The 72,089-nt window shown below is 45.2% G+C and overlaps 1 protein-coding gene and 1 long non-coding RNA gene across 2 annotated transcripts; one reads left to right on the top strand and one right to left on the bottom strand.

The window, feature by feature from the left end:
* Window positions 1–51,834: 51,834 nt before the first annotated feature.
* LOC144716193 (putative mitochondrial protein AtMg00860) lies at window positions 51,835–52,470 on the bottom strand. Its single transcript, XM_078591273.1, has one exon. It carries the CDS (start codon window positions 52,468–52,470, stop codon window positions 51,835–51,837), a length of 636 nt encoding a protein of 211 aa, XP_078447399.1.
* Window positions 52,471–65,928: 13,458 nt separating this feature from the next.
* LOC144716818 (uncharacterized) lies at window positions 65,929–71,229 on the top strand. Its single transcript, XR_013585003.1, has 3 exons — window positions 65,929–67,050; window positions 70,601–70,780; window positions 70,944–71,229. It is a non-coding gene; the product is annotated as an uncharacterized LOC144716818 (long non-coding RNA).
* Window positions 71,230–72,089: the final 860 nt, after the last annotated feature.

Raw genomic sequence — 72,089 nt, 5'->3', positions numbered from 1 at the left:
TGAATGAACTTCAAAATAACACAGAAGTTTAACTGGCTTAAGGGCTATATAATATCGATCACTCAAGCCACATGCTTTTTGTGGAATCCTTGGCACTTGGTTGGCCCTCCTACACTTATATGCTTATTATGTTTTCATCAAATGAGGGAGATTATATACTAAGTTAAGGTTTTATGTTGGGATTCTATAAGTTACTCAAACAAAATTGAGTGTGGAATACTGGAACCTCGAAAAAGGCATAAACCTTTGGTGTCACTCCCTTTCTGTCTAATGACGCATTCTTATTCAATTTCCTCCAAACCTGATGTTTTGATTCCCTTCTTCAGTCAACCAGATGCCTAGACATAGTAGAACCAAGAAACACTTTTGCACTTGAGGCTGCTACAACGGAGTTTGTGACAGAAATTGATGGATATTATTTAAAGCTACTTAAAATATGTTTGAAATCATTACTCTGATCTCAATAAATCCAGTGTCCATGACTAGGGTTAAACTAATGGAATATGTATCTCATTATGTTATTCAGAAAATTATAAAACTATTTCAAGGTGTAAAATGGACAGTGATAATGATGGCTTTTGAGGATTCAATTGACCAGATCTGAACTTGGTTGCGCAGCGGAATATGGCATTAAAAATGGATCTGGAAACCAAAAACATAGAAAAAAGCCATCACCTTTGCATGTACCAATTCTTCAATTTCTTTATTTTGAAAGTAAGAATTTTCAGGATGTTCAGATGTCCAGCCTCTAGAACTACTATGTTTCTGGAAATCAGATTTCATCTCCATCTAGTCCCCACTAGAAGCACCACTTAGGGAAGAGGAAGGGAAGAAAGGCGGGCACTCAAACTGACTTGCATGGGTATGAAATGAGGGTGTCCCCCTCCATTTATATTTTTTGGGTAAAATTACACATCTCTACCATCTGAAACAATTACTTAAATATTAAAACTTTAATTATAACCACCAATGTCTAAAAACCTTGTGGGCGTGACCCTCTAGGCTTCAGCCTAGTTAAAAACTTTAATTTTGGCTGACCTTATTATTAACTAAACCAAATATACATTAACTATTCAATGATTGATTTAACCCCAAGGTGTGACAAGCTGCACCTCATCGCGAATCATAAAAGAATGCCTTCTCCGATATTTCCCTTACCCTAGCAGGAATTTAACTACATCATATTCCTTGCTTTAATCTCCAATAAATTTGTGTGTGGGCGATATCATCTTGACTACAGAATCGCCTTTGTGGACTTGTTGCTGCATCCGGGCAATTACGGTTTGGAATCCCTTAAGTAGAAACTCACAGGGCATAGTCAAAAGACAACTGTCCATCCTCAAGATATCTTTGGTGCCTTGGGTCTAAGAACCATTTACACAAATATGCCATGAATCAATTTGTTGTCAATAGGTATAATACCATTCAGGGATTCATACAGAACAACTCAATAAATTCTTTCCCCAATGATGGGGACCATCTAGCACCAAGGGACGGTCCCAACCAGCCCAAGGAACAAGGGTGAAGGTGAAAGACCCAGCCTTTAAGTATTTGACCTAGTAAACGGGCCCCAGAGGTTGACGTTATCCTCGTTCATAATTTTAGCACATCTTTGCATTTTGTGGACCTACGTTTCAGGCGCATGCCTTGTGTTTAGACTTTGGTAGGTGGACCCCATGTTTGCGCCATCTAAGATGCCCATACGTACCCTTATGTAAAAGGGGGGGAAGGGACCCCCCCAGTCACTTGCTAGATAGCAAAAGAAAGAAAAACAAAAGTTGTTTCTGTTTTATTTTATTTGCCATTACTATCTTTAGGGATTTTACAATTTTGTCACTTTGTATGGTCTATCCTTTGTGATACCCTAACCCGCCACCGCCACTTGGCGCCCTGACCCCCGTAGCCGCCAGCCCGCTGCCGCGGCTGCGATTATAGCCTCGGTCACCGCCCACGCCCACTACACTCGCCTTGTTGTTGCTTTCATCTTACGTGTCCGCCCGCCGCCTGTGTGTCGTTGCTGCCTCACTCGCACTACACTTGTCATCTCCAATAGGTGTCACGTTCTGCATGTCATTACCACCCACACCCGCGCACCTTCACGCCGTGACCTCCGCAACCACCAGCTCACACTTCATCTACTAATGCTGTTGCTGCCACCACCAGCGTCATTAATGCCACCGCATTCTCCGTTGCCACCCACATCGGCAGCGCCTAACTCACTATCGAGCGCCCACCCATCCATGCCGAGCTTTGCACCCGCACTCCGCCCATGCACAACGGGATAAACTCTAAAGGAACCATGAAATCATGCATCTTCTAATACCAGTTTGAGATCATTTCACCTATGTTATCCTCATCTTTATATGAAATTTGAATCTTATGCACTAGATGAAGGAATTTTAAAAAATAAAACTTTCTCATATAACATGTAGCATAGTTCACTAACCCAATAAGTCTTATTGAAAATGGGCTTATAATAATATTTTTTATCCTCCGTTCTATACTATAACCCAAAGTTTTCAGGGAAATATATTGAACATAAAAAACAAAGTTTGGTTTATGAGCAGAAAAAGCGAGTGCAGCCGGCCACAAGAATGTGAGTAAAGAGTCACTCAAGGCCACCTACAGCTGGCCAGCATCAATGCGCCAAAGGCCTCACATGGAGGCCCATGTAAGGCCCCATATAAAGCACACACGGAGGCACGTGCATGCAAATGAACAGGAAGTCTTAATCATTTTGATAGATTATATCAAATGTCATTTATATAGCAGTACATTGACCAATGTGGTATGTCTCTTTTTTGAGTACCTATTTCATCTTTGCATTGGGCAGTGCCGAGAAGAAACCAATAAATCACAGCCCAATGAGCCATGATGTGAATGAAACTCAGGAAGAAGACATAACCAGGCTTTGACCCAACCTAGCGCTAAGCCCGTGCCATATCGGGCCATTTTAAGTAGATGGACATGATCCCAGCCATCTGATCTTCTTTAAGTTTATCAAACGGTTAGATCTACTTCTTATTATTTTATATCAAAAGCAAATCAGGATGGCAGAAGGGTAGACGAGGTGGTGGCGTGGACGACATCGCATCGACACCGGACGCGCCACCGCCATCAACCGAAGTCAACGTCTCCGCCACCGACACACCACCACAGTTAATCGACATCAACACCTACGCCACGAACACGCCACAACCGTCTCCGCTACGCACGTCTCCATGCACGCACGGTCCTTCACGCATCATGACCCGCCGCCAATGGCAGATCAACAACTGCCCCTTGGCGTGACATGAAGCATGTCTTGCGTCTTTAATTTCTCATCTTTAATTTCTCGTCTTTAATTTCTCGTCTTTAAGTTGTATTTTCTATTTCCTCTAAGGCCTATATGTATAGGCCATTGTTTCTAGAAATAGTTAGGCAGTCATTATTCAGGAATTGAGTTTGTTTAACTCTTCTTGGAGGACTGCCCTGCCTCCCCTATCTCATCTCCGCTCCGACCACTGCCGCCGCCGCCGTCGCCTTCGTCGTCATCACCGGCCACCCTCCCGTTCATCTCTCCCCTCCCTTCATTCTCCTCTCTCTCTCTCTCTCTCTCTCTCTCTCTCTCTCTCTCTCTCTCTCTCTCTCTCTCTCTCTCTCTCTCCCTCCCTCCTTGGGTTACCCCAGGCTACCGCCCAAGGCAGCCCAAGACCGCCGCCCCAAGCCACCCCAGGCTACTGCCCAAGGCAGCCCAAGGCCGCCGCCCCAGGCCGTCCCAGGCTGCCGCCCAAGGCTGCCCGAGGCCGCTGCCCCAGGCCGCCCCAGCCTGCCGCCCAAGGCAGCCCACGGCCGCCACCCTAGGCCGTCCTAGGCTGCCGCCCAAGACAGTCCAAGGCCGCCGCCCCACGCCGCCCCACGCCGCCCCAGGCTGCCGCCCAAGGCAGCCCTAGGCCGCCACCGAGACCGCCCCAGGCTGCCAGCCAGCGCCGCGCACGCTTGTGCCACTGACGTCGGTCGTCATTGACGTCATCCGAAGATTCAAGCCACGCGCGCTCCGCGCGCTCCAAGTGCGCAGACCGCATGGAGTGTACAGAGCAGCACGCGTGTGCGCTGAGCGCGTGGAGTGCCGACGGCATGCAGCGCACCCAGAGCACGCGGAGCACGCGCGGGTATTTGCCTACGCCTGACTCTGCGATAACGACATCAAATCACTACCAGGGCCATTCAACGCCCGGAATGCCCAGACTCTTCCCAGTCTAGTGGGCCACTCAACGCCCGGATTCGCCCAGTTTTGCCACGCTCAAAATTCCCCGCAGCCTCTTCACGCACTACGCTGCCGAGGTACACCTGAAATCTTTGGTATCGTCGTGTTCTTCGTCTAGTATTTCGAGAGAAGTATCCACCGCCGCTAGATTTGATTTGATTTGGATTTTCCTACAATTCTATTTCGAGAGTTTCTTTCGTGACGTGAATTCGGATATTGAATTTGGTGCTTCAGCATCGTCGCTGTGGGTGAAGACAATACTCCTGCCCTCGACGAGGATCGGAGCTGCACCACAAGTATTTCATCGGTTTTAAACTTCGAATTCGACCGCGTGGATTTCTGTGATATGTTTATCCCTCCCAACCCAATCCATCCATTGCCTTCCATTCGCCTTGTCATTTATCCATTTCCCTAGCCGTCCATTTCCTAGTCGTCCTACATCATGAGGATACTTATGTAGATGCGGGTACACCGCGTTTAAAGAGGATCCACGGCTGTGAATTGTTTGCAGCCGTTTACTCCTTTTCACAGGGCATCCATCAGTGAGGGACACTTTGAACTATTGCCACCCTGGCCAGCATGCTCTGGTCGGGCAGCAGTTTCTTCCGAGGGGGACTGCCTTAGGCAATTAGATGGCCTGGGAGGACCCCCACGACCGTTCAAGTGCATTGATGGCACTAGGAGTTCTTTCCCAAACCATTAAAGGGGCTGGTAAGCCCCCTAAATTCAGCATCCTTTGACCGATATTCAGGCGATGACGGATGACCTTTCCTATGGCTGTGCGAGAAAGAGGATGGGAGTGACACCACTCTGACCACTCTTAGAGCTCAGGACGGTGCTAGAGGAGGCTGAAAAAGGCAAAGAACAGCGCCACCACAGGAGAGCAGAAAAGGAGAAATCGCAAACAAATGTTAGAAGGCGGTGATCGGCATTCCCACCCCTGAGTATTCGATTCAGGGCAGACTCAATACTCTTCCTCATTCAATCTGGATGATAAATAGTTAGTAACTTCATTAATCCCTTCATGGAGAGCATGTGTTAGATAAAGTACCTAAAAGAAGCTGTGGTAACCAATCTGAAGAAAAATTCGATCAACCTCTAAGCTAAGGCAAAAACATATATCTATAATGATTTAACCTTATAAACATATAAAAATCTATATATCTAAATATAAAAATATATATACATTAGATTCCGTCTCTTTTAGGCATTCTGTCAAATATGTCTATGGTGTCCACAAAACCATCCCTAGTTATCTCCAAGTTCAGCAATAAAAAATATATCATAAACATTACATCGATATACGTCGTAATAGACTTATTAATACTATCGATTCACTCTTAATTGACCTTAGTCATTGTATTCTCATCTCTCTCTCTCTACTTAGTTACTTTATTATAATGTAAACTAGACAATTCCTGCTCCCTAACTATCTCTACCAATCTTAATCTTAACCTCATAAAAGATGTATATATTTCTCCAGCTCACTAATATAATCCTACTTAACTAATCTCTCCTTGTCAAGCAAATTCCACCTCCCATTTTTTTTCTTCTTCTTCCTCCTTTCTTTTATTAAAGCAACTCATTATAAATTACTCGGGATAAAACTTACACTTCACTATCTAAGTGAGTATTGATATCAATTCTTATTATACATATCTCCTATCTAATATATAACTGACTATTAATTAAATAAATAAGCTCCTATCCTTCGTCGATAGTAACTCACTAATATATCTCCTTAAGTTTCTCTACTTCTTCGACTATCTACACTAACATCTCATATATATAATACCCTTGCTTCTTTAAAATTAAATTACTTCTCAATGTTTTTTATATATATGTCTACTAAAAATAATATCTGATATTCTCTCTCTCATATCTAATTCTTTCATCTACATAATATATTTTGCTTACAAACCACTTATCACTTCCTATACTTACTATACTTACTATCCATTTTATTAGTATAAACCCTTAACTACTCAACTATTAAATTCACACCTAAAGGCCACTCCCCGTGCATATGACATTGCTCTAACTGTACATCTTAGTGAGTTTATATTTTTCTATCAAATTTATTTGATTTAGGCAACTTGAGATTACAACAACATTACAATTACACACGTAATTTACCTTCATCACCCCCCGCACCAGCCGTACTGCCGTCGTTGCCATGCATGTCTACCTGCACAACTCACGTGCCATCGACACTTGCTTCACCTACGTGACCGCTGTCGCCGCACACTGCCTCAATGTCATTGTGCATTAGCCCGCAGCCCGCCCGCCTGATTCTGCCTGCGTCACCGCTGGTGCCAACTCCTGCACCATCGAATCTGTCATCGCCGCCGATCCGCCCATGCCATTCTGCCATCTTCGAGTTGGCGCTCTAACCGCCCCCCTATTTGCATCCCCACTGCCATTGGCACCATCACCTTTACCATTGTCCAGCTGCAACACGAGTCGCTGGCCAAACCATCGCCGACATCGTTGCCCATGTGAGTGCTCGCATTGTCACTAGTGCCATCTTTCGTGTCATCGCCGCCAGCCCTACTCATGCCGCCTGTGATGCCGCTGCAGGCTGTCCACACCTATGATGCACACCATCCCCGCCATCCATGTCACCGGCATGATGCACTCCTACCCCCATTGTCACTTTTAGGAATGACCGGATTGCATCTAATCTAGTAGGCTCACACCTCCACATATTTACTTGTTCACTACTTCCTTTAATGCCTCTTGAATATGCCTCCACCATTAGGGTAAGGATAGAGAGAGATGAGGTACTACTCCATAGCTATTATTTCTGATGGTACGTCCCTTGTAGGACCCATCAAGGGTGTGCGGCTAACGGTAGTAGCCGTGTGATAAGCCAAAAATAGGGCCAAAATTTATGCAATTTTAAACCCTTGTCGTTGTCAATTTTAGCTTATACAAAAAAATTTATAAAACCTCACTTAAGATGCACAATAATTAGTGGAGGTATCGTCCAAGGGAGGCTAGTAAGGAGTTCAATTCGATGATTTTTTAATAATTAGGATTAACTTGATCTTCAATGAAGATCAAATTAACCCAATTAGAAAGGGAATTTAGAGAGGGAGGTAGGAGAGATGAGAAAAGTAGAAGAAATTAGGGAACTCTAAGTTGAACTAATTGATTCAAATGAGACGATCAAGGACTTACAGGGATTAAGAAGAAAGTTTTGATTTGGTTGGCTTGTTTTTTTGTAGATTTGATAATTCAGAACTGACTGCAATATTAGATAATAAATAGAGAAAACAAATTTTTAATACCCTAGAATTTAAAGTTTTTTAGAATTTTATTTGGGAGTGCAGTTGAATATCTAGTCAAACCTCTTAATTTTTCCTCAGTCCTAATCAGGGCTTGTACCGCTCAAGCCAAGGGATTTAGAATTTCAGATCACAATCAAGAAGAACAAACAAGAAATTGAACTAATTTCATTCAAAATGCACAAAAAATTCAAATACAACGAAGGGAAATGCACCAAACAGGTTGATCCACGCTAGGGCTCCTCTATGTCTTGTAGCTGTGATAAAGAACAATCAAGAATGAGCTCCCCCTCTCGAAATTTAGCTTTTATACCTAGGTTACATGTAAAAACCCTATTTTACCTTCATTTAGTAATTAATTTTTATCTATCAATGTAGAGTGCATCTGAATGATCCAGCAATGCCGATAGAAAGAGGGGATCAAGACGAATAGATCCATAAAAAAATCGCCTCAACCAAACTTCAGGATCAAAAGTTATTAATAAATCAATTTTAAACCAATTTAATCTGTTGGGTTTAAATTGATTTATTTATTCATTTCGTTTTTAAACACGCCATGACGTGTCGCTCTCTCATTGGCTGGCGCATTGTGAATCATCCTTTTTGCAGAAAAGTCCTTAAAAAGCCTGGAATTTCTGGTGGACGGCGCCCAAAAGTAATTGTGTATATGCCCCTTGCGCACTCTCTCTCCTCTAGTTTCTCCTAAAAACATTAAAAATATATATTAAACCATTGCAATAAAACCCCATAACATTTTAAATCACATCTTTATACCTGCAACCATGACCGAGAGCTATTTTGCAACCAAACTTTACAAAAAGGCCCTTCAAAGTTCGAAAATAATGTTAATACTTTTTCTTTTCTTATAGATATATCTTTTTTCTTAAAAAAAGTATTTCTTCTTCAGATAAATCTCAGAATAATCGTAAAAAAATCGTTAAAAATCCTATAAAATTCTAGAAAAATTCCTGATTCATCCCTGTACTGATAAATAACGACCAAATATTATACCTGCCGTTTTCATTCAAAAATGATCATTTCAAGCTCAAATAAATCTCTTAAAATTCATAGAATTAACAGAAAATTAAGGAAAAATCAGAAATCACTTGAAAACAGTATTTTTATGTAAATCAATGATAACAACCCTATTTTAAGCTCTTTAAATGCATAAAATTGTGCTTATACCATGAAATAAAGACCAAATTTAGGGTGTTATCACCGTGCTCACACCATTGGTCTTCAACTGCACCTCCGGATCATTGGGAACCTAATGACATACCCGAGACCTTCTTACTATGATTTATCGGTCCTCAATGTCATCGATCTCCTGTTTTTGCTTCTGGTTGTTTTTGCACGTGCATCCGCATCAGCACCTACTTGCATTACACCCACCTAGTTGATGCTGGAAAGGTCGTTTCATCCATAAGGTCTCCTCATTAGGTGACATAAGATATATCTAACTAATGATATGAGTGAGACTAGACAAGGCTAATCTATATAGATATTTTGGTTTCCTTCTTGAATATCCTTCTAATAAGAATGTTTAAAACACATGTTTAAACACTAGTGATCTTTGTATTCCGATCTCATAATAATTCACTAAGTTAGAGCATATATTTATGGATTTTAAGTATAAGCATCTCATGTGCATTATAATGAATATATTGTATCAATGAATATTGACCCAGACGTGGAATGTGTGATTGGGTTATAGGTCACATATATTTTCAATAGATAGCATATATATTTAAGCAAAATATGATATATGGTACCAGTATTGTTAAGATGAATAATTAGAATGATGATGATATCAGGAGTCCCGTAACCAATATCCGTGAGGCTTTATTTGTTTCCCTCACTCGCTTTCTCTCTCTGTCTATCTATCCTTCGTCCCTGACTATATATCTATTTCTCCATAGCTCTCAATATGTCTCTCTATGTATGTCTTTGTTTGTATGTCTCTCTCTGTCTCTGTCTATTTTTTTCTCTCTCTCTCCCTCTCTCTCTCTCTTGTATCAATTTTCCTTTGGACATTATCTCGTACCGTGCTTCTTCAAGAATTATGTGAAAGAGAGCTGTTTTTATCTACGAGTACTATTGTAAAATAAATAGCATTTTTTTCATTTGGAAATCTCATGTGCAGCAGCAAGTAAGTCAAACGGCTACCATTTACTTCTCCTCAATGAATCTGAAGAAGAAGTAAAACATGGGTCAATGCCCTCAACGTGTAAGAGTTCCCTAGTATGCCTCTAACCACTTTATCGTTGACCTTAAACTAACTAAGGTTGCCAATGGTATGCTTGATCATTTTAATAACTTTAACCTATATTCTGAACCAAATTAATGGTTGGCGAGTTAGGAATGGAAACTAACCATCTTTCCCTTAAAAAACTAATGGATGGAAGATGGATCTCAACTTACCATGAAGTAATCTCCACAACACTTCATGATCCACCTTACTGATATCTACTGTCTGCGTGGCTCCATATTCAATAACCGCATCATTCTTAAACTAAATTGACGTAGTCCTTAATGTGTGTTCATTCAGACACTGTGATGTAACACGATACAGCCGAGATCGAGCGGGACATGTTACAATGCTAGATATTGAAGATTCGAACAATGATGTGTGATTTCAATGTAAATGCAATTGCAAAAATCCAATGAAAACAGTATGCAACAGCCCTGATTCATTCGAACGATCGTTTAAATTGACGGAGTTTGATTGGTCGTGATCAGACTCCTCAACATCCTTTTGGACCAAATGGACGATCACGTAATGAAGGGTAATGTTAATTACCTGAAGACGTCCAATCCCCTATCAATAAGGACTAGTATCACAAGAAAATGATCCTATCTCTGAAAATGGGTGGCTAATTTCTATGTCAAGTATGATGACTAGGACGGCTTTAAGAGCACAAATCAATGATACTGGAGAAAGTAACTATAACTGCGAGCGTAGGAGAAATGATAGAACCTGTTGGGAATAAACCCGATGTCCACTGCAATGCAATTAGAAACCTGGTAATGGCGCACTAGATGGTAAGCATTGATGCTTGCAAGGCCTAGATACCAACCAAACTGGCATCCGCGTGGGTGCCTACAATACAAAAGGCATCAACAGTAAGGCCGGTCGTGTGAGCACTGGCAAGGCCAGCAGGTTGCGTGCACGCGAGCAGTCGGCGGTTGTGGCGTAAGGACAATGTCCATGGGCGTGTCACACGTGGGTGTTGATCGCGGGTGCGCTACGTGATACAACACAAAGTGAGCAAGCACGGTGTTCAAGTGCGTGCAGCGTGGCGTGCACAGTCGTGCGGCGTGGTTGGCTGGGCGGGGATGCCAAGGTTCGAGTGGTGGGCTGGCTATGCGCGGTGCATGGCGAGGCTGGTTGTGCACGGTGTGCAGTGTGGCTGACTGTGCGTGGTGCGCTGGCAGCGGTTGGCTGTAGTGCACGGGATAGGGCATGGCTGGCTATATGCAGCACGCTGGCGGCAGTTGACTACAGCACACGGTGCGGTAGGCAGCTCACAATCAGGCAAGAAGGATCAGGCAGGGCAATGTTGAGGCAAGAATGCTCGCTGGAGATCAGGGAGGCGACAAAGATGGCAGGGCTGGGCGACGGTTGTAGGGCAGTGGCGATGATAGTGATGTCAAAGGTAGAAGCGATGGCGGCCACATCAATGGCAATGGCAGCGATGTTCGCGGTTTTGTTGACAAGAGATGTCTCCAAGAATTGGATGCTTGGCCTTTATTGAATGATAACAAACCAAGAATCCAGCTTCTTGGTCCAAGACTAGACGAATAGCTAAGGGATGCTGATTACGGTTTCTCCACGTACACCTCGACGTGGTAGGAATGCATGGCTAGCATCCTCCCGCGATCTAAACTACAAGACGATAAAAGAAACCCTCCGAAGAAGAAAGGCAGGAGCCAAATGAATAAATATTTCAAATTCAATCAACTCCAAATGCCTTCTTGAGCATGCCTTCCTTTATATATGGTAGGGGCATGCCCAACTAGGCCAAAACAAGAAGGAACAGTCTCGTGATGAACGACCTTCCCTCAGCAACAAGTTTAATGAAAAAGACAACACAATGGACAAGGCCCAAACACAAGAGGCCTGTCCATAATTTGAAAAGATAATTACAATCAAGAAAATGTGAAAAAAGAAATAAACAATCCGATGACCCGTCATTAGGTCGTACACTTGAATGATGGGTCATGGACGTCAACTCGAGCTGCTTGAGGTGGCTGATGGCAAGCTTTGGCGTCAGCGACAGGATGGTGCCCCATCACGTCTGACTTAGTCGACATCATAGATGTCTGACCTATAGGATTTTACCATTGCCATCCAAGTGCCACCGTGCCCCACTTGCTGCTGACGATGTTCTCGGCCTGTTGTCAGCCTGATCTGCCTTCCATCATTCCAGCAGATTTGCCCACCATGATAATCACGCCAGCCACAACCCGATTGCTATAATGGTGGTCCTCTATCGCCCACAACCCGATCCTGTTCTGTCCCATATCATTATTGCCAGGGTGGTCTGCCGGTGAATGAGCTATCGCCTTGACCACCTTCCACGACAGCCGTGGCCCTAATTCCTGCAACCCAAGGCGTCAGTCCATACTCTGCATGGCCATCCCATCCTGGACTTCTCTCTCCTAGCGTGGATGACTAGGGTCTGCCCCCATGTCTTCCTCCTCCTGATGCCCGTAGCCTACTCACTCAAGCACCAAAATATCAACGGGGGACCCTCAAACTTCCTTCTTGGTCAATGCTCGGGCCATTAGTTGACCAGGCCAAACCGTGGGTGATTGCTTCCCCACTATTGCGGTGCCCCTTGGACTTCCACCTATGCGCTTGTGCTTGATTGAGTACTGCCTGCGCCAGCTGGGCGCCGACCCGAGTGACTAGTAGGTTGCGGTCATAATGGTCATGACCGACCTTCTTGCATGTGACTCTGGTCGCCTTTGGTCGGTTCCTGCCATCCGTGTGCGATATCTCCCATTCGGTCGGCTACCCTTGGTCACCAGGTTGCTTGTAAAAGCTGCATGACAGTGTGTTACAAAATTGTCTATCTCGCCTCTTGCTCCTCTCCAGCATCATCGACACGCCACCTTGAGAATTCCACGTGCTTCACCATACGTCCATGCCCATTGCCTACAGGTCACATCCTATCACCTCCCCCCCTTTTATATACAGTATTATTACCTGCTTTAATGTCTTACTTGTTGCTTCCCCACCTCGAACTTAGTGATCGAGGACCATCAAGAAGATCAATCTCAGACTCGTGAACAACTACGTCGCAAAGCCTGAGCTGATGTGATGAACCCGAATCTCCGATATCAGGTTTGACAACAGCTTTCTATCGCTGTTCATCTCATGCATTGTCATCTATTTTGTGAGTGTATCTTTGTCCTTTGACTACATTGAGCCCCTCCTGCATGTGTGCGGGCCTTCCCTTGCACGTTGTCATGTTAGTTTGTTGTTTTTGTTTTGTGTTCTGGTCCTTGGGGGAGAGTCCTTGTTGGACCCCTCCCATAAGGTGGTCCATTACGGCAACCCACACGCCCCCCCCCCACTATATAAGGGGCAGGATGACCATACGATGTTTTGTAGAGATTGTTTTGAAGAAGAGGATTACAATCGTCGCACCTTGGTGCCGGCCTATTGGGGTGGTTTTTCTATGTTTTTTTGTAGGGTACAGTGCTATTGCGAAGATCATTGGTCACCCCATCGGTCGTTCTCCATCGATCAGAACCATCGGGTTGTGATCATTCCACTGTTGTAGTCACGAAGTATCATTGCCTCTAGCAAATCCTCACCGCTCACCATCATCTGATCGAAGTGTCCCAGTAATCTATGGTTTCGAGCAATGTGATCGTCAACACCCAGCGGCCAAAGCTTGCTTGCACCATTGAAGCCCCACTACGCATTGTCCAAGTGCAACTCTAATGATGATGAACCCGTATCTGGCCTACGCCATGTTGTCCCTATGCGGCAAATCCTCCCGCCGCTTCCACTGTCCTGTCTTTCTCCTCTACTAGGAAATCAGCTTACCCTAACCCTCTTCTTCTCCAATCTTGTGATCACTGCTATGGCTCTACCACCCGTCGGTTTGTGCATGGCCACGTCCCCCCCCCCCCTATGATCGAGGGGAAACGCACCACTCTGGTCGCAACCACAACACTCGTAGTTTTCTTCAGCTATTTGCTTGTTTCGTTGCCTTGGCTGTTCCCGCGTGACCTCAAACTGCACGATTGATGGCACCTTCCCCAAGCCCATTTAGGTGTGCGGCATGCACACAACCTGTCTATAGAGATCTACATGTGTGAACCCCGGTCGCATTCGTGACCAGCTCCATTCACGCGGAGCCTGCTTGATCACTCACGTTTGTTGATTGCTCGTGTGCGCTACCTACTATCCAAGCCCCTTCATCTGACGTCGCCTGCCTCTATGACGGAACCATCCTGCAAGTATCCTACCATCGTGCTCACTAATATTTGTTTTTTCAGGACCAAGTGGTTCCTGCCCACCATGATCTTTTTGGCTCTAGACGTCCTTCGTCACGTCTACGTCAGTCGCGACCTGTCACGAGCACCTAGGCCTAAGCCCACAAGTCACACATTCTCTCCCCTCTATTCAGTATTATTATCTTTGTTACTGCCGGTTTTTGACTGATGCGTTGCCATAAGAGATTTTATATATGACATAGGAATAGCCATTGTGCTCCTGTTAGGGACTAACTTTTTTCTATGTCTCATTGGCATAGTTCTTGAGGAAAGACGTGGACGCTCACGGACGGTGATTGCCCCCCATCCTGTTAGCCTTCAAACCGATCACCCGAGTCATTGGGAGCCTGTCCGTGGCCTAGACCCCTCATGTCACTAACAGGTTAACCGCCCAATCAGTTGTTTTTCCCACAGTACTTCTCTTTGAATTTTCAAAGGAACGCACTCATTAACCTCATTGCAACACACATAATTGCCATTTCCCCTTGTGGTGTAACACACATCGATCAATCTTGGCATATTGCATTACATCACTTAACATTGCAGGTGTAGCAACCATCGAGGGGTTAGGGAATTTCGTTCTTAGGTGTACGATTGAGAATGGTACCGACGACGGTTGTAGGCACGTATGGGTAGTGATTGCCTTCCCACTTTGCCAGTATTCAAGCGGATCTGCCAGGTCATAGGGAGCCTATCCAGCCCTTAGACCCCTGGTGTAATCTTTTCAATCCTATCATCCTAGTTGATTTCAGCTGAATGTGCTCTTTCATTGTTTTAAACAACTACATTGTACAATTGTGCCTCTCATCTGGCCCTCGTCCATGTGTTGTAATATGAGTTGTCGATCCCTACTGTTCATGTTACATCATGTTGGTATCAGTATCAGGTTGAGCTAACCTGTGCGCTTTGCATCGCTAGTCAAATCTTTTTTTTCATTTTCCTGTGTGCATTGCACGCATTACATAATATTAAATTCATAGCACACACATTTAGACTTATTGTCGTCATCTCATCACCACAGATAGAAACCTTAGAAAATTAGATATCTGGCCATGAGATGGTCCGAACACTCGTCCAATTACGGTCCACTGTAGATGTTGATTGTTATGACAAGAATCACGCGTATAATCATGAGGGTCGCGATCCTCCACCAAAAGATCCCCCGAGCCTGCATTTTTAGGACATCTTGCCTGAATTTGCCCCGGTCGAGGCGTCTACTTGGGTCGGTACAAACTATCCCCCGAGAGTCCCTACATCTCCTAGTGGACTACCTGAGACTATGCCACCCTTCTGATCTGACGATCGATAGCAGATCAGCCTAGCCACATCTCCTAGACCCTCGTCGAATACCCATTGTGCCTTGGCCTCGATGGACGATGTTCCTCGTTGGCCTTGTAAGGCTCCGGAAAGGATGGATCTAAGCCACCCCACCCCATTATGTGAAATAGCCCCAATATCACCATGGACATCACGAACAGTAGGCGCGTCCTCACGAGCAACGTCATCACTAGCAACATCATCACCAGCAGCGTGACCCGCTCATGGGACAGTCAGGATGCAGATCTCCACCATCAGCCTGATATCATTCCCAGTGATACTACGAGGACCGCCACTAATCCCAGGACAGGTTCTCATGCTATCCTGAGGTCAAATACCTGCCTCGGGATGAGCTGTAAGCACCTCAGAGTTACAACCGGGGTGACAACCATTACGACTATCAAGGGTGACCTTATATTTCTATCTCTCCCTTGTATCCAACACGAGCCGTCCACGCGACGCTTCATGCACTACTGTTCGATCAGCCGTCCACACCGGCCCCATATTATTATGGTGCAAATTATGTAACCCGGGCATCCCTTACGCCGTAAGCGCGTGCATTGACCCTGGCGCCGGATGACCGGTATGCGGCCGTTGATACCTCACAACACGATCACCCACCATGACCACCAACTGGGCACTATGCTGCCATGATGCCTCCCGTATGCCCATCCAGTCTGCTATGGGTCGTACGACCCCCTGACACCATATGCGCCACAGACCACGGACGTGAGAACCGGACAGCAAGCTCGCCAAGATTACTATACGGTGCGGCCAGTTTCGTCGATCGCCCGACCGCTAGAACGCTGGGATCACTATGGGCCACAGGTTGTCACGCAACCACAACCTGCTCGTCGACACTATGATGAGGACGATAGAGATCATAGAAGAGAGTCACATCATGCTATGATTTAGAAGAGCATCCGAACTGAGGTCCTCGTCAACGAGGGTATATGGAACCCAAAGGACTATACAGACTGGGAGTCTGACCTAGACAGTTACCTCTAGTGGTATGTCATGGATGACGACTTATGCGTTGCATATGTCGAGGCCTGACTTGGTGGCCAGGCCAAGATATTCTAGGAAAATGAAAAAGGATGCTGCGCTACAATGAGGAGATCCACCGATCACTTGGGACATCATGTCGAGGATAAGTATATCCCTAAACTCTACATGAAACGACGCCTTTTGAAGTGGATGTACCTCAAAGCAAAGCAATCGTAAGGTGGGGGATTATATCGAGGAGTTTGAGGAGTTTCGTATGCACTCTTGCTTTGTCGAAACTCTACAGATCCAGATTGCACTTTTCGTGCATAGCCTTCGAGCAGAGTTGGGCGCTAAGGTTCTGGAGCAGAACCCATCAACTATGGATAAGGCATACAACTAGGGAACGGCACGTCCGGGACGTGACGCCCCAGACGTGATGCCCCAGACGTGACAAGACGGATGACGACCCGAGACAAATGGTGATGTGACGAAATGTTCGTCACGTCACGTGTCTGAGGATTTTCAAAAAAATCATCATGGACCCGTAATGCGCCTACGTATCGTTGTTTCGTCACGTCACCGTCACTGGTGACTGAAATTATTAGTATTATTTTTTTAATTTAGTATTATTTTACTTACTATCTATCGTATATTCTCCTGTTCTTCTCTATGTCTATTTCACTTTCTTCTTCTCTGCCGTCGAAGTTCAAAGGGTCGAAGGGTCAACACCCCCTGGACCTTAGTTTGAAGCCTGGAGCAGCTACTGGAGATGGAGAAGGCGAAGGAGAGGAAATAGCTGTCTTCTTCAAAAATAGAGACGAAGATCCAATGGCGGACTACAACAATAGGTAGAGTGCAAGGAGGAAAAGATGGCGGAGTCCTTCTCTGGGCCGTTGTCCACTGCAAAACTTCTCAAGAGGAACTGTCAATCCTTAGATTGAACGTCCACTGCATATCAGAGGAGCTGACAGTCTTCTACGCTGGCAAGATAAGTGTCTACCAGGGCGTGACACCTGAGGAGGTTGGCCGAGCATTCTCATCTCAATTCGAGTATGAAAATAATTACATTGCTTTTCATATTCTTTTTGTCATCGGGTTATTTTAAATCGGCTTGATCTTCATCTTAGATCCCCATTTGAGTTATGTTGATTTTTGGGGGAAAGGGAATAGATGTAAATTTCATTCTCCAATTGTTCTATTATTTCAATTGGATATTCTTACTTCTCTGGGAGGAATTAAATGGGTGTTATCTTTCCTTAGATCCCTCTTTTTCTGAAGATGAACGACGACGAATAAAGTTCTGGCTATTTTAGAGCAAAAAAAGCCAACTTGACCTTGTAATATTTTTGAGCTTGATAAGGCACTGGCCAAGTGGCCATCGGGTTCAAATCCTAATAAGCTACACTCTTCAGCTCTCCTGTTTGCTTTTGATCTTGTTCTTCTTTATTTTATGAATGGCTTGCTAAATTTTTTGAAAAACTGTCTCGTCTTTTGAGGTCCGCTCAGTAGGATTTGAACCCGGATGAAGTTCTGCACTTTTTTTCAGAGCAAGTTCTTGGTATTCTCTCTTCACTCCCACCCTCTCTTCTCTGACACCCTCTCGATCTCCTCTCTTACTGTCTCTCATACTCTCTTCTCTCTCCCCTCTCGCCCTCCTCTCTTAAGCTCTCTCATTCTCTCTTCACTCTCACACCCTCTTCATCCTCTCCACTCTTACTTTCTCTCATTCCCTCTTCACTCTCACACTCTATTCACTCTCCCCGCTCTTAGTGTCTCTCATTCTCTCTTCACTCTCACACTCTCTTCTCTCTCACCCTCTCTCTTACCTCTCTTACTTTCTCTCATTTTCTCTTCATTCTAGCACTCTCTTCGCTCTCTTCCGCTCTCTTCTTCTCTCTCTCATTCTCCCTTCACTCTCACACTCTCTTCCCTCTTACCCTCTCTCTTACCTATGTGACTCTCTCTCATTTTCTCTTCACTCTCATTCTCTCTTCACTCTCATACACTCTTCTTTCTCACCCTCTCTCTTACCTCTCTTCCTCTCTCTCATTTTCTCTTCATTCTCACACTCTCTTCACTCTCATCCTCTCTCTTCTTCTCTCTCTCATTCTCCCTTCACTCTCACACTCTCTTCTCTCTTACCCTCTCTCTTACCTCTCTGACTCTCTCTCATTTTCTCTTCACTTTCACTCTCTCCTCACTCCCATTCTCTCTTCACTCTCACACTCTCTTATCTCTCACCCTCTCTATTACCTCTCTTACTCTCTGTCATTTTCTCTTCATTCTCGCACTCTTTTCACTCTCACCCTCTCTCTTCACTCTCACACTCTCTTATCTCTCACCCTCTCTCTTACATCTCTTACCCTCTCTCGTTTTCTCTTCATTCTCGCACTCTTTTCACTCTCACCCTTTCTCTTCTTCTCTCTCTCATTCTCCCTTCACTCTTACACTTTCTTCTCTCTCACCCTCTCTCTTACCTCTCTTACGCTCTCCCAGTTTCTCTTCATTCTCACACTCTCTTCACTCTGACCCTCTATCTTCTTCTCTATCTCATTCTCCCTTCACTCTCACACTCTCTTCTCTCTCACCGTCACTCTCACACTCTCTTCTATCTCACCCTCTCTCTTACCTCTCTTACTCTCTCTCATTCTCTCTTCACTCCCACCCTCTCTTCACTTTTTCCTCCTATCTCTCTCATTCATTTGTCACTTCCACACTCTCGTCACTCTCTCCTCTCTTACTCTCTCTCATTCACTCTCACTCTCTCTTCTCTCTCAACCACCCTCTTACCCTTCTCTCTTCACTCTCACACTCTCTTCACTCTCATTCTCTCTTCACTCTAACTCTCTCTTCTCTCTCAACCACCCTCTTACCATTCTCTCTTCACTCTCACACTCTCTTCACTCTCATACTCTCTTCACTCTCACACTCTCTTTTCTCTCACCTCTCTCTTCACTCTTTCACTCTCACACTCTCTTCACTCAAATGGCGTGTTAGAGATAAATCTTGTCAATTAAGGTCTTGATATGTGCTCATGTAGTAAGTTTCATTTTTTTGTGGAAAATGCTTGCAAATGACTTACAAGTACTTGATATGTGCTCATGTAGTAAGTTTTCACCACTTCAATTGCAATTTTTAAATCATAGATGAAACATCCAAACCTTTGAATTATACCACTATTAGAGATGAGGATGAAAAGTTAATGACTGTAAAACACATGGAGATTTGCTGTTGAGTCTTCTTTGAAAAGGTATGTTTTTTCAGATAAGCTAATAGAGGGCATGGCATCCTTAGTTCTTCGAGATAGATGGCCCCTTGATGTGAAGCATTTAGTCCTTCGTTTGAAGATAACTTTGTGAGTGAATACATGAGTTCTTTCACCTGTTTCCCTAGGACATAATTGGCAATGGGCACTCCAAGTGGCGACGAGTGCGTTGACCTAGCCATAGAGTCCTCGAACGAGGACATACAGGAAACGACCCTACCGGTGGTAGGGCAGTCACATCCCAAACGTAAAGGGAAGGCTGAAATACTACAGTACTTCATGGAAGTAGGGTCAGGTGTGTGGGCGTGCCTACTATGCCGCGACCAAAAAGTTGATCCATTGCGCAATAGGTTGAAGCGGCAAAAAGACAGGTGTACGAACATCTTCTGGAAGCATCTGGAGTGCAGCCATAGCAGAATATACCACGAGATGAAGGGGACTAATCTCGATCAACGTACAATAACTGAGGCGTACGGGCAAGGTGGTGCCGTCAAGAAGACGCTAGAGAAGACTAAGGAGATTATAGCGCAGTTTTTCTGTCTCACGGACTCCCATGAGCTACAATAGACAACGTGGAGTTGAAGATTTTGTGGAAGTACGTCGCAGAGACGACAGTTGACCCGCCAGGTTCGAAGGCAATAAAGGATGCGACGCGTAAGCTATATGGGACCATGAAGGGAAAGCTCGTACATTTATTAGCAGACGTCCCCAGGGTCTCCGTGACAGTTGATGCATGGACCGCCCAGAATTCCTGTGGTCTTCTTGGCATTACGGTTCACTATGGGAACTATGCAAACGTGTACTTCCTATACCCGAGCTAGTCTGCAAACACAACGGCGAGAATGTGAGCGCGATAGTGATCCAAGCGTTGGAAGACTTCGAATTGAAGATGAAGGTCAGCAGCTCCTAGTCTGGCTTCTATTTAGGCTCGTATTGCCGTATTAAAAGACTAACGCTTTATCATGCAGGTTGGTTCGATCACTACTGACAATGCATCAAGCAATAGGTGGATGATAGCGCTACTCGCAAAGGAACTCAAGCCAATCAACGACCATTTCACTAAGGACCGACATGTCCCTTGTGCCACTCACATGTTGAACATCATCATCCAGGCTGCACTACAGTCATTACGTATATTAGTGACCACACATCCTCCTAAGACTACTGACAGCAGCGCATAAGACTCAGCATACGAACCAGATAATGACGCTGATACAGACGACTTGGACGCCACGCGAGAGGCTGCGACAAGTCTTGTAGAAATGGTCAGCCATGATAGTGGCCTCGCCCTGGGAGATGCGATTGGCCGTGTTCAGCAATTAGTCACGAGCATCCGAGCATCGACACAACGACGAAAACAGTGTCTACAGACGTGCAATGACATGGGAAAGAATCACAACTAAATTCCATTAGATTGTCCGATGCGGTGGAACAGTACGCATGACATGTTGCTAGCTGCATTGGAGAAGAGAAAAGTCGTGGATTTTATGGCGTTATAGATCATGTCAGTGACCGATAAGGACATCAGAATCTCACGTGAGGAGTGGGAGATGTTGGCAGACTTCCGCGACATTTTAGGGCCCTTTTATCAGACGACAAAATATGTTAGTGACTCGAAGACACTAAGAGTTGTGGAAGTGGTCTGCATCTTGAAGGTGCTGATGTGACATATCGACACGATCTTGATAAAGTTTGATATTGCTACTATTATTGCATAGGGAAGAAGGATGACTGCGACACAAATAGACATGCGCCAAATCTTGCGAGCGGATCTCGCTCGTGCGGTTGGGCGCATGTGCGAAGCTCTTGTGCGAATTTTCGCACAGGAATTTCGCACACCGCACCGCCCACTACACAGGGGTCGGTGCGGTGTGAAAATTCCATGTTGTGCAAATTTCGCATCCCCTGCCCCCCCCCTCCCCCCCGTCTATCCACCGGCCCGCCGCCCGCCCCCCTCTAGCCTGCGCCCCCTCCAGTCGCCCCGCTGCCTCCCCCTCCGGCCGTCCCCGCCCCCCTCCACCCCCCTGCCCTGCCGCGCCCCCCCCTCTAGCTCAAGTGGGGGAGAGACACGATCAATGGGTGGGGACTCGGTAGAAATCATGACCGTATGTGCATCTAGCACATTACGAGCACTTCTCCTAGTCCTCCTAGTGGTCCTAGCATGACGAGGTCTACGTAGAGGCTCTATAACATCATCGTAATACTCGTCGTCCGGTAGTCGTGGATAAGAATCATAATGTGGGCCATAGTAATCGTCATAGTATTGCGGGGTCTCATCATACCGAGGGTCATACTCTGAAGCAATGTGAGAAGGCTGGTAGGTAGCCGGTGACGTATAAGTCGCATGAGGCACATGTAGTGATGGTGGAACATATTGTTCAAAGGGTATACACGGCACGAAGGACGCATTTGGCGCCGGCAAAACAGGTGGTACAGAGGGCACCGAAGTCTGGTAATGCCCCGAAGGTGGCACTAAGTATGTAGCCAACGCATAAGATGCGGGCAGCAGTGGTGAATCATTCCCTCCATAATGAACTGGCGGCGCATGTGATGCATACGAAGTATGCGCGGCCGGTGGGTAGACATGCGGCGCTGGCATGTCAGGCGCAACACAAGGTGCGGGGTGGACATAGGGCACGACAAGTACGAAAGAAGTATGCTGGGCGTGGGGCGCGAGTGGGGCCCCATAGGTGTGCAAGGCAGGAGATGCCTGCGGAGCGTAAGACTGATAAACTCAATTTTTGGGGTGTTTTTTACTGGTTGTTTAGTAGTTAATACGTGTGAGGATTGAGCTTATACAACGAAATTTATAACCTCACGGCTTAGGGTGAGTGAGGGTCGATCCACAGGGAGACGGCAAAAAACAGCAGAAGAATTCTTTCTATCAAATCAGTTCTTTTGGATCTCAATACTCAAGTATAAACTCTGGTAAACGATCTTCGGTACAAACGACAAACTTTCTTTAAAAGTCTCGGTGCAGCAAATCTTCAGTAAGGCTTTCCTTACTGAGGATTTGCCTTTGCCCTTTGGGGCAATTTCACAAACACCCAGCGGGTGTTTGTGCACGCGCGAGCGCCTGCGCAGGCGAGCCTGCTCGCGGCGCTGCCGCGCGCGGGCGACCCTGCTCGCGGCACTACCGCGCGCGGGCGAGCTTGCTGCACGCAGCGCTGCTGCGTGCGGCATTGTTCCCTGCGGCTTGGATTGCTGGCAACCTAGGCTGTTGCCTGGGTTGCTAGCAGTTTGGAAGTTCTGCAGGGATGGATTTCACGATCTGATGCGAGAACAATGGAATTTTTGCTAGAACAGAATGGGAAACGATTCAATCAACTATGAAATTCGAAATCAAGCGTAACCAAAGGAACAACAGAAATTGGAAATGCTGAAGACACAGCTTGTGATCTTCAACCCAATTCTGATTGTCTTAGAAGGGAGAAGAAGATTGTACTGAAACTGAAACGCTCACGCCTCCTCGTGTCACTCCTTCCGGGCAAGGCGACGATCGTCGTGCTCCAGCTACTCCTCAGCTTGCTTCTCTCCCAGCTCCAATGCTCATCAGCCTTGGAGGGTCTGCAGAAATCCTTTCTCTCCAAGCCCTAGCTTCCTTGAGAGAAATTCTGGACAACCTAAAATCAACTCTCAAGAGGGTATTTATAGGTTTCTCTTAAGTCATGCCCAGGGGCATTTTCGTAACTTTTGCGTCTTTGAATTTTCGCCCGCTCCTCTTGATCCTCGTCTCTTTCCTTGATCTTCTTAACCTGTCTCTGAATGTTTACTAACCATAAAATGTTAAATATATTCCACTTGATTCAAAGGATCAAGTGGGTTTAGTAATTTCATAAAATGATGCATATGCATGATATTAGCATGAATTAACATTATAATTTTGATGAATGAAAGCTAAAAAGTTTAATTATTTGATGACATATTTGAGAGTCATCAAAGACATCGGTGGCGCATGAGGGTATCCTTGCCCATGCGGAGTCGGGGCAACATAAGTAGGTAGTGATGGATATGGTCCACTTGAAGATAGGTACTGGACAGGGGTCTGCTCGTGATGTAGGCTGTGGTGGTCGTAGGTTGATCCTCTTGTCCAATGTATGTCCTCCTTCTGGTGGCGGCCATCTTGTGGCTGGGAAGAGTCATCCGAATATCCATAGTAATCATCATGCATGTGGTTGGGATCATCCGTGTGGCCATCGTCAAGGTAGTGATCGTCTTGATGTGGGTAGAGGACATCATACTGTCTAGGATGATCATCCTGTGGACGATAGTTATCGTCTCGCTCTCGATAATGATCATCGTGGGGATGATAGTCCTGGTAACAATCGTCATGCTAATGGTGACAATCGTCATGCTGATGGTAACGATCGTCTCGCGATCGATAGTGATCGTACGACTGTCGTTGCATGCGTCTAGGCTGAGCAAAAGGTGGCAAAAAGATCGAATCACCGATCGGGCTCGCTTCATAAGCACTAGCAGTAAGTGTCTCGTGTGACTGGTAGCGCCGGTATGATCTTCAGCGGGGCTGTCTCTAGCGCCGAGGCGTGCTCCAATCACATGAATATGATTCCCTATCCTCCGGATGGGTGTCTAGGCCATAATCGTCAAGGTAAGCGCCCGGACGATGAGTGGAAACCTGATCTTCAAAAGGAAGGTCGTAAATACAAGCGTCATTCTCACAATCCTTAACCAACGGGTAGCCCTCCTGAGCACCACTATGTGTACGAACCATCGTCATGGCCACATACTACAAAAAGGGTAGGGGACTCCTACTAAATGATGAGATGACGAGTATACAAATGAATGCACATGTTATGAATTTCGAAAATGTGAATGCGTGTAAGGCATGTAAATATGAAAAAGATAAATAAATATATATATATATATATATTGTTTTTTTCGGACCGACAGTGCTAAGCACGGAGGATAGCACGATCGGCTCTGATACCAATTTGATGTAACACGATTAGGTTCTCGGATCGAACAACTCGTGTTACACCAAAGGAGGGGCTAATGCAGTCATATCATAGAGCAAAGACGAGTAACGAGGATATCATGATAGTGATAATACGACAATAAACTCGATGAGAAATATGAATTCGGCGTCGACAAGCGCCAACACCCACTAGGCCACGGCAAGCAGGACCTGGGAATGCCACTAGGCTCCTGATGATCCGGATAACGGGTTGAAGGCCGCCGGTGCGAGCTCGGCTACTGCCGCTTTTGCACACACCCTCGACGGCGCCAACCAAGGACGTCTCGAAGGAAATCCTAATGCTCAGAGCGTGAATCCTATCTATCACTAGCCTAACCCCGGCGGTGGAGAAAACATTCGGAGACACTGAAAGAAATAATATAACGACGATGGGGAAGTCAAAGAGCGTACTAGGAATGACAGGCTCGGGGGTGTCTTCTTCGGCAGCCGTGGAAGGCAAGCAGTAAGGTGCGGCGGTACCACGATCAACCGAGATTGGATGCTGGGGCTGACCGAGGCGCGACCGTGGGGGCGGGCACGAGGCGTCCAAAGGGAGACTGTGGGGCGCCCGTAGGATTGGACGGCGCCTGCGAGAGAACGGCGGCCGGATGGCAGAGGGGCAGTTGCTAGCCCTGCGATCTAGGGACGGCGTCAACGGTCGGCCTTGGCGGCGCGTTCAGCTTGGCGGCCGCGGAGGTTCGGGCGGCCCTAGTGGCTTGGGCGCGACGCTGGGCGGCCGCGCGACTCGGGCTGGCGATGCGCGCTGGCGGCGCGAGGCCTAGGTGGCCGCGCGGCTGGGCGGCGCGGTGGCTCGGGCGGCCGTGAGGCGTGGGGCGGCGCGGTGCCTCGGCGACCGCGAGGCCTCGGGCAGCCGCGGTGGCTCGGGCGGCCGCTGAGACTCGGCGGCCGCGACTGGCCCTCGCGGCTGTGGACGCCCTGGCAGCCGCGGAGGTCTGATGATGGCGAGGACGCCAATGCATCAGCCCGGGACACGTCACCGCAGGCAGTCAGGGTCAACACAGACGTTACGGATCCAAAGATGAAGTCAACAGAAGTCAACCCACCTCGGTCAACAAGAGTCAGCGAAAGTCAACATGCCACAACCGCTGCCCGCCACATCTCCACCGCGCACGCCTCCACGCGGCGTCATGACACGACGCCAAAGGCAGATCCACAACTGCCCTTTATCGTGACGTGATGCACGTTTTCCCTTGCGTGTCTTATTTTCTAGTTATTTTCTCTTCCCTCCAAGGCCTATATAAGGTCATTTGTTTCAAGAACTCATTAGGCAATCATAATTCAAGAATTGAGTTTTCTTTCTAACTCTTCTTGTAGGATTGCCCTACCCCTCATCTTGCCCTAACCTTCCCGCTGCCGCCGTCATCACTGCCGCCGCCGCCACCACCGCGCTGCCGCCGCCGTACGCCACCGCGCGCGCTGATCGGCGCTGCGGCGCTGCGCTGCGCGGCGCTGCGCTCGCCAACCAGGGCCAGACAACGCCGAGCGTCCGCTCCAGATCACGCCGCCGCCACGAGCAGAATTACGCAGCCTCTACACGCACTACGGTGCTGAGGTATACCTGAACCACGTGGTGTCGGCGTGTTCTCCGCTCAGTATTTTCTCGAAGTTTCACTGCCGTCAGAATTAGACTTGGATTTCTCTTCTTCTCTCCTTTCTCGAGTGTTTCTTCGCGTGAATTCGAGGTATTGATTTCGGTGCTTAGGCATCGTCGCGGTGGGGGAAGACAGTACTCCCGCCCTCGATAAGGGTCGGAGCTGCACCACCAGATTTCATCGGTTTTAAGTCCGAGAATCGACCGTGATTTCTGTTGATTGTTTTATCCCTTAACCCATTCCTACCCATAGCCTCGTCATCCGCCCTAAATCGTCCATCCCATAGTCGTCCTACGTCATCTGAGGCAGCCGCGATGGCTCGGGCGACCGCGGCGGCTTGGGCGGCCGCGGTTGGCCTTGGCGGCTTTTAGTGGCCCGCGGTCGGTTCTAGCGGCCTTAGCGGCTACTGGCGGCCCTCGGCGGCTTTTAGTGGCCCTCGGCGGCCACTAGTGGCCTGGAGGGCCAACTGGCGGCGCTAGGCAGCCTTAGGAACGATCGCTGGAATTCCGGCGACGGTGGCGGAGACGGCGGTTCCCGGCAATGGCGGCGGCGGTTTCCGGCGATCTTTAGGGTTTCCTCTCTCTCTCCTAACTTCGCAGTGGTATTTTTGTAAATATGTTGAAAACTAAAAAAAAACACTAAAAATCAGAAAATAGCTAAAAATCACATTTTCTTGAGTCCTTTTTCTTCTTCTTTCCCATGGGTGGCCCCCACCTTTTATAGGATCAAATATGGGCCTTGTCCCCTTAAAAATAAAGGAGAGAAAGGCGCAATTAAAGAGTAGGTCCCCCCTATTAGGAGAGAGGGAGAGCGTCACACGACTATACCTACATGTGCGCTAACACACACGCAAAGTGCAGGTTTTACAACGGTTTAAACACGCGCGAATAAACAAAGCAAGCAAACAATTGGCCGACGTACATGGCCGACTAAATGAGAAAATGCAAGTAAAGATAACATCAAACCTTGTTGGGCTGTTGACGAGGCCGTGTACTCCGAAGAGTGGATCATATGCGTGAACCTTCACGTGATGAAGTGGATGAATGAGGGCTTCGAAGTGGATGGTCCCCCATCATATGGATTTTTTAAACAAAAGTAGTGAGCATCTTTTTTTCGACTTCTTGGAAAATAATGATTGAACTCGCCTCTCTGTTGGGAGATATTTACCATCAGGCATCTTATCCATTGTCTAGAGCATTTCTTGCGACTTTGTTCGGCAAAATATTGATATAGAGAGAAGAGGTTAAGTTTTTGCCACTACTTGGAATGGCATGATAATAGAGAATTATTGATCATTTGATTTGCCTGAATATTAGGATCAAACAAGAAAAGGCTATTTGAAACCTTTGTACCACATTGGGTTAATTTATTTTAGTTTCGCAATTTTATGTTATAAGTAATTCCAGAAAGACCTATGATTTTTCCGTGTTTGTAGGAGTTTTCAGATGTGTCTTCAAGTTTATTTATTCCATATGTTCCATTTTCAGTACTGTTTTTTTATTACATAAACCAAAAAAAAATTCTAAAGAAAAATTAAAGAAAAATCTTTTTCACCTGGTTGACTAGACTGAACCAAGTTATTCTGATCGAACAATTGATTGGTCACATAAGTTGAATCATTATAATATGTTCGATTCTGATTCGCTTATCTAGATAAATTAACTTACTCCATAAGTTAAAGCAAGAAACTCAAACCTAACATTAGTGCAACTTTTAATGATAACTTGATTCGGTAAATTAGTAAATAACTTGAGTCAGGGATCATGATGACTAAATTTGGTACTATTATTCATTTCGAAGGTTTATAAAATTGATTGAATTAGATGTGGTTAATTAATGTTTATTTTTTATTTTTGAAGGAACATACTACAGCTTTTAAATATGAGACATATTTTTCATATTAAAATGTGACATTTTAATAAGGATATATATCTTCTATCATATCAATACCATGTTAAAATTATTCTACCATCTGCTCTGATCCTACTGTTTATCATTTCACTTTCCCTTGGGGTGAGACATATTTTCCATATTAAATAAACAAAGGCTATAAAAAATTTCTAAATTTTTCAAAATATTTTAGATAAATATTTCAATTCTGAACCAAGCACTTAAATGTTAAGTTACTTATATGACGTCAACAATTTTGATATCCTAACATATTAAAACATAAGTCAATAAATACTACATTTTTTCAACAGGATATGAATTTAATATATTCTTATACTCGGATAATTCAATATTTAAATGTAACTAAAATTTTTAAATCTGTAAAAACATTTATTCAATTGTATTGGACCTTGCATTAATAAATCATTAATTTCTCGGTCAATAGGTTAATTGGTACAACAATTTTGTTATATCCCCTGACAAGTGGCAACAAATTAGTTATTTCTTTGCATATAACAAAAATATAAATGTCTTCACTTTTCTGTCACCAAATTATTCATTATATTCTTTAATTTTTCAGTCAAGAACATAATTAATAAATTATCTATATTCAAAATTTTAGGTCAATAATTTGATTATCATAGCATATTAAACCATACCTCTCATATTAAACAATTTAATTAGTACAATCTATTTAGTAATAAAATATAATTGTATTAAAATTCCATCACAAACGTTTTCCGTGATGGACTATTCGTCACATCATGCGTCTGGGCAACCCTGTCACCATCACGTCACCGTCACAGACAACCCGTTGCGCATCATCGCCACCGTCACGTCATCCGTCATGTGACCGTCACGGTGACGCGTGACGTGATAGTTGACGTTTGCCGATCCCTACATACAGCTTGGTGGAGAGCAATTAGTTCTCCTATGAGGATGTGATTCCCGTGCCAACCTCGACATCCCGGGCCACCTCGGCCACCTCAACAATGACTACCATGACATTTCCAACCACTAGGTAGACAAAAGGGGTTCCCACTACCCTTAGCAGCACTACTTCACCTTTGACTACGGTCACTGCGGTACCGATCGCCTCCTTCATTATTTAGACTCTATGTGGCCCAGCCACGACCCGCGATCCAGTTCAGTGTTTCAAATATAAGGGGTTTCGGCATCATAGGACTGGCTGCCCCTTGCTCTTGCACATTGATTTTAGCGAGAGCCTGATAAATCCTTTGAAGGTCGAGGATTTTGAGGTCCACATCTATCGAGGTGATGTAACACGTCATGCTAGGATCGAGTGGCTCGTGGTACACTACAAGGGAGGGCAGCAGATAAGTATAGCGATGGGTGCAGGGCGGCCTCGTTGGCAATGGTGGCAGAGTGAGCGCAAGCTACAACTTGTTATAGGCAGATGAAGAGAGGCATCGGAGGCAATAGCGACCGCTGTTGTTCCTACGGCAGGATGTACTTTGCAATGGTAAACTGGTGGTGGCGGGTCATCTAGCAAATGTCTTCCTCGACACTACCCTAGGAAACAATAGCGGCGGAGCATGAGGGTGCGCATAGCGCAGCAGCCACAGGGTGGCCGTGAAGGCGGGCGTAGGGTGGATGTATTGACTATGCATTGGAGTGCAGGGATAAAAATGTCATGCATCGCTGTGGTGACGTCGGTTACCAGTGATGACTAAGGCTATATATCGGCGAACAAAGATAGGCATTAATGGTGATGGTGGTGGCTGTTCTTGTTGTTGTGGGATGTGCTTTGCAGCGATGAACTGGTGGCAGCAGGCAGTCCGGCGAGTGTCTCCCTTGATGATACTCTAGTATTGGCAAACAGTAAATGCACCTAGGCACAAGTGTGGTATGGCAGTGCTATAACGCTGGGAGGCGCGGTAGCGCAGGTAGGCCCAATGGCACAGGTAGGTGCTGGTGTGTGGGTAGGCGTGGCGGCGAGGTTAGGCGCAGCAGCACAGCTAGACATGGCAACGAGCTCAGTTGGAGAGTGCAGGTAGGGGCGCCGGCAAGCGCGGCAATGTGCGACGACGATGGTGACGCTGTTTCCGATGACAATTGTCAGACAGGAAGTGACAGCTCACGCGGTAGTGGGTGCTGTGGTGGCATGGCGCAATGGTGGAGCAGCGACAAGCGATGGGGGCGAAGTCCGCAAAGTTAGCGGCCGGTTGGCTACAGCGCCAGATAGCGACTACAGTGGTGGCCACGGCTAGCTGTTGCGGCTATAGCTATGACTTTGGTTGCAACTGTGTTGCGGCTGCGGCTTCTGGCAATGGCAGATGGCCTAGTGACTGTTCACCTGAGCGGATGGTGCTAGGCCATGGATAGTGGCTATGGTTGCAGCTGTCGCTATGGATGTGGCCACTGCAGTTGACTATAGCTTGGACTCTCGAGGCTTTGGCTGAGGTTTTTGAAGCCGGCTACGGCCTCAGCTGCGGCAGTGGCTTGCACCTACGGCCGCGAGCAGTTTGCTGGTCGGTCGTAGTTGGCTGATGAAACAGGCTGGTGTCGCGTGCGAGGGCACAAAACGCATCGGCGATGGCAACAATGACACTACGGCAAGGGCTATGCTGACTTAACTTTCCTTCTCTCTGAGATAGGGAAATTGCATAATTAAACCAAATCCTAGATAAACACCTAAAATAATAAGGAAAACCCAAGAGATTATACTTTTCAACTCTTTTTATTATTTTTTTCTTACGATGGGCACCCCCCCTCTTATAGGGGCAAATATGAATCTTCCCCCTTATAAATGAAGGGAATAAGTCTAAAAAAAAGTGTCATAGAGGTCCCTGATAAGAGAGAGCTTAACATACTGGCACACACAAAAATGTTGGACCATACCGGGGTCCAAACATGTGCGAACAAAAAATAAAGAAAATTAGTCTTTGTGGCTAGATGGACCTCCGTCACCGGGTGTGTGCCTAGATGAAGATGCATGCGAGGAGCATCTTGGATATATTCACCGCCACCTTGGCGCATGTTTCAAAAATGATGAACCTCCGGATTCAGCAGGACGACCTGGGTTCAGAGATCCTTATAGCCCCACAGCTTGATCGCGTCACGCCACCTACACCATGGCACACAACTCCGATGGTCGTACCGAAGGCCATACAGGTGCCACACGTATCCGATCCCACCGGCTCGAGGTACTGCCCCCTAACAGCATAACCCTACCCCAACGGTTATACTGCCCCCACTCTCGACTTAGTTGATGCCCACCTCTTCTTAGCTCGCTCAGCGGCACATTGATCTTCTACATGTACGCCAAGTCGAAGGGCATACATGTAAGTTGATTGTAGATAACGGGAGCTGCATCAATGCAGTCTTTGAAGATACTACTGTCAAGCTAGGCCTCCACCTAGTGCCACACCCGACAGCCTACTACATGTCATGGATTGAGGCTTCTACCCTCTCAGTGAAGTGGCAATGTCATGTACCATTGAAGATGAGCAAATACTATGAGAGGGTGTTATGCGATGTGCTCCCATTATGATCGGCAATATCATATTGGGACAACCTTGGCTCTTCAACTACGACATCCAACTGGCAGGCCAAGAAAACACGTTTGTTGTGATGCCCATCAGCACGAACGCCAACTCCGCCAGCCCTAGTCAACCCGACACTGGCTCCCCTACCAAAGGCCCCGTTGATCACTGACCGTTGCACCTTTAGGTAGGAACTTGACCTCTATGACAGTTTTGCTCTCGCCCTAGACATTCCTGATGAGGATTACCGTCGTGATTCTAAAGTGCCTATGTTGGCCAACCTCATGGCCAATTTTGGGGACGAATTCCCCGAAGAGCTCCCCATTAAGCTCCCACCCATGCGAGGCATACAACATGCCATGGACCTTGTTCCATGAGTGTCGCTACCAAACTTACCACATTACCGGATATACCCAGTAAAGTATGAGGAGCTATATTGACAGGTGAAGGACCTCATGTTCAAGGGCCTCATAAGAGAGAGCCTTAGTCCTTGCGTTGTCCCCGTGCTCCTAGCCCATAAGAAGGACGAGACCTGGCCAAGGTGTTGTCGTGCCTGCAAAGTATCATTTTCCCATTCCTCGAGTGACAGACCTGTTCGATCAGATGGCCAGAGAGACCATCTTCGCAAAGCATGATCTATGTAGCCGGTACCGCCAGGTCTGCGTCCGACCCGGAGAATAATGGAAGACAACCTTCAAGATCAAGGATAACCTGTTTGAGTGGAATGTTATGCCATTTGGGCTCTCCAATGCCCCCAGAACATTAGAGTGATTTATGAGTTAGGTATTGCACCCATTCATTGGTAGGTTTGCCATAGTTTATTTCCACGATATATTGATCTTCAGTGGCTCGCGTGCAGACAACTTACTACACCTGCGAGAGGTGTACACTCTGCTACAATGAGAGAAGTTGTATGCACACCAAAAGAAGTACAACTTCTTCATGGCCAAGGTCTCTTTCCTTGGGTGCCTATTGTCAACTCATGATGTATCAGCTGACCTAGCCAAGATTGAATCCATCACGTCTTGCCCGATGTATCAGCCAACATCTGCAGCTTCATGGGCTCGGCAACCTTCTATCAAAGTTTCGTGCCGGGATTTAGTGGTGTCACCGTGCCCATCACGGATTTGATCTGACTTTAGATGTTTGAATGGACAAAAGGCTGCCGATAATGCCTTGGAAGGGTAAAATGCCTCCTGACCGAGGCTCCGGTAGTATGACTGCCTGACTTCAACAAGGTTTTTGAAGTCACTTGTGATGCCTCTAGTGTGGTGTCATTAGCTAGGATAGACACCCAATGGATAACTTCAGCGAAAAGCTGAAAGATACGAGGCACCGATAAGACAACTATGATTGCAAATTATGCGCCCTCGGCCAGGCGCTTCGACACTGGCAGCACTATCTCATTGCAAAGGGGTTCGGGCTCTATTTATGCCATAGTGTCCTACGGCACTTGCATGACCAGAAGAAGGTCAGCAATTGGCACGCCCGCTAGATTGCTTACTAAAAAGATTACATCTTTCTCATCGGCACAAAAGAGGGAAAGACAACACAATAGCAAATGCCCTTAGTTAGAGACCGCTACTCCTCAATGTGATGAGGACGTGAGTTCTAGGGTTCGACCAGCTCCCGCTGGACTACGCTGATTTCCACGACTTTGGGAACATAGCTAGTGCCATCCAGGATGGACAAAAGTCCAAATACTGAGATTACTACCTCTCACACAGTTACCTCTTTAATGGGAAGAGGTTGTGCATGCCCGGCATATCGCTGCAAGACTTTCTCATCTGGAAGATTCACGCGTGTGGTCTTTGCGGATGTTTTGGTGTCAACAAGACCATGCTGGCCCTGGAGTACCAGTTTAAATGACCCTCCCTAAAGAGGGATGTCGAGAAGATTGCCTTCCGATGCTTGACCTGCCCAAAGGCCAAGATGACTAAGCAGGATGTTGGCTTCTATACGCCACTCCCAGTGGCGTCGCGCCCTTAGCGCGATGATTGTATTGACTTCGCCATTAGTCTATCTAAGACCAATTGACGACACGATTCAATCATGGTCATTGTAGACTGATTCTCCAAGATGGCACACTTCGTGCCCTATTCGAAGACAGCAGATGCATTGTGAGTAGCGAGACTGTTCTTTTACGAGTTTGTCTCCCTACACGGAGTGGCCCACTCTATCGTGTCTGACCACGATGTTTGATTTACGAGTTACTTCTGGAAGATCCTATGGGTCTTGAAGGGAACGAAGCACAAGTTCTCTACCGCCTACCATCAAATGGATGGGTAAAAAGAAGTGGTGAATCGTAGTTTGGAGAACTTGCTCCATTCCCTGATGGGGGATAACCTTACCTCTTGGGATCACGTGATCCTGTGACCCTAGTTAGCTTTTAACTCGTTAGTAAATCACACCACCATACACACTCCGTTTGAGATCGTATATGGCCAAGTACCTCATAGGCCCCAATACCTCCTTCTAGTAAACCCTCATGTTATCACTTCAAGGATGGACTTGCATTCGCCAAGCATCTTAGAGATCTGCATCATGACACTCATTCACGCATTGTCTCGCGAAATGAAAGGTACAAGGTTATCGTTGATGTAGGTTGTAGGTCAGTCAGTTACTAAGGTTGATGTAGGTTGTAGGTCAGTCAGTTACTAAGGTTGAGGCCTGCAAGGTACAAGGTTATCGTTGATGTAGGTTGTAGGTCAGTCAGTTACTAAGGTTGAGGCCTGCAAGGTACTCTGATGTAACACGAATATTGGGATCATTCAGATCATGTTACAGAACAACAGATCAGTCACAAAACACAAAATGAAGATGCAAAATGTTGCGTAAAGTTTAAGAACAAGTAACAAGCAAGTACGATGATCGTCGGATGATCTAAGACATAGTTGGCTAATGACCTCGTTGTTCAGGATATCACCGGATGGGTTATGACACAAATAGGCTCCCAATGACCTCGTTGTTAAGATCGAGGCCGGCGATGTAGGAAACTTTCGTCATCTGTGAGTGTCCACACGATCAATGAAATCGAGTAGATCTGATACTATCAAGAAACTCTCTAGCACAAATATGGTGGTGACGATGAGCAATTAAGAGATCCGCACTATAAGAGATAAATATCACTGTAATTGACGGGAAGAGAAAACTTGACCTATGGATCGGAGTGTAGCGCCGTGGTAAATCAAGTCAACCCAAGCTTGATTGGGATCCGTGAGCATAATATGATCATAAACAAAGGGTAATGCAACGAATGCTGTTATCAGCCTAAAGAAGACCGTGGTGAGTAGTACGGGGGCTGGATGATGATCATCCCATAAAGAATATTCAGAACGGTCCACTGTCGTCAAAGCTCGGACAAAATTGCTCACTTATCACTTTCATTTTCATTGCTCTCTCTCTCTCGTGTTTTATGTTTTCTCATCTTGTCGTTGTGTTTTGGTCGCATTCGTGACACGTTCCGTACTTCTTTCGTCGTCGTCGTGGGGAGGGATCCTTAGTCATTTTTGGATCTCTTCCCTTATGCCCTTCCTCCTTTTTATCTTCTTTCTTTTATTTTTAATTTACCCCTTTTCATTTGTAATGAGGGGGGCCCAATTTATAAGGGCCCCACTTAATGGACCCTTTCTTTCCCCTTGTTGACCTAATTGGGGGCCCATTGACCTCTCCCCTTTATAAGGGAAGACGGGGGAGCCCTAAACAGGCAGATCAGGAAGAAAAGAAGAATCGATTTGTGAATTTCTACCTTTGTCTCCCTCCTCACTCAAGAGAAGAGAACAGCGGAAGGAGGAAGAGAGAGATCGATGGAGAAGAAAGGGCGCATTTGGACATGTTTGGGGTTTCCCCATCTTCCAATATGGAGCCCAGTCGAATATCGCCGTTCCCACGATCAGGGCGAATAGCATCGTGATTGGGTCACCCTTGCCACTTCGGCACGTCCGTGGACCGTTCTGGCGGCCGACGACGAATTCCGCAGATCAAATAGTGGATTTCTACAGCATTGGTAACGTGAATTCCCACTCTTGTTGCAGCCTGACTGTGGACCTCTCAACCGACCGTGGATTCCATCCATGGCCGTGGACTTTTTATCTGCCCGACCACCCAATTTCGTGGGCGAAGCTACGTCTCCCTACATCTTTAGTTGCGCGGGTGAATCGTGCCTTCGTCCGGGCAGATCAAATCTTCGGCGATTGGGGTGGTACCCCTCTGATTAGCAAAACGAAGCTGCGAGGGAATTTGGGATGGCCGACGCCGCCTCATGCATCTGTGTATCCCCCTTGAGTACAAGTCTCCCCTCTTCACTCTTCACCGTGCGGCCTAAGAGCTTTTGCCCGCGTGGGCGTGTGCAAGACGCGGTGGAGCTGATTGAAATGATGGCCTTCATGTCTCCTAGCATCTGCAGCTTCCATGACTGATTGACCGGGAATCAACCGGCCTCCCCCGAGCCAAAAACAGAACACCGTTGCTCACATCCCATTGGCTGGCCCCACCCCGCAGTCCACCATAAGGATAACGATCGGTCAGCCGATGCTCGAGCCGGTTCGTAGCGGCTCCTTTGTGCTCTCTTCCTCCAGCCTTTATTATTGCTCTGGCACTTACATCGCCTGAAGAGCTGCCGTACGCCCTCCATTGTCTCTCCACTCCACCCGCTGCGACCGCCCTGACCGTCGACGATTCCTGCATCGCGAGTCATGCGCTGACGAGGTATGCCTTCCTCTCCCATTGCTCATTTAATTATTCTTTGCAGTATATTTTCATCTTGACTCCACCGCGCTTGGGCTAGATAGGTGAGGGAGGTATTGAGAGAACTACAACATTCGAGTGTCTTACCGGTACGGACGAGTACGTCCATTATGTGCGAGCCCTACGGATAGATTACGTTCGGCCGTAGATGCCTTCGTCGCTGTGAGGAGGTTCAAGAGGCCACCGTCACTCGGCGACCCCGTCCAAGCTTGGAGCTCGGCGCCTCCCTCAAGTTGGAGCCTGCATGTACGACACATAAGACGCATCTCATTAAATCGTAGTTACATAACCCGTTAGGGTTTCATCCATCGGACGACGACACTGTCGACGTTCAATACCATCATCACTTATCGACACCGAGCCATCATACTCGGTGTTGATCGGACGATGTCCTAGACGTTGTCCGACATCACAGATCCACAAGAGTATCGACTTGATCGTCAAGAGAACCACAAGAGAATGGGGCTCTTTTTCTTCTTCAGAAAACAAGCAACATGGAGAAAAGAAATAACTGCCAATGACCAATCCCTATTCCCATATCCACCCCTCCCCCTTATTATAGAGAGGGAATGGCAGTTGTGGGTGACCCAATTGAGCCCCCTTTTAAGGGGAAACCGTATTGAGCTTCCCCTTAAAAGATCTCTTTAGGGGGAGAAGAATTCCAACACGAATTTCGTCCCCCTAAAGATGGTACAAAATCATAACCTAACAAAATAAAATGCACATAGGAGGCCGATACTCACACAAGAGGGACCTCCCGACAATCAAACGATGATGAAAAAGAAAATTACATAAAGACACACGACACGAAGCGAGACGACGACGTCGCTTCTCAAACCTGATAATGGAACTGTAAATTCTTCACGTCAGCTCGGTCTGTGCGGTGTGGCTGGCGATAGGTCGGGGCTCAATCGACAGGATGGTCCTCCATCATATTGTAAATGGGTCGCTACAAAGCTTCACGCTTGTAGTGCCGGGCCTTTCCCAATAGCCCTTGTGATCAGCAAGACTACCTATGTTGTGGCCATCCCCAAAGAGATTTCCACCTTCAACATTAGCGACCAAGTCTGATACTGACCTATGCCACCCATTATTGAGCTCACAGCCCCTTGAGCATTGGTAGGAATGAGACATATGCCATCCGTATTCCCGCATCCTATCCCCTATGAGGTACGAGCGTATTCAGACGGTGATGGAGGAGGTAATTAATGCTTCAAGAGAGCAGTGGTACCACAAGTTCCTGGTTTGTTGGTAGGTTTGGCCGTCATCAGATGACATGTGGATCTCAAATGCGGACCTTTGACGATTACGAGTGGAACACATCCAACCTCTAGACAATATCTTTGTCTCTAACTCGCCAAAGCCGAGTTCCTCCCACCCCAGGAGGATGATGGACAACCATCGAGAAGATCAAGCCCTAGCTCGCCAGCAGCCACATTGCGCAGCTCGTGCCGACATTGAGAACGCAAGTTTTAAGTATACCGCTTGACGATCAATCCCGATAGTCATTTACTTTCACTTTACTTCTTTATGGATTCTCTATGGTGTCCCCGTGTTTTTAGGGCTCTATCATTTTCATTTTCTACAATTTGTTTGATGTACTTGAATCCCTAGGGGAATGTCTATCTTCTGTCATTTCCCCAACGTGGCTAATTAGGGCAACCCCCATACATACATAAGGGGATGGTTTGGACATCCTTTATGAAAATTTGATTCTCTTTCACGTTGAAGTTCTACCCCTCCCTTGTGAATAATTATTTGACAGTTTTTTCTGGCTTAGCCAAAGGACGACGACTGTCGGCTCTCCTCGCTGGTTCACCACCGACGACCACTTCAGCCGCAGTGTGGCCATCCAGCCCCGAACTCTTCCCCCGTGCCGTAGATGATCGCGGTCTGCTGCACAGTCCTTCTCCTTCGGTCGCAAGTAGCCCACTCGCCGAAGTGCTGAAAGATCGATGGGAGACCTCATAATTACTTCCTGGTCAACGCTCGGGCCATTAGTTGATCGGGCCAAACTACGGGTGACTCCTTGCCCCTATTGTTGCGCCGCTTGGACTTCCACCTACGTGTCCCTACTTGAGTGAGCGCTGCCCGCACCAGCAGCTGGGAAACCACCTGACTGCTAGGTTGCGTTCGTAACGGTCATGACCGACCATCTTGCCTGTGACTCTAGTCACCTTTGGTCTGTTCCCGTCACCAGCAGGCGGTACTCCCCGTTCGATCAGCTCGCCCATGGTCTAGGTCGCTTGCGGATGCTGCCGGAGAGTGTTGTTCTGAATGTGTCTTTCCCGCATCATCAACACGCCGCCCTGAGAAATCTGCGTGCTTCGCCATACGTCCAGATCCGTTGTCTATAGGTCACATCCTATCACCTTCCCCCCACCTTTTAATTACAATACTATCACCTGCTCCAATGCCGTCCTCGTCACTCCCCCACCCGGATCTTCGCGTCGTAGGGTATAGCCACCATTGAGATTATGTTTCTACTGACGATGGTTGTGGACACGTACGGGTAATGATTGCCTCCCCACTTCGTTGGTATTCAAGCAGATCTTCCAGGTCATTGGGAGCCTGTCTAGCCCCTAGATCCCTCGTGTAATCTTTCGGATCCTATCATCCTAGTCGATGTCAGTCGGGTGTGCTCTTTCGTTGTTTTAAGTGACTACAATTGTACCTCTCATCTCGCCGTCTTTCCATTGGTTTACTACATGCCGTCAATCCTAGCCCTTCGTGTTACATCACATAATATGTTCTATTTAAAAAAAATCATAAAAATAATATGACTTAGGAACAGCATGCCTACCCATGAATAATTAGAATAGGTCTAAAATAAATAAAACATGCATTATTTAATAGACTCACATTCATAAACCGATCCTAAACAACATGTACATGGATAATATGAATTTATGTTATCAGACTTTTGTGCTTAACCAATGTGTGTATGAATGAGTGGATGGATACATTTATTTAATATACCTTTCAACTTATCTCAATAATTATCAAGAAGTTTATATTGCAAATCAATTATACAGATCTCTACGTATTGTATTATATTTGAACTGATTGCTCCCTAAATTGACATTTTAATGTTTAAAAATATTTTTATTATATTTTGTGATTTAGTAATTTAATTAGTCTGAATTAAAATTTCTTGATAAAAAATTCAGTGTAATGTTTTATTTTTTCTGAATTAGATTATCACTTCAATATGAATATACATATATTATTTTATTGGCTTTTATTTATACGCTTGGCTTTAAGTGATTTAATTTTATTCTCCTTATTATATTTTTTATTTTTTAGAAGAGTTAGCTACATAACTCATTTTTCTCTAATTTATTTTCTAGTTATTTATTGTCTTTCAAGCATATTCAAATTGCACGATGCTCAGTCTTCCAAAATTAATATTTGTTTTAAAAACATTTCATCATAGGCATAGAGTAATATAATGTATGACCACACATTTAATCATTTTGGTGTAAATTATTATGTTTTAAAACAGTTAACTGATATTCATTGTACAGCCTATTTTGTATATATTTAATATACTCAATGGTTGATGTTTTTAAATATTTATTTATTATTCCAATATCATAAAAAAATATAACGTATTAAATTATAATTCATGCATGATGAAAATTTTGAAGTAATAACTAAATAATTGAATATTTTTTATATATTTTATTCCAACATTGTTTATTTTTTTTACTTAAATTTTTTTTACTTCAAGTTACTTCACCATTGAAGTAACTTGTACTCTTCGACATTTATGACTTTGCTTTATCAAATGATGATGTTTACAATATATGTATGTTTTCATTTATTTATTTATCATGATATGATGTAAAGTTTTAATTTTTAACTACAGCTCATTTTAATGTATTATTTTGTTTCTTCATTGGTTTATTCATACATTAAGCTGAAATCTAAAACTCATCATGCAGTAACTTCAATGGTGGCGAGCAATGTGTTGAAAAATATGGCTTATGAGATGGAAGAGATTCCACATGATAAGGCAGTTGAACACAAAATATTTATGCAATGAGACATCCAAATGTTTGTAACTATTTTATTTCACTCCGTTTGGTGATATCTCATACAAATGTGAGATATATCACCAAAACACCAGAAATATGATCAAGCAATTGAGACGCTTAATGTCACTTATCAATTATTTGGAGACATTTAAATTTTTTTCATCTTAATAAATATGATAATGTGAAGGGTTCGGCTAGACCACAGCTCCAAATTAGTGGTGTGGTTGGTGGTGGATCATCTATCATGATGACGGACAAGTGAACTTTGAAGGGCATAAACTTTACCAAGACAATTGCACTCTTCCAAGATTCTCTTATCTAATAGACCCCTTTTGGATCATTGTCGACCAGGGGGCCATAAAGGAAACTCAGGAATATGCCACTCAAATTGATATGGACCCTTCTGGAATCAAGGTGATAAAAATTTTATGATGAAGATGCACAATTGAATGAAGTATATAATTGTGTAGTTATTCATAAATATTTTATGTTTTTCCCCTACTACAAAATACATGGAGTATGGATAAATGTTGTGGGTTCTAGCATAATTATTCACCGGTTGATATTAAATAGTTATATCATGAGCAAGTTCTTGCCAAGTGTGAGCTCTCTTGACAGCCGAAGAATGAGAGCATGGCAAGGATCCTACTCCAAGGCATCAAGGAGTGCATGATAGGAACCTCCCTCGTTCCTATCCGAGTATGTAGGTAATGTCCTTTTGTGCGGCTGGTGCAAAACCATGTGCTGTGCAGTTCCATTTGAATTTTGGACCGCATATCAAACACGTCACATATATGTCACACAGCACACTACCCAAAACCTTGTGCAGTGTCATTGTGTGACTTTCGCTGAATATATAATTGGAATGTAAAAAATAATGAGTTGGTGATAAACCAGAATTTGGGTTAAATAAGTCGTTTATGGCTCTGATTTATGCAACAATATATATATATAATTTTCCTTACTTAGAATAGGGTAAGTAAGCATCAAATCCTCAAGCAGCATGTAATGAGAAAGTAAATTTTGATTCAAATATGTTTTTAAATAACTTGCTTTGGTGATTTGATATATTTTTGGATTTTTAACTATTTTGTAAAGAGGAAATTAACAAAATGTTAGAAAACTAGTCAAAACTATTTAAAATGAGTAAAATCAGTATTTATGTTGTTTATTTTAACTTCTAATAATTTTTTATGATTTTTACGAATTTTTCTAGGGCAAGAAAAATTTTAAATATAAATAGAACCTTAGGTCGCGTTTCCCTAGTGAAATTGTGTTGGAAATGAGAAGTGTACGAAAATCGCTGTAACTTTTGCTACAGGCGTAATTTTTGAGTGACGTTTGATGCATTGGAAAGGTTGAGGTCTAGGCTGTCTCTTGAATATTTACCCATACAAAATGGTGAGAAAATTCAAATCAAAACTTCAGTAGATCACACAAACCTTGTTGTCACATCCCCAAAGGGCCAAGTGGTGCTCTTTCTTGAAGAATCTTGATCACCCTTGGACTCTCTCTCCCACACTCTTGTAGAACAATAATGGATCAAAGAAATATGATGCACTAGGCATCCAACAACAAGTTGGGAGCACAAATCCAAGATGAGATACAAAAAGAGGGAATAATATAATAAATAGAAGTGACCTAACTCTCCCAGCCATTGGATTTAACTCCAAGGGATTAGAGGGCTGAGATTTCTTGATTTCCAGTCTGGACCCACGTGCCCTCCTTCTCAGATTTAAAAATAAATCATTCAAATTCAAATTGTGGGTTAGTTCCACAATTTTTTCCTTTAGTTGAACCGATCTTTATGGAGGTTTGAAGGGACTTCTAGAATGGGATTCCTATGTATTGGGCCTCCTCTCACTATCCATTTGATTTCTAATTTCCTCTCATTTTTATTTCAAATTCATAATGGCATTAAGCTAAGTCATGTCTATCAAATAAAACTCCAAGAAGATGTGAGAATTCCACTTGACTCTAAAGAGTCAAGTGGGGTTAGTCTCAAAATCAAGAAAATATATAACAATAGAGCTTAGGAAAAAAAATTCATTTTATCCTTAAATGGTGCATAATGCTAGTGCACATCAAAAAATATGAGTGAAAATTAAGTATAAAACCATTATTTTACTGATATAATTTTACGATGTCAGTTGGCCATTTGGGTGTTTGAACTTTTTAATTGGTGGGCTTCTCAAGTTCTTCTCCATAGGGTGTTGGATGTTCCAAGATGCTGTTCTAGGAGGATAATGTGGTTTTCATGTGACTAAACTTGCATCTGAATTTACTGGCAATTCCTACCTCGAATTTACTGAACCTCTCAATCTCTCATTTTGATCACTACTTACCGCTCCTCAAAATCAGAAATTTTGTTTGTGTGATATTCTGATCCAATGACAGTTTGGATATTGAGATTGCAATTGAGATGTAATTAGGGTTATTTTGCACTTTTTTTTCCTTAATCTTGGGCATTTCTTAATCTGTGTCATCCTTTGTAGTAGATTATTAATTTTTCAGATTTTTCCAGTTTCCATACATCAGTAGCTCTTTGAAACAAGTCATTGTAAAAGACAATTATATAGTATGGAGATGCTATTATGATGCACAACTCTGTCAAATAGAGCACCAGAAGCTCCCCCTTAACATTACTTATCCTTCTCATGGGACATTGCCAATATATAGAAGGATGCCCTAAGAGATGCCTCAACCTCATACATGGAATCATATTTAATCTTCTTTTTACACAAAGGGCCTCAGTGTGGTTTAGCTTTAACTGTTTAATTTTCCATGTTTTAACACATATTGAGTCCTTTGCAGTAATTCAGAGAACTAGTATAGAGGTACATGTTCAATTAAAAGTCATATTGGCCCTAACAGTGCTGAGTTCGATGCTCGCTTGTTCATGAGTCTCTCGCTTGTTCTCCCTCTCTTGCTCTCTCCTGCTTGCTCGCTCTCCCTATCTCTCTCTCTTTCTCTTGCGTGCTCTCTCTCTCGCTCTCTTGTTTGCTCGCTCTCTCTCTCTCGCACAATTGCTCGCTCTCTCTCTCTCTCTCTCTCACAATTGCTCGCTCTCTCTCTCTCACTTGCTCGCTCGCACAACCTCTCTTTTGTTTGCAAGCCCTCTCTCTCTCCCTCTATCACTTGCTATCTCTCTCTCGATTGCTCTCTCTATCTCTCGTGCTTAATTACTCGCTCGCTCACTCGCTCTCTTTTTCTCTCTCTCTCTCCCCCCCTCTCTCTCTCTCTTTGTCTCGTTTCCTCGCTCACCCACTTTCTCTCCTCTCTGTCCATCATTTGCTTTCTCTATCTTTCTCTCTCTCTCTTGTTTCCTCACTCACTCTCTCTCGCTTGCTCACTCAATCTCTCTCTCTCACTTGCTCTCTCTCTCTCTCTCTCTCTCTCTTCCTCACTCTATGTCTTTCTCTCTCACTTACTTGCTCTCTCTCTCTCACTCTCTTGCCTGCCCACTTTCTCTCTCTATCTCTCTCGGTTTCTTGCTCGCTCTCTCTCGCTCGCTCGCTTGCTCGATCTCTCGCACACATGATCTCTTTCTCGCTCACATGATCTCTCTCTCTCGCTTGCTCGCTCTCTCTCTATCTCGCCTGATCTCTCTCTCTCGCTTGCTCGTTCGCTCTCTCTCTCTCATGATCTCTCTCTCACTTGCTCGCTCTCTCTCTCACTTGATTTCTCTCTCTCACAAACTTTCTCACTCTCTCTCTCACTTGATTTCTCTCTCTCACAAACTTGCTCGCTCTCTCTCTCACTTGATTTCTCTCTCTCTCTCTCGCTCTCTCTCCCTCTCTCTCTCTCTTTCTTGATTTGTCTCTCTCTCCCTCTCTCTCTTGATCCCTCTTTCTCTCGCTTGCTTGCTCACAGGCTTGCTCTCTCTCTCTCTCTTGCTCACTAGCTCACTCGCTCGCTCGCTCTCTCTCTCTATCTCTCTCACTGTTGGGCGCACACAATCATGGAAGCGTACTTGGACGTGAACAACTGCAGAAGATGTCGAGGAAGATCCCAAGACGATACGAGGAGAAACACCAAGGCGTAGTCGTTAGCCTCGTCACGTCCCCGCGTCGTCACCGTCAAGAGAGCACCAACTCCAAGAGTGAGAGAGAGAGGGAAGGATGAAGAGATTTCTAGTTCAAATGAACTTTCAAGAAACTCTACTCAACTTCAAGGGAGAAAAGAAGAATACATCAAGGGATGTTGGGGTGAAGAAAACAAGGGAAATGGGGGGCCTTTTATAGGCACAACCAAGGCCTAAATGCCCCCCTAAAAACTAGGCACGATCCTATTTTCAAGGATGTGCTAGGTCATCCTACTTTCAAGGATGTACCAAGTCATCCTACTTTCTAGGATGTACCAAGTCAACCCCCATAATCCTGAAACCTAGGGCTGGGGGGTTTGACATTTCCAACACACTCTTTCACACAGTCACTCTCTCTCTTTTACTCACTGTATCTATCGCTATCTATATTTCTCACTCACTTTCCACTCTCTCTCACTCACTCTCTCTCTTACTCCCTCTCGCACACACTCCCTCTTTTTCTCTCACTCACTCTCACGCACACGCCCTCTCTCTCACTCACTCTCTCTCTCTCACTTTGTCTCTTTCTTACTCTCTCTCTCTCTCTCTCACTTCGTCTCTTTCTCACTCTCTCTCTCTCTCACTTCGACTCTTTCTCACTATCTCTCTTTCTTTCTCTTTCTCTCTCTCTCTCTCATCTGTCTGTCTTCGACTGTGGCTCGTTATACCGCTCTCTCTCGCTCGCCATAGACTACCTTGTATTATTAATATGTTTCCATATCTCTCGCGATAGGATATCCGTTACAAAAATCGGTAGTCGAAACATAAAAATCTCAGAAATTGATATACGGGTTCCGGAGAGCATATACTATATCGGAAAACATGCATAAAACTTGATGGATATCCGTTCTCGTTGTTGGATACTGATATCCGATAACGAATCACAATAGTGGTACTCTCGATAACAAATGAAATCGATTTAGAACTGTTTTCGATTTCGTAATCCGATATACATTTTCGTTATCTGAACGTTAGCACACAATTAACAGTACCGGTATCTGATATTCATCACCCAAACCCTCAGATGCAGGCATTCTATATGGGCGAAAAATATGATCCAGCTCCTTGGCGTTCATTCGGTAGGAGTAATATTAGTCTCCTTAACTAGAGCTAGAACAGTTTTTCCGTCTTTTACGAATCTTTTTTTCATGTTTATTCAGGGTTTCCGTCTAACATCGTCCATTCTTTTGAGGAGTTTCACTCGCCTCGTCATCTGCATAGTCAAAGCTGATGGAGTCAGCGAACTCGGCGTCTCAATGCAGTCAGCGAACTCGCGATCTTCTGTCAGGGACTTAAATCAAGATTAGTTAGTAAAATCAAATAAAAAATATATACTCGTTAGAGATCTAGAAAATAGGATTAAATATAAGTTCAAAGATAGAACAGGATTAAATATAGACATCAGGATCAAACAGTAGGTAGTTATAACGGTCTGGATCAAGTCTGGATATATCCGTTGAATATGATGGGTCTATGGCACCGATTAACAGCTGTGATCGGTGTACCCAAGTCATTATAACGGTCAGGATTAAACACATACAAGATGAATATACAGCACCGATCAACAGTTGTGATCGGTGCACCGAAAATGATATAACGATCAAGATTAAAACCATATTTCAAAACCATATATCCGTTGTAAACTGTTACAATGGATGTAAACGGAAATTACTATTTTTAACCATAGTTATGTATATAAATACACAACTAATGTGACATTAAATTCTCGTGGGTTAATACAACGATCTTGATATACATCTGTGCCTTCTTGCCATCTTCTTCTTCTCTTCTTCTATTCCTTCTCTTCTCTTCTCTTCTCGTTTCTACATTCTGTTCTTCCTTCTCCGCATACGACCATTCGTGAAGATCAAACACATTCATCTCTGTGGTTCCAATGCACTTGATAATACGCATGGACATCTGGACCTCTCGTTGGGCTTTTTCTTTAAGATCGTTAAGTCGTTATGACCGCCTCTATTGGTTTCACAATAATATGCGAGGCACAATAATATGGAAGACGTTGTTTCTTTAATCGTTATTCTCTCTTTCTTCCCAATTTTCTCGTTTACTATCGATTATAGCATGTGCCGTTCGTGTGTCATCACTCGCCTACACCTCACACTGTTCCTTTTTCCTTGTCCCTTAACATGCGTTTGTTCCTCTTCCATGTTTCTCCATTTGCCACCTCTTCATTTTTCTATATCTTCGTCTTCTCTGTCGTCCTATCATTATTTTGTACAGATATCGGTCAGAAATTCGTCAATGTCCCGAGTATTCTTGAGCTTTACTAGCAGCCAGAGGATCATGAAGACCTTTAAGAAGTATATTATGTAATCCACACCTTTACGAAGACATTGTTTAGAGCCCAGAGAGCGATCGAGCCAGAACTAGGGTTGGGAAGCAGTTGAATCTTGCCATTAACGGATCCCCGATTTGTTCTTCGTTTGGACAGTAGTTCTAACATCTGTATCTCAAATTGAATAGTTGGCTATCCCAATCAATTTAATATCTATGCAGTGGTATTCTGAACTTTTCGAACGAAGTCATGTGTTAAGCTGGCTCATGTGGTATTTCTCGGAGGTAACATACTTATAAAAATCAACTCAACAATAAATCGGTTCATATGCTGTGCAGATGATTAACGAATGGTTTCAGACTTAAAAATGGTCAACGCCCGTCAAAAATCGCGCGCTTAGAAAGGCCGAACTCACGATGAGAAAGAGTTCGCATCTAATGTTAATAATATGGCGGATAAAGGAGAGGCGGCGTAGGGCCGATAGAGAGAGTGCGACAGAGAGCGAGAGAAACAGAATGAGAGGGCGAGAAGGAGCGACAGAAACAGAAAGAGAGAGAAAAAACGAGAGGAACAGAGAGAGAAAACGAGAGAGAGAGAGAGAGAGAGGAGACGAGAGAGAAGAAGAGACACTCGAGAGAGGCCGAACTCGCGAGGAGAAAGAGTTCGCATCTAATGTTAATCTGGCGGATAAAGGAGAGGCGGCGTAGGGCCGTTAGAGAGAGTGCAACAGAGAGCGAGAGGAACAGAATGAGAGAGCCAGAACGAACGACAGAAAGAGAAAGAGACAGCGAAAACGAGAGGAACAGAGAGAAAACGAGAGAAAGAAAGAGAAGAACTAGAGACACTTGAGAAAGAGACAGAGAGCGAAAACGAGGGAAATAGAGAAAGATTGAGCGAAAGAAAGAAAGAGAAAGAAAACAAGAGAGGGAGAAATAAAACGCAAGAAAAGGAGAGGGAGAAAAAATAAAAAGCAAGGAGAGTGACGAAGAATAAATAAAAAGAGAGAAAGGGAGAGAAATCAAATGAAAGAAAAAAGATAAAGAGAGAGAGAGGAAAAAAATATATGAAAACCGAGAAAGAGAGAGAAATAAAAAGAGAGAGACAGAGATAGAGTCATAGAGAGAGAAATCCAAAGGGCCAGAAAGAGAGAGAGGGAAAGAGAGAGAGAGAGAGAGAGAGCACAACAGAAAGAACCACATGAAGAGAGAAAGAGAGATGAAGAGTGAAATAAAGAGGGAAATAAAGAGAGAGAGAGAGCGAGAGATAGTGAGAAACAGAAATAAAGAGTAAGAGAGAGAGATAAATAGAAACGGAGAGAGAGATATATATAGAGAGAGAGAAGAGAAGAGTGATAGAGAACTAAAGAGAGATAGAGAGAGAACAACGGAGAGAGAGAGAAATGAGGAGTGAAAGAGAGAAATAAAGAGAGCGAGAGTGGTAAAGAGAAAGCGAGAACGAGAGAGATAAAGAGACAGCGAGAGAAAGAGAACCTACTGACTGACTTTCAATATTGAATCGGGCGCAACAAAACGGCGGTCGATGCCCCGCCAAACTCGAACCTCTACCTAGCCCCGTCGGCTGATCCACCCACGTAATATGAGCGGCGGGATTCGCTAACGCTCGAACACTGGAATCCGAATATAAAGAAACCAATAAACGCTAATGATCTCCTGACGCTCTCAAGGATCGACAGATATTCCTATCAATAAAAACTAACACTTGATCAGGAGAAAGTGTTCTCCAGGGAATAAAAGGCTTTTGCCCTAACTCCTCGGTCGAGCAAGAGGGAAGGTAGGACGAAGGACCCAGATACAAAGGGGGGAAAGAAAACGAAGTCCGGGCATTCTCTATACACAAAGTTTAAAGGAAAATTATCATCTAATCGATATTAGCATCTTGATTCTGCCGAAGACGATAACCTACGCCAAGCCCATAGTAGGCGACCCCGCACAACCGAAAATCTTCAAAGCTTCAGTCTCCATCACAAGATGAGAATGGATTGAAGACCTCCTCAAGCCAGTCCCCCGTCCGATTCACATCCCCGATTCAGCAGCTAACTCCAGATGAACTAGGGCAGTCTGTATGCAAAAACTGATCCTCCCAAACGCGCCATCTTATGAAACAGCAACAAATCGAACGCGTCCAACGCCCGCTAGGCGCTATCCGGCTTCCCCCTTTTTAGCCCAATCCTCTTCTTCTCTGTCTCCCCAGGAATCGGGCTCGTAATATCGTAGAGAATCCGAATCGATCGAAACCTGCGCTTGCGAGACCACGGACCCGTGGATATTTCCTCTCCCTCTTCTACCGCGTCTTCTCGTGAGGAACAGGCGACAACAGCGAGCTTACGCGCGTTGCCGACCGAAGCCAAAGACGAGGCCGAAGAAATGGAAGAAGCGCCGATTGCCGTTGGAAGCGCTATTTCCTCGCTGCTGCTGTCGCTCATCATCACCAGCTGTTGCGCGGCGTTTATCTCCTCGTAGCTGAAGCAATCGACGCCATGGCCGCCTCCAACAGGAAGAGACAACCCCATCTCGCCGCCGACAGTGGCGGAGGACCGCGTTCCTGCAACTGTGGTTACGTCGTAGTTGGCCATCGCTCTCTCTCGTTCCTTAGGGTCGTTTCTTTTTCGTGCGGGCAACACCGCCTCATCAAATTTATGTATTTCTTTCAGGTCCATAGTTTTTTAACGGGTAGGTCTTGTACTATCCCAAAAGAAAATATTGGGTTAAGTCCAGTGGCACAAGCCGGCTATCCCTCTTTTTCAATATCGATAGTAAATATTTGGATAGAAAATATTTTGATTGTAGAATTCTCCAGTTTTGTTTTAGAAAAAATATCGATATTGAATATTATAAAAATATATAAATATAGAATAGAACATTAAAATTAATATATATAGAGAAATAAATGATAACATTTATAAATATATAACTAAAACTGGAGAATTCTACGATCAAAATATTTTCTATCCAAATTTTTTTCTCCATGTAGACTAGATTCTTCTCCTAGATTGACTTCTCCCTCCCTCGAAGGTGTAGCAGGACAAAGTATAACAGGACACAAAGTCACAAGGGGGAGAAGCCGTACATGCAGGTATGGCCTGCCCCGTAGTTAAGGGTGATGAAATAAAATAGACGATGTGAAACGGACAGCCATACAACCGTGAAGGGTATCCGGAAAGCAGTAAAACAACACGAAAATAAGAAAACAACACGACCCAGATGCAGTTTTGCAAACCTGGTAGTGAAAGTTTGGATTCTTCACGTCGGCTCGGGCTCCGTGACGAGGCTGATGACGAGTCGGGATGTGTATAATGGGATGGTCCTGCATAATTCTCCCGTGGTGGGAAGAACTCAGCTATAACGGCGACGATGTCGTCGAGGGGTTGGACAAGCTCTGGCCGTAGTTGAAGAAGATCTGCCTCTAGAATCCACGTGTCGTCAGACAACCGTCGACCCTGCCAATGTAGAAGAAACTTCCGATCCATCCACTCCCCTATAACATTAATTACTTCCTCAAGTACCGACTCGACATGTTCATGCCTCTCTGGGGACAATACGGGAGGGGGTAGATGGGAACTTTCACTCACATTACTACGAAGGCTCGAGGAGTTGTGAGGCTTAACAATGGGTGGCATAGGATGGAATCGGACCAGATCGCTAATGTTGAAGGTAGGATAGATTCCCCAACTAGGCGGGATACCCACGACGTAGGTGTTCTCGCTGACCACACGGACTATTGGGAAAGGCCCAGCACTACGAGCATGAAGCTTCGTAGTGACCCTAGGAGAATATCTCTCGGGCCTCAACCTGACCATGACTAGATCACCCTCAGTGTAGCTAACTGACCTATGTCCCACATCAACGGCAGCTTTGGATTTCTCGTTTTGCATGACGATGCTATTATGAATCTCATGATGCATGTCCTTAATATGTCGTGCAAATGCGATGCCATCTTTGGATGCTCTAGAATGTGGTTCCACTGGAATGAGATCTAAGGGTTTACAAGGTACTTGGCCATATACGAGCTCGAACAGAGTGCGGCCGATGGTGCGGTTCACAGAGGAGTTGAAGGCGAACTACACGCGAGGAAGGATACGATCCTGGTGGTGAGGTTTTCACCCACGATAGAACAGAGCAGATTTCCTAAACTCTGGTTCACTAACTCTGTTTGTCCGTACGTCTACAGATGGTAGGCTGCAAAGAATTTAAGTTTCATTCCCCTAAGGACCCATAAGCTCTTCCAGAAATAACTAGTGAAACGTACCTCGTGGTTTGACACAATTGGCTGCAGTACTCCATGCAGGCAGACAATCTCGTCTAATAACACGCACCCTACTCGCAAGGCATCGGACGTCTTCAAACATGGTATAAAATTAACCATCTTAGAGAATCTGTCGACGACGACCATGATGGAGTCGTGTCGCTGGGTGGTCTTCGGTAGTCCAAGTATGAAACCAATACTAACATCATCCCAAGGATGTGTCGGCACCGGTAATGGCGTATAGAGGCCCACATTCTGCTTGGTCATCTTAGCCTTGGAGCATGTCAAGCAACAGGAGATGATCTTCCCACGTCTCTCTTCAAAGATGACCAGTAAAATTGGTCTAAAGATAGGATGGTCTTATTGATACCAAAGATTCCATTCAAACCACCCGCGTGCGTCTCCCAAATAAGAAAATTCCGCAAAGAGGTGCGGGGTACACAGATCCTCTTCCCATAGAAGAGGTAACCATCAGAGAAATAATAATCTCGATACTCGGCCCTTGGTCCATCACGAATGGCACTGGAAATCTTCCCAAAGTTGGGGAAATCGGCATAGTCCTATGGGAGTCATTCAAACCCCAAAATGCACGTCTTCATCATGGTGAGGGCAACTGGTCACCAGCTAAGGGCATCAACGACATGGTTATCTTTACACTTGTTGTGCTCGATGACAAATGTAAAGTCCTAGAGATATGGGATCCAACGAGCGTACCAGTCGCTGACTTTCTGCTGATCATGCAAGTGTCGTAGCACGCTATGGTCGCAGAAGAGGACAAATTACTTGGGTAGGAGATAGTGGCGCTAGTGGCATAGAGGCTGCATTAGGGCATGGAATTTACGGTCGTAGTTGTCATATCGACGTCTCATATCATTGAGTTTCTCGCTAAAATATTCTACGAGGTGTCTGTCCTGATTGAGGACACCATTGATTCCTACACCTGAGGCGTCGCAGGCGACTTCAAAGACTTTGTTGAAGTCAGATAGTCGTAACATGGGAGCTTCGGTCATGCATCGCTTGACTTCTTCAAAGGCCTTGTCGGCCGCCTTCGTCCACTCAAACTTGCCAAGTCTAATGAGATCAATGATGGGGGCGGTGATGCTGCTGAATCCGGGGATGAATCTCCTGTAAAAGGTTGTTAAACCCATGAAACTTCGTACTTCATGTATGTCCTTGGGTTGTGGCCATGAATTAATGGCTTCAATGTTGGTTGGGTTAGCCGAGACTCCGTGAGCGGATATGATAAAGCCGATGAAGGAGACCTCCATCATGAAGAAGCTGTACTTCTTCGAGTTGGTGTAGAGTTTCTCCCATTGTAATGTGGTGCACACCTCTCGGAGGTGTTGTAGGTGGTCCTCGCGGGAGCCACTAAAGATGAGGATGTCATCAAAGTAAACGACGATGAATCTGGCGATGAACAGATGTAGGACTTCCTTCATCAGTCACTGGAACGTACTCGGTGCATTGGATAGCCTAAACGGCATGACTTTCCACTCAAACAAACCATCCTTGATCTTCAAAGCCATTTTCCTCTCGTCTTCTGGTCGGATGCGAACCTGATGGTATCTGCTACGCAAATCAATCTTCGAGAATATAGTCACTCCGGCCATTTGAATGAATAAGTCCTGCACTCATGGTATAAGAAAACGGTATTTCACCATAATCTTGTTGATGACATGTGAGTCGCAACACATACGCCAGGTGTTGTCTTTCTTCGGCGTGAGTAATGCCAGAACGGCACATAGGCCGAGACTCTCTTGGATAAGGCCCTTGGCCAAGAGCTCCTTGACCTTTCGATACAACTCCTTGTACTTTAATAGGTCCACCCGGTAATGTGCCGAATTTGGGAGCGAAGCTCCAGGTACTAGATCAATGTCATGTTGAATACTTCGCATAGGCGGGAGCTCGTCAGGTACCTCTTCCGGGAAGACATCCCCGAAATTGGACAGAGTTTCATCAATTCGCCTGCGTCACGCGTGTCAAGTGTCCGTGGTGGTTCCTCTGCGGGAACATCCCCGGTAAGGGTGAAACATACAGGTAGATCATCACGTTCCTGATCAAGTTCTCGTCAGACTATACATCCATTGGTGATCAACGGGGCTTTCGCCCAGGGGGCCGGGGCCAGGATGGTCTATGTTGGCTATGTTGGCGATCGTACCGCTGGATACCAAATCAATCAATGCCCTCCACACATGAAGGAGCACGTGTTCAATCTTCTCAAAAGTTGGACGTCGTAGTCGTACAGCCATGGTCATCCGAGTATGATGCTACCAATCTTCATGAGTAGGACATCACACATGACGTGCTTGTCGTAGGTGCTCATCTCCAACGACACGTGGCACTATGATCATACAGGTAGGGCCAATGCATCAATCTAGGAGACGCTATATGGAGCTGGGTGTGGTGTAAGAGTAAGGCCCAGTTTGGCTGGGATGTCCTCGTAGACTACATTGATGCAGCTCCCACTGTCTATGATGAGTTTGCATGTACGTCCCCTGATCTTGACATGGACGTAGATGATCGAGGTGCGCTGCACAAGGCCTAGTGGCATAGGTGCCTGTTGTACCCTTAGGGTCGGTAGTATGACTACCGGGGTGGGCGGTCATGACGAGGCAACTGCCAAAACTTTCATGGGTTGATGGGCCAAAGGTGCCACAGACGGTGGGGTAAGAACCGTCGGGGCCCTGACGGGTGCTATGATCGTGCTAGGCCGTTGGACTCTCAGAACGTCAGGGTGGATGGCACCCTACTGAATGCCAAAGTTCACTATAGGCGAGACGGGTGTTGGAACATCTGGAGTGGGTAAACGTCTACCTCGACGTCATCCTCTAGTGGCGGTTCAATCGGGTTCCCGCTGTAGTCCATGTAAAGGAGTGATGAGCAGTCGAACTGCCTATGCCCATATCCTTTGCACTTGAAACACTGAAGTTGCTCACCGGTCATATTCGGGCGGCGAGCCGTTGAAACGGCAGATGAGGCGACAAGGACCGTAGTGGTCGTCGTCGGTTGGGGGTGGGATTCCTTTGCGTAGTGGGTACCCCTCTCGCCCAAATCACAGTCGAGGACAGTCTGGCAGTGGTGTTCGCGGTTGTAGACATGGTACGGGCAGTCGGACCTGTCGTCGCACTCGTGTCCTCGAAGGAGTACTCACTACTTTTTACTATGTTGTAGGCCTGATCTACTGTCTTTGGAATCTGTTCTAATGCCCTAGCACCTATTTTGGGATAGAGACCATGTACAAATGGGCGATCTGAATTTCTGGGCTATCAAAAAAATGGCAGCGCATGCGATATTCCTCAAAATTCTCCTACCTTGTGCTTGTCTGGCTTGAGATCCATCCACTTCAGGAGGAGTCATATCACATAGAGCTTAGGGATGTACTTATCCTTAAGCTTTCTAGACATTTCTTCCCAAGTGATGGGTGGATCCCCTCGTCGCCTCGCAGCATCCTTTTCATTCTTCCAAAATATATTGGCCTAACCTCCAAGTTGGGCCTCGATGTATGAGACGCATAAGTCGTCATCCACACCGTACCATTGGAAGTAACTCTCCAAATTAGACTCCCAGGCCATGTAATCCTTTGGGTTTTGCGTGCCCTCATAAACGGGAACCTCCATTCGGACGCTCTTCTGAATCAGGGCTCGGTGTGCTTCCCGTCGATGATCCCTATCATCGTTGTCACAGTGACAAAGAGGTGGCTGATGTCATCGGACGTTTTGGGTTCATAGGGATCTCAGGGCTCCGGTGCCGATACATGGAGCAGGGGCCCAAGGAGCTGGGTAGTAATCTCGTGGGGCCGGCGGTCCAAGCCGCATGTCTACGGCTCTTGGCGTGGGTGGCACCGGCTGGTGATATGGATCGTATTGGATCTGGGGTGCATAGGACGCCACGATTGCGGCCCCGGCCGACGGGGCGGCGGCAGATGCCAAGGCAGCATATGGATCGCGTGGGCCATAGGTCGGCGCTAGCGCGTAGGTCAGCGGTGTCGGGTAAGTCGGCGCTTATGCATAAGTCGGTGCGTAAGCCGGCTGAGGTGGTGCTGGGGGGGCGCGAGGCACTCCGTAGTAGTCGGATGGACCGTAAGGTGGTGCATGAGGTGGCACCAACCCGTACAGTACCGGAGTCGCTTAAGGAGCCGATGGGTAGTACGACTCCTCATATGTCGGTGGTTGGCCCCGTGCGTACGGTGGGATGTAGGTATCACGACTCGAATATGTGGCCGGGCCTAGCTCGTAAGGCCGGACCTGATAGTCATGATGAGGTCCTCCCAACCGATATGCGACCAGGGCGGACGTCTCTTTGCGTGGTGGGAACCTCGACTCCGTGTAGTGCAACAGCTGGTTTGGTAGTAATACCAGTCTTGGCTACGTCGAGACAGGCAATACCAGTTGGTCGGTGGTGGCCATCGTGACAGTTGTCCCCATGGCATCTAACATGGCTGATAGGGGCGCATCAGCAATTTGACTTGACGAGGTGGCCCGTCGAGGAGTGGCGCGGACTCCAAGCTATCTCGTGCTGGCATCTTCCAGGGGCGTTGAACTAAGTCATCCACATCTGCTGGGATGGGGTGGGAGCCTAGTGTCGGCGTAGGTGCCGGTGGCACTACATCCTGCCCTCGGTCATCTGTCCAAGGCGGGGGCGCACTCATAGGCAGCCCGCTAGGGGGAGTAGGGGGCCTCGGAGAGGGCTCTCTACTAGCATCGAACACATCTTGACTCGTCATCAGCCTCGTCGTAGAGCACGAGCCGACGTGAAGAATCCAAAGGCCCGCATGGCTTCTCCCTCCCTCAAAGGTGTAGCCGAATGATGTCAGATGGGTAATTCACTAAGTGAATGTAACTACGTGATGCGAAGAAACATAGATGAGTGCACGTGCAGGTCCAACTTGGGGGGGGAAGTTGCCGAGTCCCAAGGTTTGGGGTGGGTGACAAAGGACAATGATGGTGACCTTTCCCTCATCAGAGCGACGATGGCAACTACGATGCCGAATGGATGAACTCTGTAGGGGCTCGCATGTTATGGACAGGCTCAACCTATACCTAGGAATTCACTCAAACGTAGTTTTCTGGATAATCTCTCTCACCTATCTAACCCGAGCGCGATGGAGTGCAGCCAAAAATATACTAAAAGACGCAATATAACAGACGAGCAAAGGGGAATGGCATACCTCGTCAGTGGCATTCTTGGTCATCATCGTTGTCATCTCCGTCGATGCACACTCCAAAGTGAGCAGGCACATTGAGACGTGTCGTAGGCTGTTACGGCTAGGCTCAATTGGCAAATGTGCGCAGGAGTTGAGGGAAGGGTCATTTGGAGGCGAGGAGAAGGGAGTCTTGCGGCAAAGAGCGGCAGATAGCAACGGGCCACGGTCGGAGCTGCGCTGGGAACACGGTGTGGTGATCAGCGGCGAGGCGGGAACGCGATCGCGGTGTCGGTGGGTACCGAAAGTAGTGCAGCAGCGGTCGCGGTGGTGTAGTAGTGCGGCGGCGATTGCGACGGTGTTGTGGTGGCGATTGGTTGAAACCGCTGATTGTGGCAGGTCACAGCAGTTCGCGGCCGCTTACTATGTCGAGTCGTAGTTGACCACGGCAGCTAGCTGCGACTGGTCGAGGACGCGGGTTGTGGCATGTCGCAACCGCAGGCAACGGCTCATCGTGGCCACGGGTCAATGACCGATCGCGGTTGCTGGCTACAGCGAGTCGCGGTAGATCGTGGCCTCCGGCTATGACTAGTCAAGGCTGCTAGCTATGACGGATCATGGCCTCATGCTGTGGGTGTGACTGGTCAAGGCCGCGGGCTGTGGCTGGTTGTAGTCACGAGCTGCGGCGGATCGCGACCGTGGGTCGTGGCTGGTCGCGGATGGTCGGGGCCGCGGGTCGCGGCTGGTCACATCTGTGGGTTGCGGATGGTCATAGCCGCGGGTCGGAGCTGGTCGCGGCCACTGGCTACGGCTGATCGCAGCTGTGGGTCACGGCCGGTCACGACCGCTGGCTACGGCTGATCGCAGCCATGGGTCATGGCCACGGGCCACGACTGTTCGCAACTGCAGGCTATGGCTAGAGAAAAGCCGTGTCACTGTGGGAGGATGGAGGCGGCCACCCGCAAACGGTGGCGGGCAAAGGGAGGCGGGACGACTGCGGCGGGCGACCAGGGGCGGGAGTCCAACAGCAGGCGGCGATTCTCACTTTCTTCCCCCTCTCTTTCCCCTCCTTCCTCCGTCTTCTCCTTCCTCTTCTTCCTTTTTCTCCTTTCTTCTTCAGACATGAGAGTTGATAACTCAAAACACAACTTCCACAAAATACCAGATCTGAGATGTACGTGGTCCATCATGGCCTTATATAGGTCCATGATGAACCCATTAACAAAGTACACATAGGGGCGCAATAAGGGATGCCTTTTACAACACTGAAAATGAAGAAACATGGAGAAATATTAAAATGACTCGAAATAAAATGCTGGATGAAATGGGACCATACGGATGCGTCATGCGAGTACGGTGAACTCATCATGACGAATAGGAACTTGAAATCAAATGACTGAAAACAGATAATTAAAACACGGTGATATAGACGCGGATGTGCTCTACCAGGGATATTTTTCTATCGATTGGGGACCTAAATGTCCTTTAAGTCATTCTCGAGTATGTCTGCCTCAAGGCCTTTAGTACTTGTCAGAGAAACCTGGTTGGTACATGCCTCAAATGAGTTGTAATACAACCTTGACAGAAGATGCAAAAAAGATCTCCACGATAATGCCTACCACTCATCTTTGTCCTACATTACTACTCACTTTGGTATGTTGGCTAACGTTTCTTGAGCATATTAAATTTAAGAATAGTCATCAATGACCCCCTGGATAAGGGTCTTGTTTCCCAACACCCTTGACATTCTTTGAGGTTGATTATGGTTTTGTTGACTTGTTAACTTTGACTATAGTTGGCTTTGACTGTGCTTACCTTTGATTATGATTGTCTTGAACTAAGTTGACTATCAAAATGATTGAGCTTGACATAAGTTGACTTGGAGTACGGTTAGATTTTACTTGGGATGAATTCACATTGGGTTTAATTTCACGTATCTTGATTTTTAATGGAACTGACCTTCCAATTTGTTGACTTTGATTTGTTCTGAACTGACCTACCATAAATAGATCTATCTATCTATCCATCTCTGGTAAATAGATAGATAGATATATATATATATAGATAGATAGATAGATAGATAGATAGATAGATAGATAGATAGATAGATAGATAGAGATATAGATAGATAGATAGATAGATAGATAGATAGATAGATAGATAGATAGATAGATAGACAGATAGACAGATAGACAGATAGATAGATAGATAGATAGATAGACAGACAGACAGACAGACAGATAGATAGATAGATAGATAGATAGATAGATAGATAGATAGATAGATAGATAGATAGATAGATATATAGATAGATAGATAGATAGATAGATAGATAGATAGATATATAGATAGATAGATAGATAGATATATAGATAGATAGATAGATAGATAGATAGATAGATAGATAGATAGATAGATAGATAGATAGATAGATAGATAGATAGATAGATAGATCGATAGATAGATAGATAGATAGATAGATAGATTTAGATATAGGTATAATGATAGATTGAGATAGATAGACGATAGCGGTATAATGAATGATTGAGATAGGTAGACTTAGATAGAGTTATATAATGGAAGACTGAGATAGATAGATAGATAGATAGGTCGATAGATAGACTTAGATAGGCGTATAATGAATGATTGAGATAGATAGACTTAGATGGATGTATACAATGATAGACTGAGATAGATAGAGAGACTTCTTAAAAGCTTAGACTGGATTTGTCAAATATTGATTAGGAGCTTTACCTTGAGATAATAACATCGTATGTTCTATTAAATAAACATTTTAATTTGGTTAGTCTTTATTAACAGTGAACTGTGTTTGGTGCGGGTTTGCTATTTTGGCTTTCAAAAGAAACTAGATTTTTTAGGTTCGATTAATTGAAATCTAAATAATACCATATGGAACAGCTATGGAAATTAATGATAGGCACAAAATCAGATAAATACATATATAGGACTATATTAGGTATACCATATTTGTATAATCTCAAGAAGAGAGTGTACACATGGACAATCGGGAACTTTTCATTCGAGAAAGAAAAAAAAAAAGAAAAAAACAACTCAAAAACTAAAGGGAAAAAACATACCTGTCCATAATAGGGTAATGGATTTTCCACATCAATCTCACGTATACTCAACATGTATTCGAAGGCAGATAATGGCACCTGTGCAACAAGTAGTAGCAACTGAATCCAAGACCAGGAATCCCGCCTTGAGATCAACGGCTCCCATCTTCTCAAAAGATTAGAGGTAACCCAGTATGGGGCTCTATTGAAGCATATAGGATTATGATGATTAACACAAATAGAGTATGCATTCCCAATTCATAGAGAATAGCTAATCCACTTAACAGTAAATTATGAAATTTTGGAATGCAAAAGCTGCATTAATGATATGAAGATATCTATGATCTGACCTGGTTTAGATAGGCTCTTGGAGTCAACTGGAAAAAGAAAAAATGTACATGATATAATAGCCTAAATATAAATGATCTAGGAGAATGCTAAAGAGCTAAGTGATATATGTTAATTGATTCAGGCATATTGGTGAGAGATAATGGGTTAAGGGGAGTACAAGTTTCTACCTGCGCTTGAAGCAGCTCACTAATCATTGGATGGATGCCATCCACATAATATTGAATGAGTGTAATAATGCAGGAGATGATAGAAAAATAAATTGTAGGACATCTTGAAAATACTCTACTAAGGAAATGTAACTTTGCTCATGCATGGCAATGTATGGTTCAATTAAAAAACTCCAGATTGATGCTGGAAGAAAGTAGGCAAACAGAGGAATATGAAGGCAATGTAGATAGAAAAGAGATATCTGAGGAAGGGAAACTGGAGATGATTATTTCTAATCATGATTATGTCCATTAACCTCAAAATCCTATCCCGACATTGGAGGAAAAAAGAGTCGGCAGTAACAAGAATGTACCATAAGCAAAACCTACAATATTTAAAAGGAGACCCCAACTTGTCCCTAAAGGCCTAATCAATATCCAACAGACCAAGTAATTGCCACCGTACCTTCTACTATTAAGGACTCCCTATCAAACTTATCATATAAACAATCTTTAATAGGACCAAGGAAAAATGGTATGAACACTAAAGAAAAAAACCACGAAAAACCTTACCAAAATATAAAAACCTGACTCCACCATTACTATATATATTAATGAAAGAGGAAATTTAATTCAATGGAAACTGAAATTTCCTCAATCACTAGATTTTCAGACAATCAAATAGGTGAAATGGCCAAACCTTTGCTGAGCTCCATTATCGGTAAATTCACATAGAGACGTCCAAATGTGACCATAGTTTATCATGAAATGGAGAACCTCAATACTTTCAAGGCATTCTCAATTAGTGCATTTGAGGACATACACATACTGATAAGATTTGAAAACAAGAAAGGCTTTGAGACTGAATGGAGTCAGTCTACTAGAATCCTTCATTATGAGATCATTCTGCTGGACCCCTGAATTTTCATCTGAAAAAGTGTCTACTAGAGTAACATTCTGGATTGGAGTCCCAAGATTGAGATCCCACATTTATACTCCCAATGCCTTTAGATCCATTATAGCAATGTTAATTACCTTTATCACAACTGATGAAAGTGTCAGCAATATCTCGAGGCCAGGCAATGCACGAGCACGTATAACATTTATATATCTCATCAGACCGCTGTGCATATTTTAATTTAGCATGGCTTGAGTGAACCAATCAGATAGTGAGTTATAGTTAAAAACCATCGCTATAGTGTGAATAGTGTCAAATTACTCGACATAGTATGTCTTAGTGTCGGAAAACCAAATCTCAGTACCCAAACACATATTCATATAAGAATCAGGTTGCATCTCTATCTATCGAGAAGCAAAATACAACAATTAGTTGGGCCATGCTAAATTAAAATATGCACAGCGGTCTGATGAGATATATAAATGTGACAATGTGACAATGTGACAATGTGACAAAGCATCTAAACAATGTGACAATGTGACAATGCTCCCATTCAAATGGATGCTCCTACAAGTTGGGCCTCCAGCGTAAAGCTACAAAATTGGTTCTTCATATTCCAAGAATGCCAAAATATCTGCCATGAATAAATTGAATTTTCACTCTATACCGAATCTTGGTCATCCATAAAAAGACAGCCTAGCAATACAATATTAAGTAGGCATACCCAATCTGCAGAAAACCTAAAGCTACATTACCAAAAATCATTAGAAGATTTGTTTGAAAGTGTAACCCTCTTATCAAGACCCCAATACATTCATCCACTTAGAGAATCTACGGGGCTCTTAAATTTGATTACATGATGAATACACATTTTTGGAATTGTACAGGAATATCAAAATCAGAAAATACCGAAAGTTAAGAAACATGATTAAAACATATAAATTAGATATATTAGGAATTTTAGAGCGCATTACTGATTTACAAAAATTAGATAGATATAAAACTTAATTAGGCCTACAAAGTGGTGTTTCCCATTGAAAGGGGAGAATTTGGATCTTGTGGAGTACTGTGATGGAGCGCGCCAGCCCGCTCCACTGGAGATGTCTTTGGAGCTACAATCGTCATCATCGACACCCCCACCAGTTTGCGTTCCGACTGTTTTTATACCCTGGTTCTAATACCCCGGGTAAAGAACGTCCACGTATCCGACTGTTTTGATTTGTGTTGGCACGTGCTTCTTATGTTCTGTGTTTTGTCACGTTCATGTGTTCGTGCTCATCGGGTCCATGTCTGTCGTGTCATGTCTGCATCATCAGTTGTGTCGTTTCATGTTGTTTTGTGTCATCAAATATGTGTCATGAATCCATGTTTATTTTTGTATTCAAGGGGTTCCTATGTATAAGACCCCCCCCCCCTTAGTAAGGGCACTTGTGCCCTTACTAAGGGCTCCCCTGCCCTAAATAAGGGCCATCGTGCCCCTATAAAAGGGGGCACGATGGTGCCCTAGAACTTAGACCACGAGTTTTATCATTGACGTTTTGTTCCATTCTTTGTCTCCTGAACGAAGGAGGGAGGAGGAAAGAGAGAGCAGAACAGGGAAGTCCTGGGAACCGCCACACCCGAGCAGCAGTTCCACGAACTGTCCGGCCACCAGTCAACCACGTCAAATTCTCATGTCGCGGCCCGCACGCGAGCAGAGCGAGTTGACGTTGCACCGTGCTCTCAAGCCGACTGTGTGTGCATGTCGAACGTGTGGCTTGGCAGGAAGTCGTCCCGTCACCTGCTGGGTCTGCCTCTGAATACTCCACATCATTGCTTGAGTGGGTCATTGTTCAAACGGGTGGTCACCCTTGCCACCTGGAACCTTGCGACGCCGCTTAAGCGGTCGTGCTGGTGATCCCGTCAACGGGTCATAGGTTGACCAGTGGTAAGTCCAAATGGTAGGGCCACCCTTGCACTGGCCCACCGCACACGGTAAACTCATTGTAACGGGTCCACGCGGACCAAAACTGCCCTGAAACAGCGGCCGTGAAATCCTTGTGTTGTGGGAGCGACCCCAACAAGCCAATGTGATTGGCCTTCGCGCTCATTCCACATGCGCCCAACTGTCCGCGTGTCTCGCGAAGGGTATCTCTACCTGCTACATCGTTGACAACCTCTTGCTCACGCTAGAGTCGCTCAAGCTGCCCGGTGCCAACACGCCCGCTATGGCACATGCAAGACAGCCGACCACGCCCATGCCACCAGGTCTTTGCCATGCCGTCCTGAACAAATAGGACGCCCAAGCCGTGCACCACCTGCTTGGCCCTTAGTTACCATTGAAGCATAAAGCCCATCACTCTACTAACTCATCGCGCCATCCCCCTACTCACTGACCAGTGCCTAGACTCACGTGTCATCTTCGTGCCGACTGCCGACGCTCGCAACCGCTGTCGTCTCTGCTCGCGCCAATACACAAAAAGGGTTCGTGCCCGCTGAGCTCAACCGTAAGCTTGAGTCGATTCCCCGCTGCTCTTCTGTCTTCTTCTCCAACCTCCGACCCACTCCTGCGCCATGCCACCACCACCCGTGACCACCTCTCGCACTCTCCCACCGCATCTGCCTGTATCGACTCCAGCACCAACAAATACACCGACCATAAGCGACGCCACTAACAAGGTACCTCGTCCCCTAGCTTGTTAGTTAAATTACATCTTTTCTTAAATTTTTGGCTGCACTCCACCACACCCAGTTAGTTTAGGTGAGAGATCATATCTTGAAAACTATGACTCGAGTGAATCCCCAGGTACAGGTTGAGCCTATCTTTTACGTGCGAGCGTCAACGGAATTATTTGGTTTGATGTGGTAGTCTTCGTCATCACTCTGAAGAGGGTCAAATGGTCACCTTCACTGTCACTGGTTGCCCACCCCCGAGCTTGGAGGTTGGCTAATCCCCACGAGTCGAGACCTGCACGTACATCCGCCTAGGGTTCATCGCATCATGTAGTTTCATTTCCTTAGGGAAATATCCATCGGACGACGTCGCTGAAGATGTCTGGCATCAAATTGGTATCAGAGCATCATCTTCATACCCATGTAGATGACATCCTTGATGACATTTGGCATCATCTTGGTATCAGATTATCATCTCGGTACTGTCTGATGACGTCCACCACAACCTCTGATATCATATTGGCTGTAATTTTAAAGTTAGAAATGATTTTTCCCAAAGCATAACAGTAAAAAATCCAATATAGAATGCCTCTCTATAGCTTACCTTTGTATATGTCTCATCCAGAAAGGAGAAGAGCTTTATGGGATAATCTTACCCAAATATTTTGTTCTGCATCTTTACTATGGATTACTAGGGATTATTTCAATATTACTAGGAATATAGTGGAATATAACGGAAGGAAGGGATCTAAAAGGGAGCTGGATGCCTTTAATGAGGGCATCATGTCATTACATCTATGTGAACGAATATATGAAAGGAACCCTCTATCTTGGTGCAATGGATGGAAAGGTAGCCATCATATTTATGAACGGCTGGATAGAATTCAAATGAATTTGCATATGCAAGAACTAAAAAACCCTGTGCTTGAGTAGCTATCCAAATGTTTATCTGCCCATGTTCCCATTTTAGTTACATTTCATCAGCCTTGCTCAAACATAAGACAACCTTCATTTCAGTTTCAAGTAATGTGGATGAGGCATCCTAATTTATTGGAATTGATAGAAGCTAATAGGGGCAGAAGAGTGTCATCGGAGAGTGTGCAAAATTTAAGTAAAAAATTGAAAAACACAATACAAATTCCTAAACATTGGAATCACACTTCATTTGGAAATATTTACAAAGAAAAAGAGATACTATAAGGACAGAGTGACATGTTGGAAATTGTGTTACAAAATTGTTGGGAAGAACACAAACATACCTTATGGTGTTGTGCCAGATGCTCGTAACATGTTGATCTTTACCTTCACCCATGGGCACAAAGAAGGTATGAACATGGAGGAAAAAAGTTGGGCACTTCCGGATGGGCCCAAAATTTGTAATCAGAAAGGTACAGAGGAAATTCTAGTAGAACCTGACTTAGTCGCCCTTTTTCATGTAATCAATTGTCAAACATGCTCACTATGGCACCTACAAAGTTGGTGGATAGAGATGCAGGAGTGTCTCGCTAAAAATAGTACAAATGAAACACATCTATCAGGAGGGGGGTTCAGGGTAGTGGATGCCCTGGCCAATTATGCTATCAACAAACAAAGAAATTTCACTTCTTGTGATGTTTCAACAAACAAACAAAGAAGTGCGGAATTACCAACAGAGGTGTGTGGATGTTATAGAACATACAAACTAGGCATGTCATGTATGAAATGCATTAGAACATTGACACACAGGAACTCCCAACCAATTATTGGGACAAATCACTTTGGAGATAAAAATTAATTTGTCGTGGAAAAGGCTGAAGAACAAAAAGAACTCTTGCTACATGAAGAGTCACTACACAAATAAAATATCGATGGCACCTCTAAAGAAAAATAAGAGAATCAGCATGAGAAGGTATTCTGCAGAATTATAGTCTACCTAAACCATATGGGTAAATTTTGAGCCTATCTATCTATATTTTGATCCAATCTGATGTTCCATCTTTTATCCATCAACGAATGAAGAGATACATCATATCATCATTTATTATCCATCGTGCATTTCAAAACTTTTTCTATAGAGAATCTAACAAGCCAGTGTAACCTAATGTACATAAGAATGAGAAGACAAAAACACGAGGGTCTCCTATGTTTATTATGGGAGTGGTAGTGATGGCGCATGCCATCAAGGATCGTCAACGACGTCACCCGCGCCGTGCGCACTCGATATTGAAGACCGGGTGAAGTAGCTCGAGTTATCATTTCTGTTTTTTTGTCTCTCTTTCTCTCTCTCTCTCTCTCTCTCTCTCTCTCTCTCTCTCTCTCTCTCTCTCTCTCTCTCTCTCTCTCTCTCTCTCTCGTGTTTTTGTGTTTTCCCCTTTCACATTGTCGTGTTTTGTCGTGTTCACGAGGTGTTTTGTCCGCCCACCGTTTTGCCGTCAAGGGGGAGGGGCCTTCCTTTGACCCTTTCCCCGTGTCTCTCTCCCTTTGTTTCCCCATTTCCTTCATTTCCCCTTTGCTTTCTTATGTTCTTTCTTTGTTTGTAATGGGGGGAGCCCATTTATAAGGGCTCCCCTAATGGACTCCCTTCATGGCCCATTAGGGGCCCATCCCTTCCCCCTTTATAACGGAAAGGGGGGGCGCCCGAATCCCTTAGACCAGGAAGAAGTTGAAAAAATCGTGTTTCTTTGTCCTGGTCTCCCTTCCTCGTTCAAGAGAATAACACAAGGGAAAGAGGGGAAGGAGGGGGAACGTGATGAGGAACTTGGGAAGATCACCAGAGGAGGACCAGGATCGATCCGTTGCCGAGAGACTGATATTCTTCGGCGGAGGCCATCCAATTCCGACTTTGGGTGTCTAATGCGCCTGTGAAACGACGACCGATACTTCCGTCGATCCTCCTGAATTTAGCGAAGGCGAACGATTCCAGCATCGGTTCGTCTCTGGGGCGGATCTCGACCGTTCGGGAGGATTGTCGAGAGAATACAAGGTTCGCGGCCGTTCGGGAGGATTTACCGGGAGAATTCAAGGTTCGCGACCGATCGAGAGGGTTACCGGGAGAATTCATATTTTGGCTGCCGTTTGAAAGTCACCGGGAGAATTCAGATTCTGCTGACTTTCGAGATTATCATCGGGATAAAGCAGGCTTGCCGTCGACGGGGAGAATCAATGGGGAGAGACCTGACTTTCCCATCGTGAGCTGAAGATTTCTGGTTGTTCGCCCCCGTCGATCTCCCGGATGCCGGCGATTCAACTCAGCAGCACATGCGGCAACGCGATAATGCGCTGATGGGGAATACTGGTCAACCCGGGAGCCCCAATCTCATCCCACGTCTTCTTTGCGGACAACATCCGCCGGCGCCATCGCACGATCGGGATTTTCCAGGGTTCCTTCTCCGATCCTTGTTCATCTGATCAACGGTCTGAGTTCGCTCTGCAAGCAGGTCGAGTCGGCTGCCCACCAACTGTTGGGGAGCTCCCTCCTAGAGCTCAGCTTCACCATACGCCCCGTGGCGCCACTCCACTGGCACGCCACCAGCTCGCCTCAACAGCCCGCACTCAACAGTACCCCTCCATGGGTGATTGCGTCGCCAGGCTTAGTTGATGCTTGAGCTGTGTTGTCCAGGGCCTCACCCTCGCCCTCCTCTTCCTCCGACCTTTATATAGAGCTCCAGTACCACATTGCTCGTTAAGCTGCCGTGATCTCTCCGACGCCTCTTCATCAAACCCGCTCCGTCCACCGATCGTCAACGGCTCCCTGCACCACGAGCCACGCTGACGAGGTACGCTGTACTCTCCCGTCGCTCATTTAATTATCACTTGCAGTATAGTTTTGTGACGTAGGACACCTAAGGAAAAGGTGACTAAGGGGATGGATGGGTTGACAATAGGTATGGGTAATAGGCGGATTATAGGTAGGGATAAAACAGCCCACATAAATTCACGATCGAATTCGGATTTAAAAACCGATGAAAATCTGGTGGGGCAGCTTCGACCATTTTCGAGGGCAAGAGTACTATCTTCCCCCACCGCGACGATGCCTAAGCACCGAAATCAATACCCGAATTCACGTCGCAAGGGAATACTCGAGAAGAGGAGAGAAGAGATAGAATCTCAAACCAAATCTAAATCTGACCGTGGTGACGCGTTCGATGCTGAAGCGTTGGCATCCTCGCCATCATTTTGTCTCGACTCCACCACGCTGGGGCTAGGTAGGTGAGCGAGGTCTTGAGAGAAAACTACGGAATATTTGAGTGTCTTACCAGTACGGATGAATATGTCCGTTACGTGCAAGCCCTACGGATTGATTCCGTTCGGCCATAGTCGCCTTCGTCGCTTCAATGAGGTTCGAGAGGCTACCGGCGACCCCGTCCAATCTAGGAGCTCGGTGTCTCTCCCGAGTCGAAGCTTGCACGTACAACATGTAGGACACTCATCTTGCATCGTAGTTACATCGACTGTTGGGGTTTCATCCATTGAACGATAACACTGTCGACGTTCGATACGTTTATCTCTTATTGGCGCTGAGCCATCATACTCATTGTCAACCGAACGACGTATTAAGACCACGTCCGACATCAGGTAGGTACTTCCCCCTCAAGGTAATAGGGCATGTTCTGCACCAAAGTTCACTCATGGCGTATGCTTGTGCCCTTGACAGCTATGATCAGAACAATGGTCAACAAACGAGGTAACCAAAATCAGAAATGGAAAACTGGGAGGACCACTACTAATTTAATTGGAGTAAACCACACGGCATTATGATGCCACCGACGTCATCGGGACGTCGTCTGATCAACACCGAATATGATGGTTTGGTGCCAATGAATGATAGTGGTATCTGACTACGACAGTGGCGTCGTCCGATAGAGAATCCTAGCGGTATTGAATTACGATGAAATGCAAGATGCGACAGGTTATGGTACTTGCAAGTGTTGACTATCAATGAACTTTGACTCCCGGGGGATCGATGAAGTCGCCCGATGGAGGAGGGGTTGGACCTCTCGAGCCTCGTCTAACAAAACTAGGACGATTATGGCGCCGAACGGAGCAACTCCGCCTGGTTTTGCTCTCACATGACAGGCGAGCCCCACTCGTACCAAGGGGTAAGACGCTCTTGTATTCTCGTAATGATCGCTCAACCTATCCCTCTCACTTATGTCTAATCCGAGCGCGGTTGAGACAATACGAAGGTGCACAGAAGGAAATAAGAGACAGGCAGGCAGGGAAGACGTACCTCGACGATGCCTGCAAGCCAATTTCCTTTTGCTTGTGCGTCCAGAATGTGAGCGATCGAAGTTGGCCGGGGGAGGTGCCGTAGAAGAGACCGACAGGGTATGACAGCCTCGGCTGGAGCAAACAATCAAGATTTGGCCGAGGAGGGGATACCGGCAATATGGTGCGCCGGAAGACCGAGCAACATTGGTTAGCAACTATGTAGAACCAAGTATTCCCGGTGGAGAAATTCCGTCTGATGCGCACTGAGGAGGGGATAGCTTTGACTCCGGCATCGATTTCTTGACCGGCAGCAGTAGGGGTCACCAAGGGAAGGGGTCCAACCTAACCGTTACAGGCTTGGCGCCTCGTCTGTTCCCACACTGGTAAGCTGGTGGGGACAGGAGCTGCGTCGTACGACCTCCCCTCTCAAGATCCACGTCGGGGCAACGTACACGTCCAAGGATGCCTTGACCCACCGTGGACCCCCAAAACCTGAGTAGAATCGTCGCTCCAATGTCAAGGGGTCAGATGATGTCTCTAGCCAATGAGTTGCAAGGAGACGTCCCGGTCGGTCGGAGAAGGGGCCGCAACAGAAGTCCAGTCAGCTGGGGACCGATTTGGGTAAGGGTCGCTAGCCCCATTGAACCGTGAAACATGGATCGGGAACGAAGAAGGGCTCAGGTCCCCGTTCGCGGTCAGCCAAATTTCGGTCCAGACAAGTGCGTGGTCGGCGGTTTTCGGTCGGGATCCTTCCCACCCACGACAGATCGTGCGCCCTGGCAGAATGGAGACCGGACGGGACAGAAGAAGTCGACCTTCGGATGACTCAGAAAAGGGGTGGGCCTCGTGCAGTCAGCGGCTGATGACTCCCGACGGAGTCGCACGCGCACAGGTCGGAAGGTCGAAGACGGTGAGCTGCTACACCATGTTCCACCCCAGGGATGAGTACCGCCGGAGAGAAGCAGATCAGGATAGGCCTTTGGAGCGATGGCGGCTTCCTACTTCACCCCGGATTCACTCCCTCTCGTTAAATTACTCCCTCCAAAGCCTCCTCCTTCTTGGACGGGGGACCTGATCCTCTTTCAACAACACAAATTTCTTTAGAAAGAAAACAAGTCCAAACATTAGGGCGCCCATCCTTTCCTTTTTATAGGAAAGGACATGAATGTGCCGACGTCTTCGAAGACGTTCCTGCGGGCTCGGGATGCGTCGCGCCATCACATTACAAGCAGTAGAAGGAAACATATACGGAAATACAAAGAAATGGCAAAGTATACACATTAAGAACATAAAATATAAAAGGCGCAAGCAAAAGAAGACATCAACCTGCTATCAACAAGGTGGAAAAGACCAACCAATCCAAGTACAACAAAATGGAAAAAAAATCCTATCCATGATGGACAACTTATCCTCCGGATTATTACCAAGATGCCTAGTTTACCTAGAAAAGATCCATGCAAACCTTCGTCAATGATTGTTATCCTTGGAACAAAAGTTGGGGGGACAGAAGTACAAAGTAAGTCATTATTTGATGGAAATCATGTTCTATCAATTGGATGACAAAATGCAAGCTTCTATCGGAGAGACCATAGGTGGTTGATAACAACCTAAATTTGGTCTTTATTTCATGCCATTAGCACAATTTTATGCATTTAAATAGCTTGAAATGGGGTTGTTATCATCTATTTACATGAAAATACTGTTTCTAAGTGATTTCTGATTTTTCCCTAATTTTTTGTTAATTCTATGAATTTTAAGGGACTGATTTGAGCTTGAAATAATTATTTTTTAATGAAAATGGAAATTTTAATAATTAATATTGAGATTTATCAGTACGGGAAGAATTCGTAAATTTTCTAGAATTTTTTAGGATTTTCTAGGATTTTTCTGAGATTTATTTGAAGAAGAAATGCATTTTTCTAAGAAAAAAAGATATATTTATAAGGAAAAATGAGTATTAAGATAATTTTCAAACTTTGAAAGTTTTTGTTGTAATTTTTTGTTGCAATTACACCCTCAAAACAGCTCTCGGTCGTGGTTGCAGGCGTAAAGGTATTATTTAAAATTTTCCAGGGTTTTATTGCAAATGCTTTAATATTTGTTTTAATATTTTAGGAAAAAACAGAGGAGAGAGAATGTGCAAAGGACATCTACACAAATATTTTTGGGCGGCGTCCACGTGTAATTGCGCGGTTTAAAATGGGTTTTTCTGCAAAACGTTCGCTTGTCGACGTGGCCTCATCATGGGCGTCGGATGAGAATCCGACGGCGCTCGAGGAGGGTCAGCGCCGGGAGGTAAGTTCACCGCCCGCACAGCGCGTACAATGCGCACACACGGGCGGTGACGTGGCGCTTGCGGACTCGCCCGTTCTGCGAGAAACGCATGCACCACGTGCATGTTTAATGTACACCGTTTATTTTCTCACCTTTTTTGTCTTTCCATTTTTATTTTCGCCAGGGGGTGCGGTGCGCAGCGCAACGAGAGTGAACCCGCCTGAAGAAGTTGAAACGTCGCCGCCAATAAGAAAATGACACCTCAACGAGCTGTTAGAAAAAAAAATTAAAATAAATGATTTAATCCAATGGCTAAGATTGGTTTAAATTCATTTATTCATGACTTTTGATCCAGAAGTCCGATTGAGATGATTTTTTTATGGATTTGCTCGTCTTGAGCCCCTCTTTCTATCTGTATGGTTGGATCATTGATATCAAGCTAATATTGATAGATAAAAATTAAATATGAATTAGGGGTAAAATGGTAAATTTTGCCATTTTACCTGGGTATAAAAGTCGACTTTCGAGAGTAGAGGGTCATTCTTGATGGTGCTCTATCATACCTACAAGACAGAGAGGAGCTCCAGCTTGGATCAACTTATTTGGTACTTTTTCTTTCGTTGTATTTGAAATTTTTGGTGTATTTTGGATGTTGTTAGTTGAATCTCTTAATCGTTCTTCTTAATTTCTGTCTGAACTTCTAAATCGCTTGGCTTGAGCGGCATGTACAAGCCCTGACTAGGATTGAGAGGAGAAATTGAGAGATTTACCTGGCTATTCAAGTGCATTTCAAGCAAACTATAAAAAAGACATAAAAAGGGTTAACTTTCTAGGAGATTGAATTTCCCATTCCATTATTCAATAGAGTAGTTGTTCCTGAATTATCAAATCTACAGAATCAACCGAAACACATCTAAATCTTCTTCTTAATCTCTCTAATTGACTTCTTTGATCCTTTCAATTGGATCTATTAATTCAATTTAGAGCCCTTTATTTCTTCTACTTCTCTCATCTATTCTACCCCCCTTTCCAAATTTCTCATCTAATTAGGGTGATTTAATCTCTGTTGAAGATTAAATTAACCCCAATTAGGTCCAAATTATTCAAGAAGAACATCAATTGGATTCCTTACTAGCTTCCCTTGGACGACACTTGTACTTATCACTACACATATTAAGTAGAGTTTTTATAAATTTTATTGTATAAGCTAAAATTAACTATGACAAGGGTTTAAAATTGCATAAAATTTACCCTTATTTTTGGCTTATCAGTGGTCTCTTCATCTGTCCCCTCAATAATTGGCATAACTAAATTTCCATAAACTCTACAA

The sequence above is a fragment of the Wolffia australiana genome, chromosome 2 (assembly GCF_029677425.1).
Source record: "Wolffia australiana isolate 7733 chromosome 2, ASM2967742v1".
Classification (NCBI taxonomy): Eukaryota; Viridiplantae; Streptophyta; class Magnoliopsida; order Alismatales; family Araceae; genus Wolffia; species Wolffia australiana.
The sequence above is the reverse complement of the archived record's forward strand: the minus strand, read 5'-3'. Positions and strand labels throughout refer to the sequence as shown.

What these genes read in the sequence shown, in the direction of transcription:
- LOC144716193 (XM_078591273.1), bottom strand. Translation starts at nt 52,470, where the DNA reads ATGAAGGAAGTCCTACATCTGTTCATCGCCAGATTCATCGTCGTTTAC.